This window comes from Aquarana catesbeiana, linkage group LG06, assembly GCF_042186555.1.
Source record: "Aquarana catesbeiana isolate 2022-GZ linkage group LG06, ASM4218655v1, whole genome shotgun sequence".
In the NCBI taxonomy this organism is placed as follows: Eukaryota; Metazoa; Chordata; class Amphibia; order Anura; family Ranidae; genus Aquarana; species Aquarana catesbeiana.
The window spans coordinates 75,118,429-75,190,517 of record NC_133329.1 but is presented as its reverse complement, the minus strand read 5'-3'; the positions used below and the strand labels follow the sequence as shown (position 1 = coordinate 75,190,517).

The 72,089-nt window shown below is 46.7% G+C and overlaps 3 protein-coding genes across 4 annotated transcripts in view; 2 read left to right on the top strand and 1 right to left on the bottom strand.

The window, feature by feature from the left end:
• The window catches only part of LOC141148618 (nmrA-like family domain-containing protein 1), a 15,863-nt gene extending 12,559 nt beyond the window's left edge, over positions 1-3,304 (bottom strand). The window contains exon 1 of one of the 2 annotated variants that reach the window (XM_073636226.1): positions 3,159-3,304. In XM_073636226.1, the coding sequence (XP_073492327.1) occupies positions 3,159-3,198 (40 nt within the window). In that variant the 5' untranslated portion in view covers positions 3,199-3,304. Of the gene's footprint in view, positions 1-170; positions 326-3,158 lie in introns of those variants that run through there. The other variant, XM_073636225.1, reaches the window with a different exon arrangement.
• An 11,830-nt stretch (positions 3,305-15,134) lies between these two features.
• On the top strand, positions 15,135-43,415 carry HMOX2 (heme oxygenase 2). The gene is made up of 6 exons (XM_073636224.1): positions 15,135-15,561; positions 18,940-19,053; positions 26,373-26,490; positions 31,162-31,653; positions 33,078-33,198; positions 35,486-43,415. Exons 1-6 carry the CDS (start codon positions 15,329-15,331, stop codon positions 35,611-35,613), a joined length of 1,206 nt encoding a protein of 401 aa, XP_073492325.1. The 5' UTR covers positions 15,135-15,328; the 3' UTR covers positions 35,614-43,415.
• A 23,029-nt stretch (positions 43,416-66,444) lies between these two features.
• Positions 66,445-72,089, top strand: part of CDKL4 (cyclin dependent kinase like 4) — a 27,450-nt gene continuing 21,805 nt past the window's right edge. Inside the window, exons 1-2 of the mRNA XM_073636223.1 lie at positions 66,445-66,727; positions 71,804-71,995. Of these exons, the coding sequence (XP_073492324.1) occupies positions 71,828-71,995 (168 nt within the window). The 5' untranslated portion in view covers positions 66,445-66,727; positions 71,804-71,827. The remainder of the gene's footprint in view (positions 66,728-71,803; positions 71,996-72,089) is intronic.

Here is a 72,089-nt window from a genome sequence, read left to right as displayed (position 1 = left end):
CCATAATGATTAAAGAGACTGTCTAATAGTTGAACTCTGCAGATTGTACTAAACACTGTACTATGAGGTTTGGATAGATTGTAGATGAATCTACATAGTAACAACCCTACAGGGTAACAGTGCTGACCACTGAGCCTCTGTGTTGTTGCAACATTCAGTCATTTACTTACCAGTGGCCCCAAAAACCACGATGATTTCCTTTCCAGCCATGGTGAATGAGTTAAGAAGCGAGTGGTAATAAATTAACCAGAAGACAAAGAACCCTCAGCTTTATATAAAATTAGGGTGCCCCTCCTTCGCCCACTTGTCTATGCATTCTGCCCATGTGACTCAGCAATGCAAATATTTCCCAGGCCAAAAAGTTGAAGCTGGTCCAGATCTCCAGATCCAGATCTGCCTGGAATGCAGCGTTTTGTTCTCTGATTCCATAGGCAATTATGTATTGATCCCTGTGCACACAATCCAGGGTGCAGTGTTTTACCTGTGGAAGCCCGCCAGCCAATCAAAACCTTTGTGGTTAAGATGCAGCGCTCTTCCTTAACGTTATTGTGGAGGTGATGAGATTGACAAGCAAAAAGGATTATAAATTACTGAAGCAAACAATCAACGGGCATGGTTCTATATGTTAAGACATATAAGGTTTCAATGTGTGTAATTTAGGATTATCTGTTCATGGAGAAAGTAAAAATTACAAAAAAAATAAAAGTTGAACTCCAAGAAAAACAATAAATGTAGGTGAACAATGGCCATCTTGTGGCTTACCTGAAACATGCTCTGCTTTATTTAACCACCTATTTACCACCTATCAATCTATCCATCAAGTTTGGTTAAATAATTCCCCTGGCCCAGCTGCTCTAATTCATACAAGTAGCAGCCAATGCCCTCCCCATAGCACAGGGTGAGCAGTGGTGTATCAACCCCTCATGGTGCTTAGTCTGTAGTTCTGATGTCATAGATCAGTGGTTCTCAACCCTTCTAGTGCCGTGACCCCTTGATAAAATTTCCCAGGTTGTGGGGACCCCTAACAGTAAAAATATTTTCGTAGCGTGGGTTTTCAGCACCCAAGGCAAGACAAGTCATTTGCACCCCTAACCCATGGACATTTAGCGCTCACTGAGTCCCTTCCACTCGTACAATATTAAAATCCCTTATGGTACATTTTAGGATGTACCACTCTCTTTGTTCTCCTTTCCTTCCCTTTTATCTCTCTCTTTCCTAATGTCTTGTTTTTTTTCCCCCATCCCTCTCTCTAGCCGCCTTTCTTGTTCTTTCTCTTATTCTTTCTCTCCCTTTTCTTTGTTCCTCCCCCTCTTTTCCTCTCCCTTCCATGTATTCTCTATTTTTATTCCTTCTCTTACTCCTTGGTGGGGGTGGGATGAATGGCGGGGAGTTGGGATGAGTGGCAGTGCTGGTGGGGAGTTCTGATTAGCCAACTTTGATGCTCTTGATCAAGTCATCTGCTGATCTGTAATACAAGTGTGGTGGGCAGACCCAGTCCTTGTTTTTTTATTTATCTTAGATCAGCCTTTCTCAACCTTTTCACCCGAGAGGAACCCTTAAATAATTTTAATGTTTTAGGGAACCCCTGTTAGAAATTATTTACTACGACTGCTCACAGTACAGTAGCACAACCAGTAAGTTGTAGCATTAATCAGAAAAACTGTGCTCTATCTAATCATGAAGTAAAAACAAATTATACTTACCAGAAAGAAAAAAAAGAGTGAAAATGCCCCCCCCCCCCCCCCGCTTAAATTGAGAGTCAGTGGAGAAATGTCTTCTTAGATTGGATGTCAGTGGAGAAATGTCTCCTTAGATTGGTCGTCAGCAGAGAAGGGTCCCACTTACATTGTAGATCAGCAGAAAAGGGCTTCTTACATTTATAGTCAATGAGCCGAGAGACATCTCCCATTGGTGGACAACTAGAGGAAGAATATCCTTTACTTTACTTTTCTTTAGCAATCAGGGGAGATCCCCTCCTTACATATCCTTAGATTGGCAGTCAGTGGATTAAAACCCCACTTACATTGTAGGTCAGCAGAGAAGGACGTCTTACATTTATGATCAATGAGACAAGGGACATCTCATATTGGTGGACAGCTGGATGAAGAATATATTTTACTTTAGTGATCAGTGGAGAAGCCCCTCACTCCCTTACATTGATGGTCAGTGAAAAAATGCCTTCTTAGATTGGTGGTCAGTGAAGAAGGGTCCCACTTACATTGTAGTTCAGCTGAGTAGGGCTTTTTACATTTATGGTCAAAGAGCCAAGGGGCATCTCATATCAATATCTTTTACTTCCCCTGCCCCCATAGCTTACATTGATGGTCAGTGGACAAATGTCTTTACAATGGTGGAAAATTGGAGGTAAAATGTCCTTTACCCCAGTGGTTACATTAATGATTAGTCAAGGAACCACTAGCAACCTCTAGAGCAGTTGTCTCCAAACTGTGGATTGGGGGCCGGATGTGGCCCTTTGTTTACCTTTATCCAGCCCATGAGGCACTATTCCACCAACTGATACCAATGACGGAGCACCATTCCCCCTACTGACATCATCAATGGGGCACTATTCTTCTCATTGATATCAACAATAGGGCACTATCGCCCCCAATAAAACCAAGGGTGGGGCACTGATGCCAGGGCATTTTCTACTCCCACTGACCACAGTCCAGCCCTCCTAAAGCTTGAAGGACAGTAAACTGGCCCTATGCTTAGAAGGTTTGGAGACCCCGGTTCTAGAGGAATCCTAGGCTTCCATAGAACCCTGTTGAGAAAGACCGTATTGGGTACTCCAACAGCAGGCTCTCCTTGCCATAATTCCTGACCACCTGTAAGTTTTGAGTGTTCCTATCCATCTTCATGTGTTCCAGCTCCACCATTTACATCCTCCGTAATAAAAAAGTAAAAAAACACTGTCAATGAGAGTGAAAGACCCTCAACAGGTACAATAGGTGTGCAGGAACTTGCAGAGATTGCACTAATAGAGTCCCATAATGATTAAAGAGACGGTCTAATAGTTGAACTCTTCAGGTTGTACTAAACACTGTACTATGAGGTTTGGATAGATTGTAGATGAATCTACATAGTAACAACCCTACAGGGTAACAGTGCTGACCACTGAGCCTCTGTGCTGTTGCGACATTCAGTCATTTACTTACCAGTGGCCCCAAAAACCACAATAATTTCCTTTCCAGCCATGGTGAATGAGTTAAGAGGCGAGTGGTAATAAATTAACCAGAAGACAAAGAACCCTCAGCTTTATATAAAATTAGGGTGCCCCTCCTTCTCCCACTTATCTATTCATGCGGCCCATGTGACTCAGCAATGCAAATATATTTCCCAGGCCAATAAGTTGAAGCTGGTCCAGATCTCCAGATCCAGATCTGCCCGGAATGCAGCATTTTGTTCTCTGATTCCATAGCCAATTATGTATTGATCCCTGTGCACACAATCCAGGGTGCAGTGTTTTACCTGTGGAAGCCCGCCAGCCAATCGAAACCTTCGTCATTAAGATGCAGCGCTCTTCCGTAACGTTCATGTGGAGGTGATGAGATTGACGGGCAAAAAGAAGGATTATAAATTACAGAAGCAAACAATCAATGGGCATGGTTCTATATGTTAAGACATATAAGGTTTCAATGTGTGTAATTTAAGATTATCTGTTCATGGAGAAAGTAAAAATTACAAAAAAAAAAATTAAAGTTGAACTCCAAGAAAAACAATAAATGTAAGTGAACAATGGCCATCTTGTGGCTTACCTGAAACATGCTCTGCTTTATTTAACCACCTATTTACCACCTATCAATCCATCCATCAAGTTTGGTTAAATAATTCCCCTGGCCCTGCTGCTCTAATTCATACAACTAGCAGCCAATGCCCTCCCCATAGCACAGGGTGAGCAGTGGTGTATCAACCCCTCATGGTGCTTAGTCTGTATAGTCCTGATGTCATAGATCAGTGGTTCTCAACCCCTCTAGTGTCATGACCCCTTGATAAAATTTGCCGAGTTGTGGGGACCCCTAACAGTAAAATTATTTTCGTAGCATTGGTTGTCAGCAGCCAAGGCAAGACAAGTAATTTGTGCCCCTAACCCAAGGACATTTAGCGCTCTCTGAGTCCCTTCCAGAAGAGGAGCGAGGAGACACACACTGGAGCCACCACTCTGAGAGGACAGTGCTGCGGTAAGTCCCCTCGGCTCTGTCAGAGCCACAATCTGCATGCTGGGGGGTACCGGAGCAGCGATCGGCTCGCGGGGGGTGACGGAGCCGCAGTCCGCGCGCGGGGGGTGCCAGAGATGCAATCCGCGTGCGGGTCAGGGGGCACTGGTGGCTGCTTTTGATGGGCAAGTGGCTGCATATGATGGGCACAATGACTGCGTTTGATGAGCACAGGTGGCTGCATATGATGGGCACAAGTGGTTGCGTTTGATGGGCACAAGTAGCTGCAATTGATGGGCAAAGGTGGCTGCATATGATGGGCGCAAGTGGCTGCATATGATGGGCACAAGTGGCTGCATATGATGGGCACAAGTGGCTGCATATGATGGGCACAAGTGGCTGCATTTGATGGGCACAGGTGGCTACATTTCATGGGCACAGGTGGCTGCCTTTGATGGGCACAGGTGGCTGCATATGATGGGCACAAGTGGCTGCATATGATGGGCACAAGTGGCTGCATTTGATGGGCAATTGGCTGCATATGATGAGCACAGGTGGCTGCATTTGATGGGCACAAGTGGCTGCATTTGATGGGCACAGGTGGCTGCATATGATGGGCACAAGTGTCTGCATTTGATGGGCACAAGTGTCTGCATTTGATGGGCACAAGTGGCTGCATTTGATGGGCAAGTGGCTGTATTGATGGGCACAGGTGGCTGCATTTTATGGGCACAAGTGGCTGCGTTTCATGGGCCCAGGTGGCTGCATATGATGGGCACAAGTGGCTGCATTTGGTGGGCACAAGTGGCTGCGTTTGGTGGGCACAAGTGGCTGCATTTGATGGGCACAAGTGGCTGTGTTTGATGGGCACAAGTTGCTGCAATTGATGGGCACAGGTGGCTGCATATGATGGGGACAAGTGGCTGCATATGATGGGCACAAGTGGCTGCATATGATGGGCACAGGTGGCTGCATTTGATGGGCACAGGTGGCTGCATATGATGGGCACAAGTGGCTGCATTTGATGGGCAATTGGCTGCATATGATGAGCACAGGTGGCTGCATTTGATGGGCACAAGTGGCTGCATTTGATAGGCACAGGTGGCTGCATAAGATGGGCACAAGTGGCTGCATTTGATGGGCACAAGTGGCTGCGTTTCATGGGCACAAGTGGCTGCATTTCATGGGCACAATTGGCTCCATTTGATGGGCACGTGGCTGTATTGATGGGCACAGGTGGCTGCATTTGATGGGCAAAAGTGGCTGCGTTTCATGGGCACAGGTGGCTGCATATGATGGGCACAAGTGGCTGCGTTTGGTGGGCACAAGTGTCTGCGTTTGATGGGCACAAGTGGCTGCGTTTGGTGGGCACAAGTGTCTGCATTTGATGGGCACAAGTGGCTGTGTTTGATGGGCACAAGTAGCTGCAATTGATTGGCACAGGTGGCTGCATATGATGGGCAAAGTGGCTGCATATGATGGGCACAAGTGGCTGCATATGATGGGCACAGGTGGCTGCATTTGATGGGCACAGGTGGCTGCCTTTGATGGGCACAGGTGGCTGCATATGATGGGCACAAGTGGCTGCATTTGATGGGCAATTGGCTGCATATGATGAGCACATGTGGCTGCATTTGATGGGCACAAGTGGCTGCATTTGATGGGCACAAGTGGCTGCATTTGATGGGCACAGGTGGCTGCATATGATGGGCACAAGTGGCTGCATTTGATGGGCACAAGTGGCTGCGTTTCATGGGGACAAGTGGCTGCATTTGATGGGCAAGTGGCTGTATTGATGGGCACAGGTGGCTGCATTTGATGGGCACAAGTGGCTGCGTTTCATGGGCACAGGTGGCTGCATATGACGGGCACAAGTGGCTGCGTTTGATGGGCACAAGTGTCTGCATATGATGGGCACAATGACTGCGTTTGATGGGCACAGGTGGCTGCATATGATGGGCACAAGTGGTTGCGTTTGATGGGCACAAGTAGCTGCAATTGATGGGCACAGGTGGCCGCATATGATGGGCGCAAGTGGCTGCATATGATGGGCGCAAGTGGCTGCATATGATGGGCACAGGTGGCTGCATTTGATGGGCACAGGTGGCTGCATTTGATGGGCACAGGTGGCTGCCTTTGATGGGCACAAGTGGCTGCATATGATGGGCACAAGTGGCTGCATTTGATGGGCAATTGGCTGCATATGATGAGCACAGGTGGCTGCATTTGATGGGCACAGGTGGCTGCATTTGATGGGCACAGGTGGCTGCATATGATGGGCACAAGTGGCTGCGTTTCATGGGCACAAGTGGCTGCATTTGATGGGCAAGTGGCTGTATTAATGGGCACAGGTGGCTGCATTTGATGGGCACAAGTGGCTGCGTTTCATGGGCACAAGTGGCTGCATATGATGGGCACAAGTGGCTGCATTTGGTGGGCACAAGTGGCTGCGTTTGATGGGCACAAGTGGCTGCGTTTGGTGGGCACAAGTGGCTGCATTTGATGGGCACAAGTGGCTGTGTTTGATGGGCACAAGTAGCTGCAATTGATGGGCACAGGTGGCTGCATATGATGGGCACAAGTGGCTGCATATGATGGGCACAAGTGGCTGCATATGATGGGCACAGGTGGCTGCATTTGATGGGCAAGTGGCTGTATTGATGGGCACAGGTGGCTGCATTTGATGGGCACAAGTGGCTGCGTTTCATGGGCACAAGTGGCTGCGTTTCATGGGCACAAGTGGCTGCATTTGATGGGCAAGTGGCTGTATTGATGGGCACAGGTGGCTGCATATGATGGGCACAAGTGGCTGCGTTTGGTGGGCACCAGTGGCTGCGTTTGATGGGCACAAGTGGCTGCATATGATGGGCACAAGTGGCTGCATATGATGGGCACAGGTGGCTGCATTTGATGGGCACAGGTGGCTGCCTTTGATGGGCACAGGTGGCTGCATATGATGGGCACAAGTGGCTGCATTTGATGGGCAATTGGCTGCATATGATGAGCACAGGTGGCTGCATTTGATGGGCACAAGTGGCTGCATTTGATGGGCACAGGTGGCTGCATATGATGGGCACAAGTGGCTGCATTTGATGGGCACAAGTGGCTGCGTTTCATGGGCACAAGTGGCTGCATTTCATGGGCACAAGTGGCTGCATTTGATGGGCAAGTGGCTGTATTGATGGGCACAGGTGGCTGCATTTGATGGGCACAAGTGGCTGCGTTTCATGGGCACAGGTGGCTGCATATGATGGGCACAAGTGGCTGCGTTTGGTGGGCACAAGTGTCTGCATTTGATGGGCACAAGTGGCTGCGTTTGGTGGGCACAAGAGGCTGCATTTGATGGGCACAAGTGGCTGTGTTTGATGGGCACAAGTAGCTGCAATTGATGGGCACAGGTGGCTGCATATGATGGGCACAAGTGGCTGCATATGATGGGCACAAGTGGCTGCATATGATGGGCACAGGTGGCTGCATTTGATGGGCACAGGTGGCTGCATTTGATGGGCAAGTGGCTGCATATGATGGGCACAATGACTGCGTTTGATGGGCACAGGTGGCTGCATATGATGGGCACAAGTGGTTGTGTTTGATGGGCACAAGTAGCTGCAATTGATGGGCACAGGTGGCTGCATATGATGGGCACAGGTGGCTGCATTTGATGGACACAGGTGGCTGCATTTGATGGGCACAGGTGGCTGCATATGATGGGCACAATGACTGCGTTTGATGTGCTCAGGTGGCTGCATATGATGGGCACAAGTGGTTGCATATGATGGGCACAAGTAGCTACAATTGATGGGCACAGGTGGCTGCATATGATGGGCGCAAGTGGCTGCATATGATGGGCACAAGTGGCTGCATATGATGGGCACAGGTGGCTGCATTTGATGGGCACAGGTGGCTGCATTTGATGGGCACAGGTGGCTGCCTTTGATGGGCACAGGTGGCTGCATATGATGGGCACAAGTGGCTGCATTTGATGGGCAATTGACTGCATATGATGAGCACAGGTGGCTGCATTTGATGGGCACAAGTGGCTGCATTTGATGGGCACAGGTGGCTGCATATGATGGGCACAAGTGGCTGCATTTGATGGGCACAAGTGGCTGCGTTTCATGGGCACAAGTGGCTGCGTTTCATGGGCACAAGTGGCTGCATTTGATGGGCAAGTGGCTGTATTGATGGGCACAGGTGGCTGCATATGATGGGCACAAGTGGCTGCGTTTGGTGGGCACAAGTGTCTGCATTTGATGGGCACAAGTGGCTGCGTTTGGTGGGCACAAGTGGCTGCATTTGATGGGCACAAGTGGCTGTGTTTGATGGGCACAAGTAGCTGCAATTGATGGGCACAGGTGACTGCATATGATGGGAACAAGTGGCTGCATATGATGGGCACAAGTGGCTGCATATGATGGGCACAGGTGGCTGCATTTGATGGGCACAGGTGGCTGCATTTGATGGGCACAATGACTGCGTTTGATGGGCACAGGTGGCTGCATATGATGGGCACAAGTGGTTGTGTTTGATGGGCACAAGTAGCTGCAATTGATGGGCACAGGTGGCTGCATATGATGGGCACAGGTGGCTGCATTTGATGGGCACAGGTGGCTGCATTTGATGGGCAAGTGGCTGCATATGATGGGCACAATGACTGCGTTTGATGGGCTCAGGTGGCTGCATATGATGGGCACAAGTGGTTGCGTTTGATGGGCACAAGTAGCTACAATTGATGGGCACAGGTGGCTGCATATGATGGGCACAAGTGGCTGCATATGATGGGCACAGGTGGCTGCATTTGATGGGCACAAGTGGCTGCATTTGATGGGCACAGGTGGCTGCATATGATGGGCACAAGTGGCTGCATTTGATGGGCACAAGTGGCTGCGTTTCATGGGCACAAGTGGCTGCGTTTCATGGGCACAAGTGGCTGTATTGATGGGCACAGGTGACTGCATTTGATGGGCACAAGTGGCTGCGTTTCATGGGCACAAGTGGCTGCGTTTCATGGGCACAGGTGGCTGCATATGATGGGCACAAGTGGCTGCGTTTGGTGGGCACCAGTGGCTGCGTTTCATGGGCACAAGTGGCTGCGTTTCATGGGCACAAGTGGCTGTATTGATGGGCACAGGTGGCTGCATTTGATGGGCACAAGTGGCTGCGTTTCATGGGCACAAGTGGCTGCGTTTCATGGGCACAGGTGGCTGCATATGATGGGCACAAGTGGCTGCGTTTGGTGGGCACCAGTGGCTGCGTTTGATGGGCACAAGTGGCTGCGTTTGGTGGGCACAAGTGGCTGCATTTGATGGGCACAAATGGCTGTGTTTGATGGGCACAAGTAGCTGCAATTGATGGGCACAGGTGGCTGCATATGATGGGCACAGGTGGCTGCCTTTGATGGGCACAGGTGGCTGCATATGATGGGCACAAGTGGCTGCATTTGATGGGCAATTGGCTGCATATGATGAGCACAGGTGGCTGCATTTGATGGGCACAAGTGGCTGCATTTGATGGGCACAGGTGGCTGCATATGATGGACACAAGTGGCTGCATTTGATGGGCACAAGTGGCTGCATTTCATGGGCACAAGTGGCTGCGTTTCATGGGCACAAGTGGCTACATTTGATGGGCAAGTGGCTGTATTGATGGGCACAGGTGGCTGCATTTGATGGGCACAAGTGGCTGCGTTTCATGGGCACAGGTGGCTGCATATGATGGGCACAAGTGGCTGCGTTTGGTGGGCACAAGTGTCTGCATTTGATGGGCACAAGAGGCTGCCTTTGGTGGGCACAAGAGGCTGCATTTGATGGGCACAAGTGGCTGTGTTTGATGGGCACAAGTAGCTGCAATTGATGGGCACAGGTGGCTGCATATGATGGGCACAAGTGGCTGCATATGATGGGCACAAGTGGCTGCATATGATGGGCACAAGTGGCTGCATATGATGGGCACAGGTGGCTGCATTTGATGGGCACAGGTGGCTGCCTTTGATGGGCACAGGTGGCTGCATATGATGGGCACAGGTGGCTGCATTTGATGGGCAATTGGCTGCATATGATGGGCACAAGTGGCTGCATTTGATGGGCACAGGTGGCTGCATATGATGGGTACAAGTGGCTGCATTTGATGGGCACAAGTGGCTGCATTTCATGGGCACAAGTGGCTGCGTTTCATGGGCACAAGTGGCTGCATTTGATGGGCAAGTGGCTGTATTGATGGGCACAGGTGGCTGCATTTGATGGGCACAAGTGGCTGCGTTTCATGGGCACAGGTGGCTGCATATGATGGGCACAAGTGGCTGCGTTTGGTGGGCACAAGTGTCTGCATTTGGGTACAAGTGGCTGCGTTTGGTGGGCACAAGTGTCTGCATTTGATGGGCACAAGTGGCTGTGTTTGATGGGCACAAGTAGCTGCAATTGATGGGCACAGGTGGCTGCATATGATGGGCACAAGTGGCTGCATATGATGGGCACATTTGGCTGCATTTGATGGGCACAGGTGGCTGCATTTGATGGGCACAGGTGGCTGCCTTTGGGCACAGGTGGCTGCATATGATGGGCACAAGTGGCTGCATTTGATGGGCAATTGGCTGCATATGATGCGCACAGGTGGCTGCATCTGATGGGCACATGTGGCTGCATTTGATGGGCACAGGTGGCTGCATATGATGGGCATAAGTGGCTGCATTTGATGGGCACAAGTGGCTGCGTTTCATGGGCACAAGTGGCTGCGTTTCATGGGCACAAGTGGCTGCATTTGATGGGCAAGTGGCTGTATTGATGGGCACAGGTGGCTGCATTTGATGGGCACAAGTGGCTGCGCTTCTTGGGCACAGGTGGCTGTATATGATGGGCACAAGTGGCTGCGTTTGGTGGGCACAAGTGGCTGCGTTTGATGGGCGCAAGTGGCTGCGTTTGGTGGGCACAAGTGTCTGCATTTGATGGGCACAAGTGTCTGCATTTGATGGGCACAAGTGGCTGTGTTTTATGGGCACAAGTAGCTGCAATTGATGGGCACAGGTGGCTGCATATGATGGGCACAAGTGGCTGCATATGATGGGCACAAGTGGCTGCATTTGATGGGCACAGGTGGCTGCATTTGATGGGCACAGGTGGCTGCATATGGTGGGCACAAGTGTCTGCATTTGATGGGCACAAGTGGCTGTGTTTGATGGGCACAAGTAGCTGCAATTGATGGGCACAGGTGGCTGCATATGTTGGGCACAAGTGGCTGCATATGATGGGCACAGGCGGCTGCCTTTGATGGGCACAGGTGGCTGCTTTTGATGGGCACAGGTGGCTGCCTTTGATGGGCACAGGTGGCTGCATATGATGGGCACAAGTGGCTGCATTTGATGGGCAATTGGCTGCATATGATGGGCACAAGTGGCTGCATTTGATGGGCACAGGTGGCTGCATATGATGGGCACAAGTGGCTGCATTTGATGGGCACAAGTGGCTGCGTTTCATGAGCACAAGTGGCTGCGTTTCATGGGCACAAGTGTCTGCATTTGAAGGGCAAGTGGCTGTATTGATTGGCACAGGTGGCTGCATTTGATGGGCACAAGTGGCTGCGTTTCATGGGCACAGGTGGCTGCATATGATGGGCAGAAGTGGCTGCGTTTGGTGGGCACAAGTGTCTGCGTTTGGGCACAAGTGGCTGCGTTTGGTGGGCACAAGTGTCTGCATTTGATGGGCAAGTGGCTGTATTGATGGGCACAGGTGGCTGCATTTGATGGACACAAGTGGCTGCGCTTCATGGGCACAGGTGGCTGCATATGATGGGCACAAGTGGCTGCGTTTGGTGGGCACAAGTGGCTGCGTTTGGTGGGCACAAGTGGCTGCGTTTGGTGGGCACAAGTGGCTGCGTTTGATGGGCACAAATAGCTGCAATTGATGGGCACAGGTGGCTGCATATGATGGGCACATTTGGCTGCATTTGATGGGCACAGGTGGCTGCATTTGATGGGCACAGGTGGCTGCCTTTGGGCACAGGTGGCTGCATATGATGGGCACAAGTGGCTGCATTTGATGGGCAATTGGCTGCATATGATGCGCACAGGTGGCTGCATCTGATGGGCACATGTGGCTGCATTTGATGGGCACAGGTGGCTGCATATGATGGGCATAAGTGGCTGCATTTGATGGGCACAAGTGGCTGCGTTTCATGGGCACAAGTGGCTGCGTTTCATGGGCACAAGTGGCTGCATTTGATGGGCAAGTGGCTGTATTGATGGGCACAGGTGGCTGCATTTGATGGGCACAAGTGGCTGCGCTTCTTGGGCACAGGTGGCTGTATATGATGGGCACAAGTGGCTGCGTTTGGTGGGCACAAGTGGCTGCGTTTGATGGGCGCAAGTGGCTGCGTTTGGTGGGCACAAGTGTCTGCATTTGATGGGCACAAGTGTCTGCATTTAATGGGCACAAGTGGCTGTGTTTTATGGGCACAAGTAGCTGCAATTGATGGGCACAGGTGGCTGCATATGATGGGCACAAGTGGCTGCATATGATGGGCACAAGTGGCTGCATTTGATGGGCACAGGTGGCTGCATTTGATGGGCACAGGTGGCTGCATATGGTGGGCACAAGTGTCTGCATTTGATGGGCACAAGTGGCTGTGTTTGATGGGCACAAGTAGCTGCAATTGATGGGCACAGGTGGCTGCATATGTTGGGCACAAGTGGCTGCATATGATGGGCACAGGCGGCTGCCTTTGATGGGCACAGGTGGCTGCTTTTGATGGGCACAGGTGGCTGCCTTTGATGGGCACAGGTGGCTGCATATGATGGGCACAAGTGGCTGCATTTGATGGGCAATTGGCTGCATATGATGGGCACAAGTGGCTGCATTTGATGGGCACAGGTGGCTGCATATGATGGGCACAAGTGGCTGCATTTGATGGGCACAAGTGGCTGCGTTTCATGAGCACAAGTGGCTGCGTTTCATGGGCACAAGTGTCTGCATTTGAAGGGCAAGTGGCTGTATTGATTGGCACAGGTGGCTGCATTTGATGGGCACAAGTGGCTGCGTTTCATGGGCACAGGTGGCTGCATATGATGGGCAGAAGTGGCTGCGTTTGGTGGGCACAAGTGTCTGCGTTTGGGCACAAGTGGCTGCGTTTGGTGGGCACAAGTGTCTGCATTTGATGGGCAAGTGGCTGTATTGATGGGCACAGGTGGCTGCATTTGATGGACACAAGTGGCTGCGCTTCATGGGCACAGGTGGCTGCATATGATGGGCACAAGTGGCTGCGTTTGGTGGGCACAAGTGGCTGCGTTTGGTGGGCACAAGTGGCTGCGTTTGGTGGGCACAAGTGGCTGCGTTTGATGGGCACAAATAGCTGCAATTGATGGGCACAGGTGGCTGCATATGATGGGCACATTTGGCTGCATTTGATGGGCACAGGTGGCTGCATTTGATGGGCACAGGTGGCTGCCTTTGGGCACAGGTGGCTGCATATGATGGGCACAAGTGGCTGCATTTGATGGGCAATTGGCTGCATATGATGAGCACAGGTGGCTGCATTTGATGGGCACAAGTGGCTGCATTTAATGGGCACAAGTGGCTGCATATGATGGGCACAAGTGGCTGCATTTGATGGGCACAAGTGGCTGCGTTTCATGGGCACAAGTGGCTGCGTTTCATGGGCACAAGTGGCTGCATTTGATGGGCAAGTGGCTGTATTGATGGGCACAGGTGGCTGCATTTGATGGACACAAGTGGCTGCGCTTCATGGGCACAGGTGGCTGCATATGATGGGCACAAGTGGTTGCGTTTGGTGGGCACAAGTGGCTGCGTTTGATGGGCACAAGTGTCTGCATTTGATGGGCACAAGTGTCTGCATTTGATGGGCACAAGTGTCTGCATTTGATGGGCAAGTGTCTGCATATGATGGGCACAAGTGGCTGCATTTGATGGGCACAAGTGGCTGCATTTGATGGGCACAGTGAGGCTGCAACTGATGGGGGGGTGTGTTTTAGTATTTTTCAGTTTGTTTGCGCCCCCAAAAAAATTTTGAGCACCAGCCGCCACTGAATGTGTCTCCGACTTTGTGGTGTCTCGCAGCAGTGACACCTATGCCGAAATTTGGAGAGGGGGTCTCCTCCAGCCCCTCCCATTTCACATTCCTCACCAGTCAGCTGACCTCTAGTTCTTGCCCCCCAGCCATGCCGTCAACTGAATGGTCTTTATCTACCCGTAAATACACCCACTGGCTAATGGTCTGGGGTCACTGGGAGGCAATGACACCCTGGGGTCACTGGAAGGCAATAACGCCCTGGGGTCACTGGGAGGTAATGACGCCCTGGGGTCACTGGGAGGCAATGACGCTCTGGGGTCACTGGAAGGCAATAACGCCCTGGGGTCACTGGAAGGCAATGACGCCCTGGGGTCACTGGGAGGCAATGACGCCCTGGGGTCACTGGGAGGCAATGACGCCCTGGGGTCACTGGGAGGCAATGACGCCCTGGGGTCACTGGAAGGCAATGACGCCCTGGGGTCACTGGGAGGCAATGACGCCCTGGGGTCACTGGGAGACAATGACGCCCTGGGGTCACTGGAAGGCAATGACGCCCTGGGGTCACTGGAAGGCAATGACGCCCTGGGGTCACTGGGAGGCAATGACGCCCTGGGGTCACTGGGAGACAATGACGCCCTGGGGTCACTGGAAGGCAATGACGATCTGGGGTCACTGGAAGGCAATGACGCCCTGGGGTCACTGGGAGGCAATGACGCCCTGGGGTCACTGGGAGGCAATGACGCTCTGGGGTCACTGAAAGGCAACGATGTCCAGGGGTCACTGTAGGGGCAACAACGCCCCAGAGTCACACCAATGCCCAGCAGGCAGAAATCTCTAGGAGGTTTATTTTGTTAATCACAGAAATTTACTCAAAATTAGAAATTGGGAGTTAAAAATGAAGGGGGAGGAGCTCCAGTGAGGACAGTTACAAGGGGAGGAGTGAACAGAGGCTGAGGGTGAACTGAGAGTATATTGGTGGTGGTGGGAGATGCAGGACCCAGGGCTGGAGCGGTTCTCCTCCACTCCGCCCCTTCCTTGCTACTCTTGCACACTATTAGCGCCCCCTATGCGCCTCTAAATGTATAGCACCCCCCTATAAGTTGCAATCGCTAGAACGTCACAGTCCAGGCCCCGCCCCTCATACCCCGCCCTGCATGCAGTACACACTGTGGGCGAAGATTATCTGTAAAAATAAAGCTTTGGAGAGGAAAAAAAAAAAAAAAAAACAAAGCGCAGTGACAGATGTTCTGGCCCTGCCTCCTCGCGGCTGCCTGTTGCCATGGGAGCGGGTGTTTCCGGTGTGCGGCCTGTTCCTGCGTCACCCGGGAGTTGTGTCCAAGCTGAGAAGAGCGGGGAGAAGGCAGAGAGCGGACACAGAGAGTATCCGGTGAGGAGAGGGCTCTGAATTGATATAATTGAATGTATGGGGGAGGAGGACTACAACTCCCAGCATGCCTCCATAGTAGAAGAACCACAAATCCCAGCATGCCCGGGGGGGGGCACGGCACAACACTCAGCATGCCCATTGTACCACTAAACCCTCAGCATGTTTAGGGTGCCACAACTCCCAGCATGCCCAGGGTGCCATGACTCTCCGGATGCCCAGGGTGGCACAATTCTCTGCATGCCAAAGGTGCCACGACTCTCTGGATGCCCAGGGTGGCACAACACTCTGGATGCCCAGGGTGGCACAACACTCGGCATGCCAAAGGTGCTACGACTCTCCGAATGCCCTGGGTGGTACAACACTCCGGAGGCCCTGGGTGGCACAACACTCCGGAGGCCCTGGGTGGCACAACACTCGGCATGCCAAAGGTGCCACGACTCTCCGAATGCCCAGGGTGGCACAACACTCGGCATGCCCAGGGTGGCACAACTCTTGGCATGCCAAAAGTGCCAAGACTCTCCGGATGCCCAGGGTGGCACAACTCTCTGGATGCCCAGGGTGGCACAACTCTCTGGATGCCCAGGGTGCCACAACGCTCCGGAATCCCAGGGTGGCACAACACTTGGCATGCCCAGGGTGGCACAACACTTGGCATGCCCAGGGTGGCACAACACTTGGCATGCCCAGGGTGGCACAACACTCGGCATGCCCAGGGTGGCACAACTCTCGGCATGCCAAAAGTGCCAAGACTCTCCGGAATCCCAGGGTGCCACAACTCTCCAGATGCCCAGGGTGCCACAACTCTCCGGAATCCCAGGGTGGCACAACACTCAGCATGCCCAGGGTGGCACAACTCTCGGCATGCCAAAAGTGCCAAGACTCTCCGGATGCCCAGGGTGGCACAACACTCGGCATGCCCACGGTGCCACAACTCTCCAGATGCCCAGGGTGCCACAACTCTCGGCATGCCCAGAACTCTAATTTCCAGAAATGGTAGGAGAGCTAACGTGCCATCATGCCCGGGAAGCCAACGGTCTCCATCTCCCATATTGCCCAGCAGCAGAACCACCATATATCCAGTAACGCCTAGCAGCGGGGAGGGGGGAGTTCCAAGGTTGTCCCTCGCTGGCATCCGTATCTTCTTCCATCATAATTAGCCAGTGCAGGATGATGTCACTTCCACACAGGAGTACAGAAAACTGCAAACAGGCAGGTAGGTTTATTTTATTGCAGAAGAAACATTGCAGGAGATTTACTCAAACTGGTGTACACAGAATCTGGTGCAGCTGTGCATGGTAACCAATCAGATTCCAGCTTCAGCTTGTTCAATTAAGCTTTGACTAAATAATCTGGAAGCTGATTGGTTGCTATGCAGAGCTGCACTAGATTTTGTGTGTGTCAGTTTTAGTAAATCTCCCCCATTGCATGTCTCTTTTACAATAAAGAGTCTACCTGCTCCCAGGTGTTGTGGTTTGTTTTGTTTTTAGACTTTAGTTTTTGCTTTAAAAGATAAGTTCACCTTTGTTCACTTTTTTTTTTTTCTTTTCTAAATTCCAGCTCCCCTCTGTACTAATATACCATTAATGTACTTCTTTTGCAAAAATAAAACAGCTTTCCATTATTTCTACATCTGCTTACCTCACTCTCTTCATAGCGGTTTAAACACACTGCTCTATTACATCTGCCTTACTTCCCGGACAGACTTTAGGTCATGACACAGGAAGGAGTTGACCAGCTGACCTCTTTAACACATCATCTACCCTCAGCTGGTCAACTCCTTCCTGTGTCATGACCTAAAGTCTGTCCGGGAAGTAAGGCAGATGTAATGGAGCAGTGTGTTTAAACCGCTATGAAGAGAGTGAGGTAAGCAGATGTAGAATTAATGGAAAGCTGTTTTATTTTTACAAAATAAGTACATTAATAGTTTATTGGTACATAGGGGAGCTGGAATTTAGAAAAAAAATTAAAAAAAGGTAAACTTAGCCTAAGGTCTCTGTACATAGGTTCTCTTTGATCCAGGCACATAAGGTCTCTGCACGTAGGGTCTCTTTGATCCGGGGCACATAGGGTCTCTGCACGTAGGATCTCTTTGATCCGGGTAAATAGGATCTCTGATCCAGAAACATAGGGTTTCTGCACATAGGATCTCTTTGATCAGGACACATAGGATCTCTTTGATCAGGACACATAGGATCTCTTTGATCAGGACACATAGGATCTCTTTGATCAGGACACATAGGATCTCTTTGGTCCGGGGCACATAGGGTCTCTTTGATCTGGGGCACATAGGGTCTCTTTGATCTGGGGCACATAGGGTCTCTTTGATCTGGGGCACATAGGGTCTCTTTGATCCGGGGCACATAGGGTCTCTTTGATCCGGGGCACATAGGGTCTCTTTGATCCGGGGCACATAGGGTCTCTTTGATCCGGGGCACATAGGGTCTCTTTGATCCGGGGCACATAGGGTCTCTGCACGTAGGATCTCTTTGATCCGGGCAAATCGTGTCTCTTTGATCCAGAAACATAGGGTCTATGCACATAGGGTCTCTTTGATCCAGGGCACATAATGTCTCTTTGATCCGGGGCACATAATGTCTCTTTGATCCGGGGCACATAATGTCTCTTTGATCCGGGGCACATAATGTCTCTTTGATCCGGGGCACATAATGTCTCTTTGATCCGGGGCACATAATGTCTCTTTGATCCGGGGCACATAGGGTCTCTGCACGTAGGATCTCTTTGATCCAAGCAAATAGGGTCTCCTTGATCCAGAAACATAGGGTCTATGCACATAGGGTCTCTTTGATCCAAGCACATAGGGTCTCTGATCCGTGCTTGTGGGATCTCTTTGATCCGGGCATGTAGGAAAGGTTGACTGTTCATCTAGTATAATTAGCTGAGTCACTATTTTCCTGGTTCAGACAAAGCAGACAAATAAACCCCGTGGTGATATGAGTTGAGGACGGCCGTCCCTGCCGGGCTGGTTAATGAGTAGGTGCGTTCAGCTGTTTGTCACCTGCTTACGTGACAAAACCTGCGAGGCATCCAGAATGGGTGGCAGTGGGTGAAAGGGAAAGAGCCATATAGTGCTGAGCATCCAGTGTACAGTCACACCGCTGTGCCGGTCAGAGGATAGAGTTTGGCTTTGTCATCCTGTAGGGGAAGTGATGACAAAGGATTAGGTGGTGGGGGGTGGTCAGTAGCCGGGTGGAAGGGGCAGAAGAATGCTAGGTCTTCTCTTAATTAGTACCAGGAGGCCCTATTGGATTACGTTACTCTTGTGTTGTTTTGCTCGTGTGTCCCAGTGATTGCAGCAGAAGTCGTTTCCTTTGTCCGTTATCTAGCGCTGGCTTGACCTCATTCTGTTATTTCATTCAGAACGGACTGTAGATTGAGAGTCATGGCTCCAGACAAGCTGGATGGAGAGCAGCAAGAAGAAAACAGTCTTTATGCAGCGGCTACAAGAGAAGAGGAAGAAGAGCAAGATCTGAGGTGAGAAGCTGCACCCTGTCCCACAGTTCTTTGTATACTTGTGTCTGGATTGTTACCCGTGTCAGCACATCATTGTTTCCTGAGTTTCTACATACATAGGGAGCACAAGCTGTACTTGGTAAACAGAGCAGTGGTGTAGAGCGGTGGTCCTCAGACCTCAAATACTCCCAGCAGGCCATGTTTTGGGAACTTCCCTTAGATAAAATAGCTCTTATCAATACCATGTCTTTGATATTGATTTAAAGCAGCTGTGCAAAGTAAAGGAAAACCTGAAAACATGGCCCGTTGGGGGTACTTGAGGACTGAGGTTGAGAACAACTGGTGTAGAGCTCCCCCACAATGTGTGTGTGACACAGATATAGACTACTATGGGGGGAACTCATCACAACCAGCTCTGCATAGTAACCAATCAGCTTCTATCTTCAGTTTGTTCAGTTAACCACTTGACAACTGGGCACTTAAACCCCCTTCGTAACCAGACCAATTTTCAGCTTTTGGTGCTCTCACACTTTGAATGACAATTACTCAGTCGTGCAACATTGTACCCATATGAAATTTTTGTCCTTTTTTCCACACAAATAGAGCTTTCTTTTGGTGGTATTTAATTACCGCTGGGTTTTTAATTTTTTTGCACTATAAATCAAAAAAGACTGAAAATTCGGTAAAAAAATCTTTGTTTCTGTTAATTTATTGGCAGAGTATTGCACAGTATGGGCACAGAGCAGCGCTGTGGGCACTACAGATCTACAGATCCAGCCCACAGCGCTGCTAAAAACAATCTCTCCCCTCGCACTGTACAGATCGATACAGAGAGGGGAGGGAGGAACCGGCGTCATGACATGACGCCGGTTTGTTTACAAGTGATCGCTCCGTCATTTGACGGAGCAATCATCGGGTAAACGGCCGCTACAAGCGGCCATTTACAGCAATCCGTAATGCGCCGGGTCTTGTGGGAGCGCGCCCCAGGGGGCGCGCGAGAGCAACATTCTGGAAGGATGTCCATGGACACCCACCAAGAATAAGCCGACCGCGCTGTAGCCGTCTTTCGGCTATGGGCTGGTCGGCAAGTGGTTAAAGTAGTGTTAAACCATTTAGCATTCTTATTTTTATTTTTTTAGTTCCAACGCATCGAGTGCAACAAAATATACATATTGAACTATTTGCTAAAATTCTTCCCCCAGCATTTGCAGTTTACAACTTTCAATCCTGAAGGCTCCTGCTCTCTCAGTGCAGCTTTCCCTGAGCTTCTTTTCGTCCCAGGAAAGGATAAAAAGGTGGACAGTGCATTCTCCAGTCAGGCTGTTAGCTTGGAGAAGGGAGGGTGTACAGGACAGTGCCTTGTCATCCTAGGCTACAGACTTGTGTGTTTTCTATTGATGCACACAGTGTAGAAAGACAGAACTGTAGTCCTTGCATGCAAGAGTGGCTCTGTAGGATGCTGCAAGAAAGGAGCCAACCTGAAACAAGAAACCTGGGGGCAGCGGTCACAGCCTCAGCTTCAGCTGAAACATAGGCAGGGATTAAAAGATAAAGAAGCTGCACGCTCATTAAGTGATTAGGTCAGCTGCTGAAAGTGCTTCAAAACTGAGGATTTAATATCACTAAGCATTGAAAATAAAACATAGAAGCTGATTGGCTGCCATGCACAGCTGCTCCAGATTCTGGTTGCTCCAGTTCATTACAGTGCTATTCTCATGCTGCCTACACTGACAGCAACACAAAAAGCAACGTGGGCTTATGTAAATTTGCTATAAAAAATGTTTACAGGCAAAAAAAAATTAAAATAAAAAAATTAATTTAGATTTGCTCATTTCTTTGCTGCCTCTCACTGCAACCAGCGATATAATTTGTTGCATCACTTTTTTTTCATTTTGAATAGAGTAAAGGGTCAGTTCACACCGGAACGCGGTGCAGGAAAGGCGTATTCCGTGCGCATTTTCCGCACTGCACTAAAATTACTGCCTTTTTGATCCAATGTGGGTGCCAATGTAATTGTAACAGGAAACCAAATACAGATGGCAAACCTGGTGCACTTGTGGGCACCAGATGGCATTGTACCACAGTACCATGAAATTTGTTGCAGCGCTTTTTTTTTTTCAATCATCTTATTTAAGATGCATGCACTACTTTTTCTGCAATCCGGTGCAATTTGCAGTTCATACGAATGAATGGGTTGCAAAATCACACCGCATAGGTACGCAGACCACATTTCTGTGCAGTTCAGGTGTGAACTAGCCCTATGGGAGGATTTTAACTGCTGTTCTTTTTTTACCTATTTGTGTCCCTTTTGGGGAGATTTTCCTTCACTTCCTGTCCCATAGCCAAAACAGGAAGTGAGAAGAAATCCCTCCAAAGTGACGGAATTTCTGGTTGTCATCAGAACTAGTGTCCCCATTACAAGATTTCCCCTCTATTACTGTTTTGGTGGCAACTAAAAATTGGGCATTTCCTTTTCCCTTAGTATTGCTTTAATAACGGTAAACAGGACAATTAAAAGGAGGAATCGCTATAACGGGGGCAGAGACAGCAAATAAAAAAACAGGAGTTGTAGCCCCTCTCATCTATCCAAATCAAAAAAAAAAAATTGTTTTAAAACTTAAGGCTTTGATCATATTGTTTTTGTTTCAAGCCTTTAATGATGTTGTTTGCTCTTGGTGAGAGAGTCTGGTGTGTCTGGTGAGAGCAAGTCAGAGCCTGCCTGGACAGTATTCTTCTCTGACTTTTATTTCACTAACCGTTTAGGAGTCCTAAGCAGCAAACCTTCAACCATTACCATATTTTATAGAGTGTAATGGGGAGTAAAAAACAGGTCTACATCCACTTAGAACCGAAGATAAACGTAATGAATGAACTCTAGATTGCTTGTAACAAGTATATTACACAGGCGATAAAAGAAACAGCATACTCTTATAGAAATTTCAGAATGATAAAAACTCCTTTTCTTAATTAACCATCTAAGGTCCGCCCTATAACAGTTTTACTGCTACAGGGTGGCCGCTGTGTGCCAGATCACGTGTGTGTATACGTGATCCCGCACTTCCAGGTAGGGGGCGCGCATGCACACTGGCAGTGGCTCACTTCCGCTGTCATTATACACAGTGGAAGCTCACTGGCAGGTGCAGAGCAGTCGATGTCCACCGGCATTCGCCGATCGCTGGGCAGAGAGACAGAACTGCGATCTGCCTATGTAAACAAGGGAATAAAATCCATCTCTTCCCCTAGTAAAAGCACCTCATACAGTACATTAAAACACAGGCTAGGCACACAGTTAACCCTTTGATGGCCCCTGATGTTAACCCCTTCCCAGCCAGTGTCATTAGTACAGTGACGGTGCATATTTTTAGCACTGATCACTGTATTTGTGTTGCTGGTTCCTGCAAAGTGTCAGTTGGTGTCTGGTTGTTCACCGCAATATCGCAGTCCCGCTATAAGTCGCTGATCACTGCCATTACTAGTAAAAAAAAAAAAAAATCCCATAGTTTGTAGACGCTATAACTTTTGTGCAAACCAATCAATCTACGCTTACTGGGATTTTTTTACGGAAAACATGTAGCAGAATACATATGAACCTAAATTTATGAAGAAATATATATTTTTTTTTACTAGTAATGGCAGCGATCAGCGACTTATAGTGGGACTGCGATATTGCAGTGGACATTCTGACACTTTTTGGGAACCAGTGACACTAATACAGTGATCAGTGCTAAAAATATGCACTGTCGCTGTACTAATGACTCTGGCTGGGAAGGGGTTAACATCAGGGGCGATCAAAGGGTTAACCCTAGCCGGTGTTTTAATGTACTGTGTGAGGCGCTTTTACTAGGGGAAGAGATGCAACACTGTACTCAAATTTTTTATGTCATTTTTTTTTCCCACAAATACGCTTTCTTTTGGTTTTGGTGGTATTTGATCACCTCTGCGTTTATTTTTTTGCTCTATAAATGAAAAAAGGCCGACAATTTTGAAAAAAATAAATAAAAAAAAAAACTGAAAAAACAAACCTGTATGTGTATATAAAAAAAAAAAATCCCATAGCTTGTAGACGCTATAACTTTTGCGCAAACCAATCAATATTCAGTGTGAAAGAACTCGGGGCTTTCACATTCGGGCGGCATGGGAGGCAGTTTTCAGGTGCTTTACAGACGCCATTTCTAACACTAAAACACCCGAAAACTGTGTGAAAGGGGTCTTATTTGGATTTTTTTTTTAGTAAAAACATGTAGCAGAATACATATAGGCCTAAATTTTTGAAGAAATTTTATTTATTTTTTATTTTTTTATTGGATGTGTTTTGTAGCAAAAAGTAAAAAATATTTTTTTTGTTTGTTTGTTGCACAAAAAATAAAAGCCACAGAGGTGATCAAATTCCACCGAAAGAAAGCTCTATTTCTGGGAAAAAGGTTATAAACTTTATTTGGGTACAAGGTCGCACGACCGCGCAATTGTCAGTTTAAGGTAGTGCTATATCGCAAAAAATTGCCTGGTCGTGAATTTTCTGGAGGTCAAAAAAGGAACTTATCCCAAAAAGGGGAACACACCACCGCATACAGTATGAATTACTAACACATTACAAGGAGCTTGTACAAAATACACATGTGCCATTTAGCCTCCTGATCATGTAACATGTATGTGTGGCTACAAGGAAGGGCGGGCTTTGACACCCACATGCAACACATATACATCCATGGGCGACTTAGGTTTCTGTGCTGAGCACATGCACACCGCACTCGTCAGGGACTGAACTGTCATAGAGGGCTTCTGGTCTCTAGGAATGAACGGGAGCTGTCAGGATCTGCTCCTGATCATGTGACCACTGTGAGAGCCAATCAGTGGTCACATGATCAGGCAGGGGATGAGTGTTAAAATATCAAAACATGTTTTGATACAAACATGGAAGTTTTCAGCGTACTATTTGGTTTTATATACAGGTGACAGTTTTCAACACAAATGTAAAACATATCAAGACCTACAATACATTTCAATATCCAAAGCCTAAGAGCCCTCCAGTGTTTTATATACGTCTAGGTACATTTCTCAGAACAGCCGGTGTCCTGGGCTGGGAGCCACAATCTATATCAGGCAGAACTTCAAGGTGATGATAGGTATGTGTGTATGTACTGTGTATATACTATATTTGTCCTTCCTGTATTTGCCCCACCAGCTCAGTGTAGGCTGAGGCTTCTGATCAAGGTCACTGGCTAATCTGAGGTATGTACAAAGCATGGGAAGGGTGAGAAGGACTTTTTAATCTTTTATGCTTTTTAGCTTTATTGTCCTTTTAAAAGTTTTATGGATTGTATAGTTTGTATATATAGACATACATGGTGCAGCCAGATTTGCACACTACACCCTGTTTCCTGCTGTGCATTAAAGCCCTTTTCCATCTTCCCCCTCACCCCCACCAGAAGCTCAGTATATATACTTTATTTTATTTTTTTTTTAATGCCTTTTTGGGTTCTCTTTTTCTGGCGGTGTGCAGGCCATGAATACTGCAGAAAATGGCACCGCATAATGATATGGCGTCATTCTTTGCAGAATTCTTCTGTGAGTTCAGGTCAGCCTGATGATGTACTTTTAGGATGAGTGTCCTTATCATTTTGGGCTCACAGAAAGTGGATTCAATGAGGCTGAGCTGTCTGAGGGACAGCACCAGGGAGGAGGTGCGTTTTGCAGCCGGATCTTCCTCATTTGGGATTGGAAACTGAAACACATTGGGGGGAGGTTACCTGGTATGCACTGGGGAGTTATGCGTGACTGATGGACCATCTCTTTTGAGTGGTTCAAAAGTCTTACAACCTCAGCTCTCTCTAATGTTACAGACTTGTCTGTTTATTATTATTATTATGACAATTTTGTATACCATTGCTAATGTCCAGCTAAATTGCTTTTTTTGTCCCTGTGTATCTTGCAGATGCTGACCGTCAAATTAAAAACTAAATAAAAAAATAAAACCTAGAGAGTTTAAAATCTGGTGCAGCTCTGCGTATAAATCAGCTTCCAGGTTTTCTTGTCAAAGCTTAATTGAAAAAGCTGAAGTTAAAATCTGGCTACCATGCACAGCTGCACCAGTTTCTGAGTGCTCCAGTTTTTGTAAACCTTCCCCATTCAGTCTGTTCTTAAAGTGGTTGTAAACTCCCTTTTATGATTTTTACCTATAGGTACAGTCAGGGCTGCTGTTTGAAACCATGGGGCCTCATACAGCCAACTTAGCAACCCCCCTTCCAAATAAACACAGTTTACTATGCTTCGGTTATCAATGAACACAGTGAGTGATCGGTACCGATCACTCATTGTATTCATTCAGGAAAGGAAGGGGCTGGTAAATGAGACATATTTACCAGACCCTTTCCCCAATTTCCACCCTGAAGAATCCTGTTGTGTCCTTGCAGCTGCTGATGGGAAGAAAAGAAGGGAAGCCAGCAGAACATGGCAAACGCACAGGGAGGGTGATCGGGGTGGAGTGTGTGTATGTGTATCAATTACTGGAACCGATCCCCCTATATGGATTTCTCTGCAGCAGCTGAAAGCCGGTGGGATGGAGAGGAGAAGAAGCCAGCTTTCAGCTGCTGCAGAGAGAGCCATACAGGGGGATCGGTTCCAGTAATTGCCCCCCTCCATGCCGATCACCCTCTCTGCCCACATCCGAATCACCCAGCTGTCTGGGCCCCGTAAAGGAGAACCGGTGGTATCCCTTATCCACGGCCCTGGGTACAGTAAATATCTCCTGAACATGCACTGTTTTGAGATATTTACTTCAGATGCAGCCGATGCACTCTGAAGGAACAGCATACCCGTGCCATTCCTTCAGGGCCGTGCCATAAACAGTAACATGCGCGGGAGTGACGTCATCATCTAGCTCTGCTGTTCATATCGCCGAAGCCCGCAAAACTGGAAGGAAGACTGGGTGAAGGTGAAAGCACCTTCAGCAGTGACAGCGTGCCCCTGGAGAGCTTTGTTTTCAGGTAAGTATGTGCGATGCATACTAGCACATTATGACTTAAACTGCCCTTTGCCTATATTGGTCAGAACTAGTTCCTGGGGAAGTCCATTCCACGTTTTCACAGCTGTTATTGTAAAGAAGACTTTCCATATGCAGACAATGGAGCGTGTGTACCCCTTGTTATTTTCAATGACCTTAAGGTGGACAACCATGCAGGAAGTGTACTATGTGGGAAATGTATCCATGGTGATCATATGCCTTATTCGCTACTGTTTCTTAAAGGATCAGTATACAGCGAGGAAAACGTACTGGAATCGATTTCTGTGTTGTGTGCTTGACCCGTCTTTTAGATACTGAGTGTTCTTTCTCTTCTACCCAGACCTACCGACCTGTCAGAGCTCCTGAAAGAAGGCACAAAGGAATCTCACGACAAGGCTGAAAATACCACGTTTGTGAAGGACTTTCTGAAGGGACGGATCAAGAGGGAACTGTTTAAGGTTGGTGCTTGCAGCCTGATGGCCCAAAAATGTGCTGTACATTTCTACACAATACTTCATTTCTTATACGCCGTATTTTCAGTTCGACTTTTATTGAGAAGACTACAGTCTACTTTAGGTCAGTTATATACACATGCATTCCAGTCCCTTGCTCCATTATGAGGGCTGCATGACAGTCTGTCTGCTATAATCATATGATCAGTCCCAGGGTTGTAATAGAACAGAAACTGCTAGGAAAAGGAAGCAGCCGGTCACATGATCAGGAGGTTATATTTCTGGGGTGTTTTTGTAGACAAGCTGTATGCAGAGCCCTCTCTTGTTGCCTTGGTCACAGGGAAGCAAAACGTAATTGTTTTGAGCAGTTTTCTAAATGGGTTCAGCTCTTATGTCTGTACACCACTTATAGACCAGAGCAATTTTTATATTACTGCTATAGGCTGGTTTATTTGACAATAACTTTGCCAAATGCTTAAAAGATAAGTTCACCTTTGGGAACATGTTACATGTTTCACCCATTTTTAGGGTGGAACATGTAACCTGTTCCTACTTCTGCAGCTGCCGCTGCCTCTAGTGACAGCAAGCAGGGGATCTTTTTCCCTTACTTGCTGTCACTATTTAAAAAAAAAGCAAAAAAAAAACACAGCCATGCAGGACTCCACCCACGTGGCTACATCATTCAGTTCTCAATGAACTACCATGGGGCGGTTGAGCGCTCTGGTAGTTCATGGCCTCTTTCTGTCTGTGTATATCTGCCTGCTCATACAAGCACACAGATACACTGACAGTCTGCAGGAGTCCTGCATGGCACCAGGGATCTGCTGATTGTGATTGCAATGCTTTACAGCAGGTGTAGGCAACCTTTCAGAGGTTGAGATCTACCTGGACAACATGTAGGAAATCAAAGAGTCTTTGCCCCCATTTTAAAATAAATAAAGCCTAAAATGAAAACACAGTAGTGTCTCCTGCCCCACTTCAAATCACACCCCCTTCCCCCCACTGTAGTGTTCTCTGCCCTTCTCCACACATACACATGGTAGTGTCCTCTGTCACCCACTGTAGTGCCCCCCCCCCCCCCCCCCATAGCAGTGTCCTCTGCTGTAGTGCCGTCTGGCCCCCCCCGGTAGTGTCCTCTGGCAGCGCCGCCCCCCCACAGTGGTGTGCTCTGCCGCACCATACCCCCCCAGTAGTGTCCTCTGCCACCCCATAGCAGTGTCCTCTGCACCAACCCCCCCCCATAGCAGTGTGCTCTGCCATCCCACTCTGCTGTAGTGTCCTCTGCCACCCTATACCAGTTTCCTCTGCACCAGACCGTACCCCCCCCCCCAGTAGTGTCCTCTGCCACCCTATAGCAGTGTCCTCTGCACCAGACCCCCCCCACCCCCCAGTAGTGTCCTCTGCTCCTCTATGGTTGCTTCCTCTGTTGTGCACAAAGAAGTGTTCACAACACACAGCTGTGGGTAGCTCTCTCCTACCTTACAGCGGCTGTACATTACAGAGAAGTGAGGGGCAACATAGTGCTGAATGAAGGGGATCTGCTTTACTTAACTTTGCATGTCAACTAGCAGGTGATTGGTTGCTAGGCAAAGTTAACCAAAGTGACTCCCGGTCACGCCCTTCTCCCAGCGCGTTTTTTCTTTTCACTCCGCTCTGCTAGTGAAGGGAGAGCAATGCCGGCGGAGGCTGGGGGAAGCATCGGCACAGCCCTGATCGTGATCTACCTGTCGGCTTCCCGTGATCGGTAGGTAGATCGCGATCGACGGGTTGCCGGCCCTGGCCTTGCAGGCTCCAAGTAAAAAAAAAATATCAAATGCACATTTTTTTCTTAACCTACAAAAAGATGTGCTTTCATTTATTTTTTTAAAGGTGAACTTCTCCTTTTAAAGTTGAAGTAAAAATGGTTCCTAAATCAGCTAAAAATAACATGACCTAATTGCTTTTAATTTTTTTTTTTTTCTACTACTTCCTCCTGGAAGCTTCCTTTTTTAGTTGTCTCCTGGCCGTGTCTCTAAATTTCTGTTCTCTTTTTTGCTGCCGGGACCTATGGAGTTTTGTGTGAATCTCTGCAGTGTGCATGCTCCTGCTTTGTACTACAGCTCTATGTGCAGACATAGATCTGCGGTCAGTCACCACTGCAGGGGAGAAGAGGCAAGGTCTGTGTCCTTCTAATGCTGGCTGTGTGTGGTGCTCTGAACAGCTGAACTTGGAGCTGTAGTACAAGGAAGGATTGTGCAGGTTGTAGATCGTCTCATAGAATTCCATAGATCCCAGTGGCACAAAGAGAACAGGAATATAGTAGCTTGTGCAGCCAGGGGACAGTTGAACATGGAAACTCCAAAGAGAAAAAAAGAAAATTAAAATGCTTATTTTGTTTTTATTTGATTTAGGAAAACATTTGACTTTAATACCATTTTAAGGGGAATAAGAAGTTAAAGAGGGCTGCTTAGGGTAAACGTAGGGTTAGTAAAGGATTAAATAGGAACACCTTTTATTTTAGAAGAAAAAAAATAAATATTTTTTTGATCATGTTGTATATGCAAATGGAAGCTTGTCCCTTTTTTGATTTGTAGATGATTGAAACAGAATAAATACAAAAGTAACAATGATGCTTTCTATCTCCCTATGTATGTCTCCTGTCTGAATAGGACAAAAGGTTTGTTTTTTTTGGCAGCAGCTATTACATCTGCTTGTATTTACACAGCTTTTACTAGCAAGTCTGAGGAGGGAGGGAGGGAGCGGCAGAAGAACAGGATGTACTGTACTACATAAGTTGTGTACTTCCATTAAGTTTTCTTGGAGGTGTATAGGATGTCCAGTGTCCTCCTAACCACGCCATTTTTTGCGATACGGCACTGCATTACTTTAAATGACAATTGCCCGGCCGTGCAACACTGTACACAAATAACATTTTTTCCCACAAATAGTTTTCTTTTGGTGGTATTTGATCACCTCTGCGTTTGTTTTTTGCTCTATAAAAAAAAAAATCCAACCATTTTGAAAAAAAAACAAAAAAAATTTTTACTTTCTGCTCTAAATCATATCCATTAAAAAGAAAAAAAAAAATCAAATTTCTTCGTAAATTTAGGTCCATATGTATTCTGCTACATGGTTTTCGGTAAAAAAAAAATCCCAGTAAGCGTATATTGATTGGTTTGCACAAAAGTCATAGAATCTACAAACTATGGGATATTTATCTATTTTATATTTTTTTTACTAGTAATGGCAGAGATCAGACTTATAGTGGTCCTGCGATATTGCGGCAGTCAATCAGACACTAACTGGAACTTTGTGGGTACCAGTTACACAAATGCAGTGATCAGTGCTAAAAATATGCACTGTTCATTGCACTAATGACACTGGCTGGGAAGGGGTTAACATCAGGGGTAATCAAAGGTTTAACTGTATGCCTAGCCTCTTTTTATTAGTGTGGGAAGTGCTTGTACTAGGGGAAGGCATGGATCCTTGTCCCTGCTCTGCAGAGATGAGGGAAGAAATTGGCTGCACACCGACATGAGTGAAGTCCATTTATTGAATGTTCCATACAAACAATGACACACACCACGGTTGCAGTAGCCTGGACAGAGGTGGACTAGTTTCGCAACTCTGTTCCGGCTACTGCAACCGTGGTGTGTGTCATTGTTTGCATGGAACGTTCAATAAATGGACTTCAATCATGTCGGTGTGCAGCCAATTTCTTCCTTCACCCCATTGTGCCTGAAGATTCTCACCTGGAGTGGTGATTTTCCTTTGTTGCCTGCTCTGCAGAGACACAGAATCCTTGTCTTCCCATCTGCCTTGTTTACATTGCCAGCCTGCAGTTCTGTTACTGTGGCTGATGATCAACGGGTGCCGAGGGACATCGGGTCCACGGTACCCGCTGACTGGCTCCCACTGTGTGTAATCAGAGGGAGTGAGCTGCTGGTGGCGCCCATTTGCGCCCTTACCCGGAAGTGCAAGATCATGTGTATACTGTATATATGTGATCCTGCGCACAGCGGCCGCCCTCAGTAAAACCTCTATAGGATGGTTGCTAAGTGGTTAAAGAACAACTTTTGGTGGAGTTATCATGAAAATCTCCTACCCCATCAATAGGCAGCCTCTCCCTCCCCTTTGGAGATCCTCGTTGTCTTGCCTTGCGCACTGCTGTACAGCCTTTGCAGATTGTATCGGACGTGTCCCAAGCCTATTGCTGGAGTTGAAGTGTTCTGGGTGGCTGGGCCAGTAATAGGAATAAATGGGCCGAACAACGTCATGTGCCATAAAAGCTAAATATGACTTGGACTTTTTACTGCAAAGATTATGCTGCAGGGGACAGAGCTGATGGAAAATGTTAAGTTTGGCTGCCACTCAGGGTATTGGGGGGAACATTTAAAGGCGACAGGTAGGATCAACGTTTTCAAAGCTCTTGATTTAGAAATGAGCAACTGGAGGTAAATGTAAGCATTATCTTGGGCTTTTACCTTTTTTCTTTGTGGAGTTTTTTTTAAATGTCTTGGTGGTTTTTACTTTAGTTGATTTAAAACCAAAGGGGTATCTTGAATTGTAACCTTGTTTAATTACAACTATTATAATCCGCTTCTTGTCATAACTGTCCCAGAAATCACTTACCTGTGTACTCTTCTGCTTAATTTTTTTGGAAAAGAAAGATCTAAAAGGTGTTTCTCTCATACACAGCTGGCCACCACTGCGCTCTTCTATACATACTCTGCTCTGGAGGAGGAGCTGGACCAGAATAAAGAGCACCCAGCCATCACCCCGCTATATTTCCCACAGGAGCTTCACAGGGCTGAGGCTCTGAAGAAGGATCTTCTCTATTTTTATGGAGAAGACTGGGAGGAGGCCATCCAGTGCTCAGATGCTACCAAAGCCTACGTGGAGCGGATCCACCATCTGGGTCTTCACCAGCCAGAGCTGCTGGTGGCTCATGCCTACACCCGCTACATGGGGGACCTGTCAGGAGGCCAGATCTTGAAGAAAGTGGCTCAGAGAGCCCTGCACCTCCCCAGTGAGGGGCAGGGTGTCCAGTTCTACATGTTTGATAATATCACTAACGCCCAGCAGTTCAAGCAGCTGTATAGGGCCAGAATGAACACACTGGACCTGGACAGTGAGACCAAAGGGAGGATCGTAGAGGAGGCTAACCGTGCCTTCCGGTTCAATATGGAGGTGAGTGCTGTATATTTAACTCTGTCACCTTTTAAGGCATTGTACACACTTAGGGTCGGTTCACACATGGGCAACACGACTTTAGCGCGACTTTGTACCGCGACTTCAACGCGGCTTCAGCGCGACTTTAGCGCGACTTCAGCGCGACTTCGGCAAATTACGAGGCGACTTGAAGTCGCCTCCATGACAGGCGACTTTGCCTGTGGCCAATCACCTCTCTGGGAGGGAGGGGGGGAGGGAGGGGTTTTCTCTGCAAAGTCGCTTGACTTTACAGAGAGATCCGACTTGCAGGCGACTTACATTGAGTTGAATGGGTACAAGTCGCCTACAAGTCGGATAGAAGTAGTACAGGAACCTTTTCTGAAGTCGGAGCGACTTCAGTAGTGTCAATTAAGACGCTCCCATTGCCTACCATGTTAATCTAAATACAAAGCGACTTGGGGCGACTTGGGGCGACTTGAGGGCGTACAAGTCGGATCCCAAGTCGCCCCAGTGTGAACCGACCCTTAAGATCCATGGAAACATTCACAAATTAGAGCTGAAGATTACTATAATGGCCAAAAAATAAAAAGTTGCTTAACGTTTAAATACACTCTTCTTAGTTTACTCACTGTTGTTACACAAGCCGAAGTCCATGTGTGCATGGCCAAAGGTAATCTGTCACTTTGCCCATTCAGGAGGTAACTAGACTGGTAAGAAAAAGTATGTGAACCCCAGAATTAACTGTTTTTCTGCAGTAATTTGCCATAAAATGTGATCTGCTCCTCATCTAAATCACAACAATAGACAGTGTGTGTTATCAGCTTAAGCTGATAACACACACTGGGGTTAATTTACTAAAGGCAAATCGACTGTGCACTGTTGCACTCTGCAAGTGTAGTTGATCCAGGGCTTAGTAAATGAGCAGAAGCTCTGCTGACTTCCATCATCCAATCATGTGCAAGCAAAAATGCTGTTTTGTTTTTTTTGTTTTTTTTTTTTGTTTTTTTTTTCCTTGCATGTGATTTGCAAAGTGAAGCTTTACCTTATTTACAAAACTCTGGAGCAACTACACTTGCAGAATGCAACTGCACATTGCAAAGTGCAGAGTCTATTAGTCTTTAGTAAATCAAACCCCAATGTGTGCAAAAACAGCTCTGGCAGTGGAAAGGTTAAGTTAGGAAAGAGAACGCTGAGCGCTAATTCTTGTGTGACCAAAAAAAATACTAATATATAAAGGCCTAAACAGCTTTTGTCTTGTAAAATAGGAGGATAAAAACTGAATGAAAAGAAGTAGTAGACGACAACGGTTCTTCTCTCAGACTATATCTCTGGGCCTGGCTCTGTTTCTGTTCTGCTTCCCCTTCTAAAGTTGGAAGGTTGTGTTTTGTGGATATGCGTTAATTAACCTTCTACTCCCTCCTTTCCTGTGCTTGTATCCTCAGGTGTTTGATGAGCTGGATAAAATAGGAGCTACAATTCCCGATGAGCCTCAGGGTGCTGGTCTCCCATTGCATGACGGGAAGGGAGATCTCCGCAAGTGCCCCTATTATGCTGCTAAAGAAGGTGAGCTTTGTGAGAATATTCTTTTAAATGCCACCACTTCCACCTCTGCAGGGATGTCACCAGCACACCGGTGCGCTTCCCAGGAGGACTTTATAGTCACTAAAGCCAGCCATAGATGGTTCAAATCTTGGTTGGTTCAGCAGGGACCGGCCAAGATTTGAGCCATGTATGGGCAGGCTGATTATACCCAAGTCAATCCATCGATCAACTTGGGTACAGCAATAATCACTGCGTTCTCCTGACAGGGACCTCCTAACAAGGGCAACACAATAGCCCTGCGGGACGGATTCCCGATCAACACTGACTGTGTTGATGGGGGAATCGACTGATTTTCTTTCCTGCAACCCACGGTTGTAGGACGGATATTGCATCATCTATGGCCTGCCTAAAGCAAGGGTACACACTATAAGCTTGCTTTCTTTCCTTCACCCTCCCTCAAGGGAAAAAAAACTGACAGGCTGCTGTACTAACACAAGCAATGTTAGTACAGTGATCTCCCCTGCTGTGCTATTGTGTTCTGACGGGGAGATCGACCCCAGCCATTGGCTACCAGCGCTGATCGGATGCCAGTTGGTGGGGTGGATAGGATCAGTGACAGAGGGATGGTGGGATGGGATCGGTGGCAGAGGGATGGTGGAATGGATGGGATCGGTGGCAGGGGGATGATGGGATCAGTGGCAGAGGGATTGTGGTGAGGATGGGATCAGGGGCTGTGGGGTGGATGGGATCAGGGGCAGGGGGATGGGATCAGGGGCAGAGGGATGGTGGTGAGGGTGGGATGGGATCAGGGGCAGTGGGATGGTGGTGAGGGTGGGATGGATGGGATCAGGGGCGTAGGGGTGGGATGGGATAGGATGATGGGATCAGGGGCAGGGGGATGGTGGTGAGGGTGGGATGGGTGGGATCAGGGGCAGAGGGGTGGGGGTGGGATGGGATAGGATGATGAGATCAGGGGCAGAGGGGTGGTGGTGAGGGTGGGATGGGATCAGGGGCAGTGGGATGATGGGATCGGGGCAGAGGGATGGTGGTGAGGGTGGGATGGATGGGATCAGGGGCAGAGGGATGGGATGATGGGATCAGGGGCAGAGGGGTGGTGGTGAGGGTGGGATGGGATCAGGGGCAGTGGGATGATGGGATCAGGGGCAGTGGGATGGTGGTGAGGGTGGGATGGATGGGATCAGGGGCGTAGGGGTGGGATGGGATAGGATGATGGGATCAGGGGCAGGGGGATGGTGGTGAGGGTGGGATGGGTGGGATCAGGGGCAGAGGGGTGGGGGTGGGATGGGATAGGATGATGAGATCAGGGGCAGAGGGGTGGTGGTGAGGGTGGGATGGGATCAGGGGCAGTGGGATGATGGGATCGGGGCAGAGGGATGGTGGTGAGGGTGGGATGGATGGGATCAGGGGCAGAGGGATGGGATGATGGGATCAGGGGCAGAGGGGTGGTGGTGAGGGTGGGATGGGATCAGGGGCAGTGGGATCAGGGGCAGAGGGGTGGGGGTGGGATGGGATCAGTGACTCTAGCGCTCACCAGCTCTGTCAGTCGATTTCCCCTCCTCCATGCTCAGTGGGTCTCTGCCTCTCTTCTCATCAGCTCACTTTCTGCTTCAGTGTCCATCTCCATGGGCGGGGGGGCGGGGCTTTATCCACCAGGCAGGCTCTGCCTCTGTGTTTCTTTTGGAGAGGCAGAGCACCGCATGGAGTAACAAATTACATCATCAGAGATCAATTCGGCTGACTCTCAACATCGATGCAGAATCGCAAACGTCTGAATATCGATGCTGCAATTATATTCAACACCCCTATTAACAAGTTCATAACATTTCACAAGATGTTTTCTATCTGCAGAAAAGAATATCTGGTGAACCTGCCATAAAGGTCCTTGTTTGGGCACTTCCTTTTATGGGGAGACAACTCTTCCATTTGTGCTTTTGCATTGGAACCTTTTTGCACACAACTCTGGTGGAGACTTGAGACCATGCCAGCACACATTGCATAGACATGGTTTATTGTTGTCACTATCAGGAAGCCGGTTCAGAGCAGTGATGTGCAGCTGAGGCTGGAGTGAGTGCATGTAGACAGGAAGTGACTGAAATAGACTGGAGGAGATCAGCATCACTGAGATGGGGAAGGTGTGAAAACAGAATTTAATGGGGGAAAAAAATGGCAGTTTGGTAAACCAGTACATCTAGCTAACTACATATAATCCAGTTAAAGTTTAGATCTACTGTATTTCTATTGCATTGACGCATACACCTCTGTGTCTGTCTCCCTCTCTCTCCTGCAGCAGCCACCGGAATTTCAGGTTGTCCATTTCATTCTGCACTGGCCCTCGCAAGTCGCCCTGAAGTCAAAGCCCTTTTAGCTGCCTTTGCTGCTGCCATCGCTGCCACCATCGCTTGGTACTGGATGTGATGCCAGCCGGATGACACCTTATGGGCTTCTAACAAAACTGGGACATTATGTCTGTTCAGCAACAGAGGTGGCTGGATGACACGGATGTGGTGTAGAGTATACTGTCCAACCCTATGCCTAACATTCCCATAATCCTTTAGTTCCCCTAAGGAGAGTACATCCAGCAGAGCTGGGTTCAACCTCCTATCCCACCCGCTGCTTCACCAAGCACACACTGCTGTTACCAGGCCCTCATTCTGCCTATTTTCTAGACTGCCATAGCAAAACCGCTAAAGCCAAAGGGCTCCAAGTATATAAAATTACAAATCTCCCTTTCATGCCAGAAATGGGAGAGTATCTTTAGCAGTCGAGGGCCATTATTTTAGTCTGGCTACAGAGTAAAGAGAAGCTTTGTGTTTAAGGACAAGTCCACCCCAAACTGGTATTTCAAATATTGCCGGTGGCTTGAATCGCCCCTGGATCTCTAATATCTCTCAGGCCTCATGAGGAAAAGATCTCTACTGGAGTTCCCAACTCCGCCCACTGCCCACAGCCTTCTTGAAGCAAAATAAGAGTGAGTCCTCTTAAAAGTGACTGCAGTAGCTGGGTGCAGATGGGAACTCTTGATACAGAGATCTTATCTCAGGTGATGTAAAACGCCAGCGAGCTTCAAGCCAGCAAAAACTGACATTTCTACTGGAAGGGGATTGACCATTTAAAAGCGAGGTCTAAAGAGCAAATATCTACAGGTATTGACAGCAGCCAGTCAGATTTCAGCTCTGCAAATGTGAATACAAGCTGAGTTCTGGTTGGGTTACCGTACCTTACATGATGCTTATCTGCTTATAATAAAAGCAATGAAGAGATTCCCTAGGAAAGGAAACTTCCACTGCTTTAAAGATAAGTTCACTTTCACAGAAAGTGCACTTATCCTTTTTGCCCTGCTGACCTTAGGTAACTTCCCGCCTCCTCCAACCCAGATGTATGCTTACCTGAATCTCTTGGCTGTGGCCTCCCACTATGTTATTCTCTGGCGAAAAAAAGTGCAGCCTTGCAGTTCATTCCTATAGATTTGTATGGGACAGTCTCCAGCTGTCGGAGACCTCCCGTTATAGCTTGATGGCCATAGATCCCCCTCAGATGGCTTGAATTAGGTGGCTCTGCAAACACCACCTAGCATGACAAGTAGATTTAAAAAGCTGGGTAGAAAAAAAAAATCATTAATCAAGCAGTGACTGAATCCTACCCTGTTTCCCCGAAAATAAGGCCTAGCGTGATTGTCAGTGATGGCTGCAATATAAGCCCTACCCCCCAAATAAGCCCTACCCTGTTTCCCCGAAAATAAGCCCTACCCTAAAAATAAGACCTACAAGGACTTTAACTAGGGCTTGTTTGGGGGGTAGGGCTTATATTTCAGCCATCACTGACAATCACGCTAGGTCTTGTTTTCGGGGAAACAGGGCATCAAGTGCTGTCACTATTTGGCCTGGTATTCAGGTAGCCATGGATGCTGAAGCTACCTGAGTACAATAACCAGCAGTGAAGATTCCCCTATCCACACTGCTGCATAGATTAGGGAATTTATTTAATTTTTTCTCTTTCAAACTGCTGACTTAACAAGAGGAAATCAAGCTGTTTATGGGGACTGCCAATGCAAAAAGGCATTTAATGGGGGGGAATAACATTGTTGCAGTGGGGTTGGACTGCAGGTAAATTTACATCTGGCGTGGAGCAGGGTGGGATATAATATGCTGGGGAAGGGAAATGCCAGGGCATCTATCCTTTAACTAGGGGCCCTGAGTATTTAAATCCCACTGGGCAGCTTCAAGCCTGCGTGGCTTCTGAGTATTTATCCAAAATCCAATTCAGATATGTGAACATTTATGGCAGTACTTCTCCCAGCTACCAGTCCATATTAGCAGAGCTGCACTCCCGTAAGAACTCTGCCCTCACTTCTATTATTAAGTTCAAGGGAAAGTCCACCCAAAACTGAGGTTTTAGTTTCCAGTAGAGGCTGGGGAGTTGAGCAGACCTAGCAATTAGCATGCTAAGTAACCGTAACACTTCCAGGTATTTATTACCTCTCACAAAGATCACAGTACTCACCCAAAAATGCCTTCATTTTCTTTTTTTTTTGGAAGGACGAGCACATTTTTTTTAGGCATCATCCCAGGTTACCATTTACTTCCTAGACCAGTGATGGTGAACCTTGGCACCCCAGATGTTTTGGAACTACATTTCCCATGATGCTCAACTACACTGCAGAGTGCATGAGCATCATGGGAAATGTAGTTCCAAAACATCTGGGGTGCCAAGGTTTGCCATCACTGTCCTAGACTAAAGGGGGGTATAGACAGATCGAAATTCAGCTGGATCAGCAGCGATCAGCCAAATTTGAATCTGTGTGTGGCCCTCCGTTTCTGATAGAAGTCAATTGACCGCTCTGGAAAACATTCATTGATCAGCAAATGCAGCCAATTGGCTGTAGCTGATAAGTTTATTCTGTTAGAGGAGAGTCCCTGCTGTCAGAATACAATGTCGCAGTAGGTAGGATTCCTCTATCCACCTCGCCTGTGTATATGGGGGGAATCATTTTGTTCAGTCTGCTGGCTAAACAAAAAAAAAACAAAACATGTATACACAGCTTTAGATGGCGGCTAAGGGATGACGCCATCATGTATTCTCTGGTGTCTGCAGTTTTTGACTGTTTTCTCAAATATCTGACACTACTGCAGCCTCTCATCTTGGAACTTGCTATAAAGTTGCAATATTGCAGTCTTATTACTGGAAAGAGGAGACTGAGGAAATGCTTCCTTGTGCCTGCAGCAGACTGATGACATCTTAGCCTAGGCAATGTCACTGGCTGGAACTCAATGACTGCTTTTTATTGATAAAAGGTGGAGCTTTTTTTTCTTTTTAAATTACCCTTTTGCTGTATGTTGTGACCTCTCAGGAATTCATTCATGCCGGTTTGTCCACTTTAACCTCCCTGAGAGTCTCTTCTCTGTGGGACGCTTATTGGTGATTTCCTGGTTCTACACATCTGCTCTGCTCATTGAGGGGCTCCCACCATCCCTGATGCATTTTTTTTCAATTTTATTTTTTACTATGGGAAGAGGAGCCAAAACGAACACTGGCGGGTGGGATCACCCAAATCTCTAGATGGGGACAAAGTGGGAAATTATGGCAGGGAGATCTCCCTGTTGGAGTTCACAAGACATAAGATTTTGAGGACTAACTCAGCTCACCAGATTTTGTCTACAACTAAACTTTTCCGTTTGGGTGGAATTACCTTTTAGAGCCCAACTCCATCGAAAAAAAATGTTCCCTATACAGTGGGGCTGTGCTCGCACTGCACAGGTCAACTGATTGTTTTGCCTAGGGGTGAGAAATCTTATATTCACCTGATCCTTCAATCCTCTGGAAACGGCGCTCCCCCACAGTCCAGCAGTGGACTGCTCCTCTTCTATGAAGCCTGCTCTGGGCTTGATGATGTCAGGAACAGTCCACTATTCCAGACCGCTGGAAAGCAGAGGTGCTGGAATACACTTGTGCTGGGGGGATCAGAAAATCAGGTAAGTATATCTCCACTCTCCAATCCCCCAGAAGAGGAAAAAAAATCAGTTGACCCATGCAGTGTGGGCACAGACCCACTGAATGGGAAAGATGGGGGTTTTTTTGCCCGGAGTTGGGCTTTAATGGACCAAGGGCTGTATTTCACTGAATAGCCTGCCTGTGTGAGTAAGTGGAAGAGAATGCCTTGGGAATGCACTCTAGAACTCTCTGGCTACATTGCACTGTACTGACATATCCGCCTAGTGTCACTTGGTGTTTTTATTCAAGTGTTTTTAAGAGGATGCAGCCATATAGAAATGATATATGCAATTATCCCAAAGAGAATTAATTATATGTGACACAAAAGTATTAGGAGGAAAGTGGGAGGAACTGGGCTGTATTGACATAGGGAGTGTGTTTTCCTCTCTGACACCAATCCATCAGTCCAAATTTCATAGGAAGAGTGCACTTTAAAACAAGTGCATTATCCTTTTTGCCCCCCTGACCTATCCTAACCCACCCCTCCCCTCCACAAATGCACACTTACCTTGGTCCAAAAACCATGGCCTCTGGTGTTTGTTTACATCCAGCACCGTAAGTCTTCACTGTCTTGGCTGTGACTGCATTACGGCCCCCAAGGCTGGGGATGCTCAGTGACTGTCCCATAGAGGTCTAAAGCCCGGAAAAACACGATCGGATTTTCCAACAGGAAATGTTCAATATCAGGCTGTTGGTGGAAAATCCGACCGTGTGTATGCTCCATTGGACAATTGTTGGCGGACTTTCCGCCAACAAATGTTGGCTAGCATGTCTTCAAATTTTCCGCCAACAAATGTCTGTTGTCGGATTTTCCGATCGCATGTACACAAGTCCGTCGGACAAAAAGTCCAAAGTACAAACATGCATGCTCGGAAGCAGAAGCGGTCAGTCTTGTAAACTAGCATTCGTAATGGAGAATTAACATTCGTGACGTGGAAAATTATGAAATCTCGAAATGCAGCGCACAATTCTCTTCTTCTTTAATGGGATAATAATGAAGCTGCTTTGCTGGTGATACTGATGGAGTTATTGCAAACGAATTTTCAAAGGCTTTTTTTTTCCTAGTGATATCAAGAATAATATTAATATGCTTTTTATTTTTTTATTTGGGCAAATTAAAACACCAATATCCCGTAGTTTTGAAAAAATAACAAAGCAATAATTCCAAGGCCAATAATAAATAACACGTTATCTGCTCTCATTCCGCAACATGTCTGGTTGACGAATGACCGTTCAGAAACGAACTGAAAAGCACGAAATGAAAAACACGAAAAGAAAAGCGTGAATCAACACTCACCAAACTTCTACTAACATGAAATTAGCAGAAGGAGCCCAAAGGGTGGCGCTAAAGAGCTGAAAAAACATGTAGTACGTCCAATACGTCACTACGTTCGTAATTGTTGGCCAAAAATTGTGTGACCGTGTGTATGCAAGACAAGTTTGGGCCAACACCAATCGGACAAAATTCCACGGTTTTGTTGTTGGAAAGTCCGATTGTGTGTACGAGGCATTAGGGGCTATAAGGTGCATACCCAGAAGAGCTGGAATGAATATATATATATATATATATATATATATATATATATATATATATATATATATATATATATATATATATATATATATATATATATAAATATTATAATATAGCCAGGACAGTGAACACTTGCAGGGCTGGATGTAAACCCCCGGAAGCACACACGTCTAATTGAAGCTATAATTATGCATCTGTGGAGAGATGGTGGGTGGCTTATGCTAGGCTCAAGGGGAAGGAGGCAAAAAAGGATGAATGAACTTAGTTTGAAAGTGTACTTCCACTTAAAAATTCTTGCACTACAAAGAGACTATATGGATGCCAGCCAATCTTTTTATCAGCGGGTGGAACTATAACTAGCGGCCGTCCATAGAGCCAGACATTTGTTGGAGCTGGAACCTGTTGCTTTTTTTCCTTAATTTTTTAAATATTGCTTGCTTTCATTTTTTATTCTGTGCATTCAGCAGCTGACCTGATTGCTCAGCTTGATAATTAAAGTGATTTGTACACTTACTATGAGCTTACTTAGAATGTACAGATCGCAGTAAAGTGACCCATAGTAATCAAACAGGCAGCATTTCTGCTGGGTAAGTCTGGTTGGTTCCTGTGAGGAACTGCACTTTGCACCGCCGCGGCACTTTTAGCATTGGTGAATACGCCTCTTACAGTGTTTTTTAAAGTTGTAACGTGAAGCTAACACAGATGAAGGTGGACGTTTCGCCCGCCATCCTGAACTGCACGGCAGTTCTTTACCTCCTTGGTAGGATAAACATATAAATATGTCAGGTCAAAAAAATGGTTGCTGACAGTCTGTAGGTTTTAGGACCATTTAAAGTGTGTATAAAGCCTTCATCTATTTTCCAATATGTTTGACATCATTTCTCACTCTATTAAATTGTCATAAGGCAATTTTAGTGCAACCTGCTTCAGAGTTTTTTTTTTTTTTTTTACCTGGAGAGCCGACCAGCGACTGCATTTCCTGTTGCAGACTGATAGCACCAAGCTGTAGCAGCAGTGTAGTCAGATGGCTGTGAACATATCTTCAGTTAAAATCAACCACGTAGTTTTACCACTTCCCATCTGCTTCTGTAAACAAGGCCTTGCCAGCCATACATGGATTGAAGTTCGGCCAGTTCAGCAGGGATTGACCAAATTTTGATCCATGTATGGGCAGATTGGTTGTACAATTTGATCAATTGATTGACCTGTTTACGACCAGCCTGTCAGGTTTTCCCCAAATGATAAGCGCAGCCGGCAGAATACAATAGCTCAGCGGGAAGGAATCCCTCTTCCACATTGATTGTGTGGATGGGGGAATTGGCTTTTTCTTTATTCTTTTTTGTTCAGCCTGCTGAACACAAAAAAAAAAAATATATGGCCTGCCTTAGGGCCCCGTACACACGATCCGAAAATCGTATGAAAAATGCCGCATTGGAATCGATCGTACAATAATTGGATCGTTAGTACAGAGCTTTCGAGAGGCGATCAGGACAGTTCATCCGATATTATTCTATCAAACGTGCACGGAAATTTTTTTCTTACGATGCCAGATCGTACGATTTTCGTTTAATCAGTACATCTATCGTTTGCAAATGCAATACAAATGCATTACAACACATGACATCACTTCCGAATTTTTATGCTGTCGTACGGGAATTTTCGTGACTTTAGTAAACTCATCAGATTCAACGTGAGATTAGCATGCAAAAAAAAAAAACGGACTATCATTCGTCCGATAATCGGATCGTGTGTACCGGGCATTAGGCCCCTTTCACATGGGATGGATCTGTGATGATCCGCCCCGTGAACATCCGCTTGCTCAGCAGGGATCGCTCTGTTGATCGCCACTGAGCCGGCGGATGACAGGGCAGTCCATGCCCACTGTGCAGGGACCGCCCTGTCAAATCTCCGCTCTCCCCTATGGGGGATCGGATGAACACAGACCGTCTGTCCGTGTTCATCCAAACCGCTCTGCAGACGGATAGAAAAATAGGATTTTCCTCCGTCTGCAGAATCGGACGATAGCAGGGATGGATGATATCGGGTGTCAGCGGATGTTCATCTGCTGACACCCGCTATCCCATAGGGATGCATGTATGTCCGTATTTCATCCGAAAATGGATGGATGAAATACGGACATACTGTCCGCTCGTGTGAAAGGGGCCTTAGAGAGCTAGAGGAAGTGGCTGATGGACTATGCGTGCCGTGATCACTGCACCCGTGTTCTAGTCCATCTGCCATAATGGCTGATTTGGCTTGTAATTCTTTCACAGATCTCTCTGTGAATGAATGACGTGGCTGTTTAAGAGAGAAACAGTGGCAGCAGGACCTGGGTGTGTTTGGAATAAGGGAACGGTCCCATTTTCACCATGTTGCACCCTAAATACCAGTGTAACATGGTGAGAAAGATGGAGTTAGCCTTTAAGAAATCTCTATACAGTGAGAAATGATGCCAAAAAAATAGATTTTAGCCTTACATACATTAAAGTTAGTAGGTTTAACGGTTACCTTTATATTTATTCTTAACATTTCAAAGCCTCTTTGAAGACATCCTGGTTTTTGGTGTTCTGATGATTAAGGATGTAAAGTATTGAGGAAAACTATAAGGTATGGTTATTTGAAAAGGTTGATGCCATCCATCATCTCAGCCTGACTGCTTTGTTTATAACCAAATAAATTAAAGACTAAAACCTGTGATGTGGTGTTAATTAATTTGGTTTCAATGTATGAATAACGGTAATCTACAGGTTGCCATTGCTTATATTTCTGAAAATGCTATCTTTCTGACATCCTCTAGCTTCTGTACGCTGTGTCACTGGGTAAAAGTCAAAATTCCTGATTGGCCTACTTGCTTCAGGTCAGTAGGACAGCCTGGCAAGTAGTATTTTTCAAAAGGAAAGGTCATCTTGGACAACACTTGTGGTTCTCTCCATTCAGGTGCTTTAAATCAAAGTCAATGGCTTGGTATTTTGGACAGCTATATTATCTAAGAAATTCCCAATACATGGCCTGTTGTGGGTACTTGAGGACAGGGTTGAGAACCACTGATCTAAAGGGAAATAAGGCTGTAAATGCAATATGTATGAAAAATATTCATTCACGCACGGATGCGCACACACGCACGTGCACTTTTTGTTTTATATATTTCTGAGCACTGGGGGCTAGCTAAAGATACAGCACAGCAGATGCTGCATGCTTTGAGACTCTGTCGTACTGAAAGTGAAATGTTGCATCACTGTGCTATTTAAAAGAAGTATGGAATTTTTTTTATTTATTTTTTTGTAGAATCATACTTGCCTAACTGGATGCAGCATTGCTCCCCTGCTGGCTCTAACACTGAGAATCGAGCGATCAAACACAGCTGATTGCTTGGTTCTCATAGTTCCATGAGCAGAGAGCTGGTGACTGTCTGTCACGCAGTCACCAACTCTCTGCTCTGTCCCTCCCACATGCTCACTAGAGCGCTGGGCTGTGGAGGGGGTGGGAGCAGCCTGCTCAGACTCTCAGCGGCTCGCTGAAAGGCTGAGCCAGGTGCCGGTCCAGGCATGTGGGCGGATTCCAACCATATGCTCACGATCTTTCCAGAGCCTGGACCGGCTCTGTGACATCAGTAGACTTCAGCCTGCTGTCTGCTGAAAATGGGTCACAGGAGTGCACAATGAACTGCATTCCTGTGATCCACAGGAGGAGTACAGCCAAATGAGCTTTGGCTGTACTTCTCCTTTAATCCTCTGTATACATTTGCCCAGTGCTTTACATAATGTATATTTCCTGCCCTTAAGAGCTTGCAATCTAATGTCCCTATCTCACATACTAGGGCCAATTTAGAGAGGAGCAAATTACCCCTAGTTGGGATTTGAAGCAGGGACCCCAGTGCTGCAAGACAAGATTACTTACTACTAAGCCGCTGCTCTGCACTGTGCTTGAGCTATTGAGGTCTTTAAACAACAGAGGTTTAACAAGATCAAAATATAACCATCAAAGGGAGCACCACCCGTTGGCTCAAATGCAGAATGCAAAGTATGCACAGGGCATGTTTCATATTTTTCTGACTTCCTATTGGAGTTCACCCACAAGAAATGAGAGGAAATCTCCCCAAAACTGACACAGCAAGTAAAGCCTGCTGTAAGTTCTTACATTTCTTCACTGTACACAATATGCAAACTGTGGTAGGGAGATTGCAGATTCTGGGGTAAATACAGTTGTGCTCATAAGTTTACATACCCTGGTAGAATTTGATTTCTTGGCCTTTTTTCAGAGAATATGAATGATAACACAAAAATATTTATTTCACTCATGGTTAGTGTTTGGCTGAAGCCATTTATTATCAATCAACTATGTTTACTCTTTTTAAATCATAATGACAACAGAAACTACCCAAATGACCCTGATCAAAAGTTTACACCTGGTGATTTTGGCCTGTTGACATAAAGAGGTTTGAATGGCTATTAAAGGTAACCATCCTCATCTGTGATTTGCTTGTAATTAGTGTGTGTATAAAAGGTCAATGCGTTCCTGGACTCCTGACAGACCCTTGCCTCTTTCATCCAGTGCTGTACTGATGTTTTGGGATTCTGAGTCATGGGGAAAGCAAAAGAATTGCCAAAGGATCTGTGGGAAAAGGTAGTATAACTGTATAAAAGAGGCAAGGGATATAAAAAGATAGCCAAGGAATTGAGAATGCAGCAGTGTTCAAACTCTAATCAAGAAGTGGAAAATGAGGGGTTCTGTTGAAACCAAACCACGGTCAGGTAGACCAACTAAAATTTCAGCCACAACTGCCAGGAGAATTGTTCCGGATGCAAAGAAAAACCCACAAATAACTTCAGGCGAAATACAGGACTCTCTGAAAACATGTGGTGTGGCTGTTTCAAGATGCACAATTAGGAGGCACTTGAAGAAAGATGGGCTGCATGGTCGAGTCGCCAGAAGAAAGCCATTACTATGCAAATGCCACAAAGTATCCCGCTTACAATACGCCAAACCGCACAGAGACAAGCCTCAAACCTTCTGGCACAAAGTCATTTGGAGTTATAAAGCACACAATTTAGCTTTTTGGCTACAACCATAAATGCTACATTTGGAGAGGAGTCAACAAGGCCTATGATGAAAGGTACGGAGGTGGGTCACTGATGTTTTGGGGATGTGTGAGCTGCAAAGGCACAGGAAATTTGGTCAAAATTGTTGGCAAGATGAATGCAGTATGTTATAAAAAAATACTGGAGGAACATTTGCATTCATCAGCTAGGAAGCTGCGCATGGGATGTACTTGGACATTCCAACATGACAATGATCCAGAACAAAGGGCCAAGTCAACCTGTCATTGGCTACAGCAAAAGTGAAGGTTCTGGAGTGGCCATCTCAATCTCCTGACCTCAATATCATTGAGCCCCTCTGGGGAGATCTCAAACGTGCAGTTCATACAAGACAGCCCAAGAATTTACAGGAACTGGAGGCTTTTTTGCCAAGAGGAATGGGCAGCTTTATCATCTGAGAAGATAAAGAGCCTCTACCACAAAAAAATTCAAGCTGTCATTGATGTTAAAGGGGGCCATACACGCTATTAAGAACTGGGGTGTGTAAACTTTTGATCAGGGTCATTTGGGTAGTTTCTGTTGCCATTATGATTTAAAAAGAGTAAACACAGTTGACTGATAATAAATGGCTTTAGCCAAACACTAACCACGAGTGAAAATGTTTGTGTTATCATTTCATATTGTCTGAAAAATGGCCAAGAAATCATACATTCTGCCAGGGTATGTAAACTTATGAGCACAGCAGTATATGTGCTCACCCCTCCCAGTGTTAAAAGTAAATTTGTATATACAGAATATGAAAAAAAATCAGAATAAATGATCTACATCCATCTATAAATATATAATTTATATTCCAAACGTGAAAAACGTCAAACTTGTGTGAGCAGATCCCCTGCTGAGCCAGAGCAGAACAGGATGCAAATCCCTTGTGTAATGTGTGCCTGTTCGGTTTGTGTCCACATTTTGACAGCGGACCTTTGCAGACCTGTGTTGGATCTATGGGTAGCCAGATAAAAAAAAAAAAAACAGGCTTACATCTGTTTATATTGGGCTTCCCCCGATCCGTCACATTTAAGAAACATGGCAGATTGTGTGTTAGGGGTTAATTCACACTTGTGGCAGCCCACAGGTGATATGCCGCTTCTTTTAACCCTGAAAAGTCTGCAACACCACACTTGCAACCATGTGCATTACAAGCAGTCACAGGGCAGTTGCAGTACAGCCCTGTTCACTTGAATAGGGCGCATGTAGCGGTGATACCGCCCGTTGAACATTAGTGTGGGTATAATTTTTTGCATATGTAGGTGGATAGTTGAAGGGCAGTAAAGCCATGGCTCAACAGCCTGTTTTTAGTGGCCCTTTGGCTGCCTTTATGAGCGAGGCCTTATTGCGTGAGTTAACGCGTGTGCTATGGTGTGGAGAAGCCCTAAAAAGGAGAAGAAAACACACACGTCTTGACGCAGCACAAGGCACAGAAATGAATACTCAGATGTGAATATTGGTGAAGACAGACTTTTTGCTCACGACTGTTTATCTGACCTCTTTTATTCAAAACGCAATTCAGAGGTGTATTTACTATTTGGATGTGTTTTCTGCAATAAATTGGCTGCTATGAAAATGAACATATTTGCATATTTAAAAAGCAAAGTTCTTGGACAGTTCTGAATCTGAATTTCATTCCTAAGTAATTGCACAGTAGCAGAGAAACAAACAAAAAAAAAAAACAGACAGACAGTTGCTATAGGGGCGAAATTATAAAACCAGGCAGTTGAGCCGTGATTTTATTGCCCCCAACCATCTGCCTAAACGGTGACATTAGCCACTCAAGAGTTGTATACATGCAGTGGCAGTGATGCTGTGCTTCACGGCTGCGGCAAAAATTAAACAGCATGTTGCCCAGCACGACTAATTTAAGTCTGTGGGACCGCCCCGCAATCAGGTACAAAGCATGCAATTGTGGCACAGTAGTGCGACATTTAAAGGGTTACAATCAGTGATCTGGGTGTGGATCGCTGTTTAGAGAAGCAGCAGTTCTTGCAGCACATCTAAACAAGCCCTTACAAGCAGCATATCAGATCACAGTGCACTGCAACATGTCCTTTTTTTGTTGTTTTTTTTTTGTTTGTTTTTTTGTTTTTTATGCTTGCACCAACACTGCACATTGGTCTGAAAAACACGTGGATAAGGCCTGGGAAATTTGCCTTCTCCTTGAGGTGGAACTGCATTGGGCAAAGTAGTGCAATGCTAATAGTGTGAATAAGACTGGATTCACACCTATGCAGTTTTAGTGCTTTTTGCATTTTGCAGATTTGCACTGCAGTCCATTTAACATGGTTTCCTATGGAACATGTTCTGTAGTGCAAATGTGCAAAATGCAAAAAGCACTAAAAATGCATAGGTGGGAATCCAGCCTAAGCCCTGAAGTGTTTTGAAAAAAGCTATATAAATTAGGAAAAAATGCATTTTAACCACTTGAGCCCCGGACCATTATGCTGCCTAAGGACCAGAGGTCTTTTTCCAATTTGGCACTGCGTCGCTTTAACTGCTAATTGCGCGGTCATGCAATGCTGTGCCCAAACGAAATTTAAGTCCTTTTCTTCCCACAAATAGAGCTTTCTTTTGATGGTATTTGATCACCTCTGCAGTTTTTATTTTTTGCGCTATAAACGGAAAAAGACCGAAAATTTTGAAAAAAAATGATATTTTCTACTTTTTGTTATAAAAAAAATCCAATAAACTCAATTTTAGTCATACATTTAGGCCAAAATGTATTCGGCCACATGTCTTTGGTAAAAAAAATGTCAATAAGCATATATTTATTGGTTTGCGCAAAAGTTATAGCGTCTACAAACTAGGGTACATTTTCTGGAATTTACACAGCTTTTAGTTTATGACTGCCTATGTCATTTCTTGAGGTGCTAAAATGGCAGGGCAGTACAAAACCCCCCCAAATGACCCCATTTTGGAAAGTAGACACCCCAAGGAAATTGCTGAGAGGCATGTTGAACCCATTGAATATTTATTTTTTTTGTCCCAAGTGATTGAATAATGACAAAAAAAAAAAAATATTTACAAAAAGTTGTCACTAAATGATATATTGCTCACACAGGCCATGGGCCTATGTGGAATTGCACCCTAAAATACATTCAGCTGCTTCTCCTGAGTATGGGGATACCACATGTGTGGGACTTTTTGGGAGCTTAGCCGCGTACGGGGCCCCGAAAACCAAGCACCGCCTTCAGGATTTTTAAGGGTGTAAATTTTTGATTTCACTCTTCACTGCCTATCACAGTTTCGGAGGCCATGGAATGCCCAGGTGGCACAAAACCCCCCCAAATGACCCCATTTTGGAAAGTAGACACCCCAAGCTATTTGCTGAGAGGCATATTGAGTCCATGGAATATTTTATATTTTGACACAAGTTGCGGGAAAGTGACACTTTTTTTTTTTTTTTTTTTTGCACAAAGTTGTCACTAAATGATATATTGCTCACACAGGCCATGGGCATATGTGGAATTGCACCCCAAAATACATTTAGCTGCTTCTCCTGAGTACGGGGATACCACATGTGTGGGACTTTTTGGGAGCCTAGCCGCGTACGGGACCCCGAAAACCAAGCACCGCCTTCAGGATTTCTAAGGGTGAAAATTTTTGATTTCACTCTTCACTGCCTATCACAGTTTCGGAGGCCATGGAATGCCCAGGTGGCACAAAACCCTCCCAAATGACCCCATTTTGGAAAGTAGACACCCCAAGCTATTTGCTGAGAGGCATGGTGAGTATTTTGCAGCTCTCATTTGTTTTTGAAAATGAAGAAAGGCAAGAAAAAACTTTTTTTTTTTCTTTTTTCAATTTTCAAAACTTTGTGACAAAAAGTGAGGTCTGCAAAATACTCACTATACCTCTCAGCAAATAGCTTTGGGTGTCTACTTTCCAAAATGGGGTCATTTGGGGGGGTTTTGTGCCACCTGGGCTTTCCATGGCCTCCGAAACTGTGATAGGCAGTGAAGAGTGAAATCAAAAATTCACGCCCTTAGAAAGCCTGAAGGCGGTGCTTGGTTTTCGGGGTCCCGTACGCGGCTAGGCTCCCAAAAAGTCTCACACATGTGGTATCCCCGTACTCAGGAGAAGCAGCAGAATGTATTTTGGGGTGTAATTTCACATATTCCCATGGCATGTTTGAGCAATATATCATTTAGTGACAACTTTGTGCAAAAAAAAAAAAAAAAAATTTGTCTCTTTCCCGCAACTTGTGTCGCAATATAAAATATTCCATGGACTCGACATGCCTCTCAGCAAATAGCTTGGGGTGTCTACTTTCCAAAATGGGGTCATTTGGGGGGGGTTTTGAACTGTCCTGGCATTTTATGCACAACATTTAGAAGCTTATGTCACACATCACCCACTCTTCTAACCACTTGAAGACAAAGCCCTTTCTGACACTCATTGTTTACATGAAAAAGTTTTTTTTTTTTGCAAAAAAATTACTTTGAACCCCCAAACATTATATATTTTTTTAAAGCAAATGCCCTACAGATTAAAATGGTGGGTGTTTCATTTTTTTTCTTCACACAGTATTTGCGCAGCGATTTTTCAAACACATTTTTTGGGGAAAAAACACACTTTTTTAAATTTGAATGCACTAAAACACACTATATTGCCCAAATGTTTGATGAAATAAAAAAGATGATCTTAGGCCGAGTACATGGATACCAAACATGACATGCTTTAAAATTGCGCACAAACGTGCAGTGGCAACAAAATAAATACATTTTTAAAAGCCTTTAAAAGCCTTTACAGGTTACCACTTTAGATTTACAGAGGAGGTCTACTGCAAAAATCACTGCCCTCGATCTGACCTTCGTGGCGATACCTCACATGCATGGTGCAATCGCTGTTTACGTTTGACAACAGACCGCCGCTTGCGTTTGCCTTAGCGCGAGAGCAGGGGGCGACAGGGGTGCTTTTTTTTTTTTTTTTTTTTTTTTTTTTCTTTATTATTTTTTTGCTTTTTTATCTTATTTTTAAACTGTTCCTTTTATTTTTTTTTTTTTTAAATCATTTTTATTGTTATCTCGGGGAATGTAAATATCCCCTATGATAGCAATAGGTAGTGACAGGTACTCTTTTTTGAAAAAATTGGGGTCTATTAGACCCTAGATCTCTCCTCTGCCCTCAAAGCATCTGATGACACCAAGATCGGTGTGATAAAATGCTTCCCCAATTTCCCAATGGCGCTATTTACATCCGGCGAAATCTAAGTCATAAAATGCTCGTAGCTTCCAGTTTCTTAGGCCATAGAGATGTTTGGAGCCACTCTGGTCTCTGATCAGCTCTATGGTCAGCTGGCTGAATCACCGGCTGCATTCTCAGGTTCCCTGTTGAGACAGGAGAGCCAGAGAAAAACACGGAAGACGGTGGGGGGGGGTCATTCCCTCCCACGGCTTGTAAAAGCAGTCTAGAGGGTAATTAGCCACTAGGATTGCTTTTACATGAAAGCCGACCGCTGGCTGAAAAGAATGATACCAAGATGATACCTAAACCTGCAGGCATCATTCTGGTATAACCATTCAAAGTCGTGAATGGCGTACCTGAAGACAAAAAAATGGTTAACAATAAAGCACAGTAAACGGTAAAGTATAAAAAATTGCATACCTGAAAAGCAAACATGATAAAACATAATAACAATAAAACATTGCAGAATAGAATACAGTAAAGAGCAGAACAAGAGAGAGAGAATAGAGAGAGAGAGAACAATAAAACAACAACTATTTTTTTTTATTTTATATATATTTTTTTTTTTTTACACTTTTTTTGTAACTAACTTTTATAACGGTAACCGGTTCCAGGTTCGGGTCTCTCAAAATGCGATGGCATCTTGGGAGACCCTGTGAAAGTGTGCCTAGTCTGTGCAATGCTGTACCCTACGCTAATACTCAACTAATGAATGGTAGCGTTCAAAACATTCACCAATGCAAAGACCAGGATTGTCAGGACAGGAGGGACAATAATAGAGGGTGTCACGCCTATATTCGCGCTTGCTGCAGACACGACATCTTTTTTGGGGGTTCGTTGGGTAGGGGTACTCGGGAGGACATAAAGAAAATGCCTCTCATGCAGCCGACTGCATTTGGTTGGGGATGTGAATGGGGGAAGTACGGGTGCTGCAGAAGTGGTGGGTTCCCAATTAGGGTTGACGAATGCAGCAGGAAGGGCACTATGGGCACGACGGGCCTGTGTTTGTCTTCTTCTTGGTGGCAGTGGGACACTACTTGTGCTTGCCACCTCACCAGCTTGAACTGCACTTATGGGACTCACCACGTCACCAACTGTTACTGCAGTGCTGGTTTGACTATGACCGGGGTGTACTAGGCCGCTGGCGCTTGCCAGTTCAATAAAAAGCTACCAAAAAAACTGTTAGCGATCGCAGGGATCAGGCCTGACTCTGCGAATGCTGCAGTTATGCGTTAAGTGTTTTGTAAGTGTCAGTAATCGATCGATACTGCACTTGGGTGGGCTGGGGTGGGCTGGGCTGGGCCGGGCGGAGGGGCAAAACGCAGGTGCTAGCAGGTATCTGGGCTGATCCCGCTAACACTGCGTTTTTGGGAACCCTAAACTGCTGGGGACGCCAGTATAGATCTGATCGGATCAGATATTGATCCGTTCAGATACTATACCACTAAGGGAGGTGTACGGTGCGTGCGTGGGTGTTAGCGGTACTGGCGCTAATCTGACGCTGCTTGGGGCTGGTGCTTGCCAGTTCACCAAAATACTACCAAAAAAACTGTTAGCGATCGCAGGGATCAGGCCTGACTCTGCGAACGCTGCAGTTATGCATTTAGTGTTTTGTAAGTGTCAGTGATCGATCGATACTGCACTTGGGTGGGCTGGGCTGGGCCGGGCGGAGGGGCAAAACGCAGGTGCTAGCAGGTATCTGGGCTAATCCCGCTAACACTGCGTTTTTGGGAACCCTAAACTGCTGGGGACGCTAGTATAGATCTGATCGGATCAGATATTGATCCGTTCAGATACTATACCACTAAGGGAGCTGTACGGTGCGTGCGTGGGTGTTAGCGCTACTGGCGCTAACCTGACGCTGCCTGGGGCTGGTGCTTGCCAGTTCACCAAAATGCTACCAAAAAAACTGTTAGCGATCGCAGGGATCAGGCCTGACTCTGCGAACGCTGCAGTTATGCGTTTAGTGTTTTGTAAGTGACAGTGATCGATCGATACTGCACTTGGGTGGGCTGGGCGGAGGGGCAAAACGCAGGTGCTAGCAGGTATCTGGGCTGATCCCGCTAACACTGTGTTTTTGGGAACCCTAAACTGCTGGGGACGCTAGTATAGATCTGATCGGATCAGATATTTATCCGTTCAGATACTATACCACTAAGGGAGGCGTATGCTGCGTGCGTGGGTGTTAGCGGTACTGGCGCTAATCTGACGCTGCCTGGGGCGACGCATATCACCACCGGGCGATCAGGGGGCTAAACCTTTATTCGGTAATAAACGGCGGGTGCCCTGACACTATAAAAAATAAACAAACTAACCAGCGTCACCCGTAACAGTTATACGGTGATCAGTGGTGAAAGGGTTAACTAGGGGGCCATCAAGGGGTTAAAACATTTATTGGATAGTATATGGGGGTCCCTGTCGCTATAAAACGCTGACGGCGAACCTAAATATTTAGGTCCCTAACTAGCGTCACCAGCGACACTAATACAGCGATCAGAAAAATGATCGCTTAGCGACACTGGTGACAGGGGGTGATCAAGGGGTTAAAACTTTATTAGGGGGGGTTAGGGGGGTACCCTAGACCTACAGGGGGGTAATACTAACTGTCCCAACACTGTAACTGTCACAAACTGACACCAATGCAGTAATCAGAAAAAAAAAAAACTGCTGGTGTCAGTTTGTGACAGGGGGGGGGGGGGGTGATTGGGGGGGATCGGGGGGGGGATCGGGGTGTTTTGTGTGCCTGGCATGTTCTACTGTGTTGTGTAGTGTTGGTGCACTCACATACCTGTCTTCTCTCCTCGGGCCGGAACGGAAATTACCGAGCCGAGGAGAGATGACATCATTTCCTTTGCTGCTGTTTAGCATACAGCAGCAAAGGAATGATGTGATTGGCTGGCGGCGATCGCGAGGGGGGGGCCACGAACGGATGGCCTCCCCCTCACCTCCGATCGCCGTGGGACAAAAGACGACCGCCTCGGGCACCGGGGGGGGGTCCGATCGGACCCCCCACCCGCGGAAGGCAAATCACGTATATGTACGTGATTTTGCCTGTCCGTGCCACCTTGCCGACGTAAATCGGCGTGAGGCGGTCGTCAAGTGGTTAAGGTGGCGGGGTGATAAAATCAGCTGTCTGAGCAACAGTTTTACTGATCCCAAATGTCAACTGCCATTGTGACTGCCTCTGAACATGACCCATTTAGGTGTATCCACTGCAGGCCGCAAATTACTTTTCAGAGGAGCGGCAAGGGTTGCAGCACATGAGAATGAGCCCTTAGGGTTCATTCACACCCACTGTATATACAGTCCAAAATCCATGTTATCCAATTGGCATACAGTAAGGGAAAAAAGTATTTGATCCCCATGCTGATTTTGTACGTTTGCCCACTGACAAAGAAATGATCAGTCTATAATTTTAATGGTGGGTTTTTTATTTTTTTTTAATCAGTGAGAGACAAAATAACAACAAAAAAATCCAGAAAAACGCATTTCAAAAAAGTGAGAAATTGATTTGCATTTTGATGAGTGAAATAAGTATTTGACCCCTTCGCAAAACATGACTTAGTACTTGGGGGCAAAACCCTTGTTGGCAATCACAGAGGTCAGACCTTTCTTGTAGTTGGCCACCAGGTTTGCACATCTCAGGAGGGATTTTGTCCCACTCCTCTTTGCAGATCCTCTCCAATAGGGATGAGCTTCGTGTTCGAGTCGAACCCATGTTCGACTCGAACATCGGCTGTTCGATCGTTCGCCGAATTGCGAACGTTATGGGCCGTTCGCGCTAAATTCGTGTGGCGCGTCACGGCCCATAATTCACTGCGGCATCGCAGTGCATTGCTGGCTGATGATTGGCCAAGCATGCACTATGACCCGCATGCTTGGCCAATCACAGCGCTGTCAGTAGAGAGAGCTGTAATTGGCCAAAGCCAGGGTGGCTTTGGCCAATTACGGCTCAGGGCATTTAGTACACACCCCACACTATATAAGGCCGCCTGCACGGCGGCCCTGTGTAGTGTGTGTTCCGGTGTGCTGAGAGATAGAGAGAGAGAGAGACAGTGTCATTTGATTTGAGTTAGATAGATTAGGCAGAACAGTCAGTCAGTTAGCTGCACTTACAGTGTATTGTGTATATATATGCATCCCAGGTGTTGCATATATATATATACACTGTATTCAGTTTAGCTAGATCCGTTCCTGTTATCTTCTATCTAGACTATTTACATTTAATGCAGTGCGTCCTGCTCACAGTGTTCAGCTAGATCCGTTCCTGTTAAATTCCTACTGACCGGCAGGCTTGTCTGGTTACAGTATATAAAGCTACCTGAAGAAAATTACAGGTGTTCTATTTGATCCTATTAGTACCACGGTCAGGCAGCTAGACTATTTACATTTAGTACAGTGTGTCCTGCTCACAGTGTTCAGCTAGATCCGTTCCTGTTATCTTCCTACTGACAGGCAGGCTTGTCTGGTTACAGTATATAAAGCTACCTGAAGAAAATTACAGGTGTTCTATTTGATCCTATTAGTACCACGGTCAGGCAGCTAGACTATTTACATTTAGTACAGTGTGTCCTGCTCACAGTGTTCAGCTAGATCCGTTCCTGTTATCTTCCTACTGACAGGCAGGCTTGTCTGGTTACAGTATATAAAGCTACCTGAAGAAAATTACAGGTGTTCTATTTGATCCTATTAGTACCACGGTCAGGCAGCTAGACTATTTACATTTAGTACAGTGCGTCCTGCTCACAGTGTACAGCTAGATCCGTTCCTGTTATCTTCCTACTGACAGGCAGGCTTGTCTGGTTACAGTATATAAAGCTACCTGAAGAAAATTACAGGTGTTCTATTTGATCCTATTAGTACCACGGTCAGGCAGCTAGACTATTTACATTTAGTACAGTGCGTCCTGCTCACAGTGTACAGCTAGATCCGTTCCTGTTATCTTCCTACTGACAGGCAGGCTTGTCTGGTTACAGTATATAAAGCTACCTGAAGAAAATTACAGGTGTTCTATTTGATCCTATTAGTACCACGGTCAGGCAGCTAGACTATTTACATTTAGTACAGTGCGTCCTGCTCACAGTGTTCAGCTAGATCCGTTCCTGTTATCTTCCTACTGACAGGCAGGCTTGTCTGGTTACAGTATATAAAGCTACTTGAAGAAAATTACAGGTGTTCTATCCCAGCTTAGTGCAGCTACAGGCCATTAGTATGTCTGGAAGGCCAAGAAGGAGAGGCAGACAGTCACAAGCCAATAAGAGAGGGCAAGCAGGCTCTGTGTCTAGTGCTGGTCGTGGAGACGGTGCATCCTCATCAGCACGTGGCCATGGGACACGCTTGGCCTTTTTTTCGGCAGCTGGCCATGTTGAGCCGCAACATGCGGAAGACTTGGTCGAGTGGATGACCAAGCCGTCCTCATCCTCCTCATCCTCTCTCACCCATGCCCAGGGTGCTTTGTCTGGCAAAGCAGCGGCCTCTTCCCTCAGCTCAATGTCATCAGTGACTCCTTCCCTAGCTCCACCATGTCCTCATGAGGATTCCCTCGAACTGTTTGACCACAGTGTTGGGTACATGCTCCAGGAGGATGCCCAGCGTTTGGAAGGCTCTGATGACGATACTGAGCTCGATGAAGGCAGTAACATGAGCGCGGACAGAGGGGGTGCCCAAGAAGGACAGCAATCTGGCAGTCATGCTCCCCCTGCTGCAGCATACTGCCAGGTTTGCTCCAGTGATGAGGAGGGAGGGGATGATGAGGTCACTGACTCAACGTGGGTGCCTGATAGGAGAGAGGAGGAGGAGGAGGAGGAGGAGGAGGAGGAGGAGGAGGAGGAGGAGGCGGCAGCACATCACCAACGAGGCAGGATGCCCTCCAGGGGCCAGCCTAAGGGCAGCACATTGACTGCATCACACCCCAAAGCTCCACATGTGCAGGGCGCTGCAGTCTCTGCGCGTTATTCAAAAAGTTCTTTGGTGTGGGCCTTTTTTGAGACGAGTGCATCAGATCGCACCGCTGCTATTTGCAACATATGTCTCAAGCGTATCTCGCGTGGCCAAAATATCTCCCGCTTGGGTACCACATGCTTGACCAGACATATGTTGACCTGCCATGCAGTTCGTTGGTAAGCGTATCTAAAAGACCCACACCAAAGAACAAAGAGGATCTCTCCTTGCTCCTCATCAGCTGAGATTTCCAACCCCACTAGACCTTCAGTCCTCTCTGAGACCTACAGTGAGAGGAATGAAGGTGTAGAATTAGGTGTGTCACAGCCAAGTACTTGTGGGCAATCTGCTTTTGGTACACCGACGTCAGATTGTACCAGGCAAATTTCCCTGCCCCAGCTGCTGCACCGCCGAAAGAAGTTTGCTCCCAGCCATCCACATGCCCAGCGGTTGAATGCTAGCTTGGCAAAATTGCTAGCACTTCAACTGCTGCCTTTTCAGTTGGTAGACTCTGCCCCCTTCCGTGAGTTTGTGGAATGTGCGGTTCCTCAGTGGCAGGTACCCAAACGCCACTTTTTCTCACGGAAGGCGATTCCGGCTCTCTACCGGCATGTGGAAGGCAATGTCCATGCCTCGCTGGACAGGGCGGTCAGCGGTAAGGTGCATATTACCGCTGACTCATGGTCCAGCAGGCATGGACAGGGACGTTACCTAAGTTTCACGGCGCATTGGGTGACTCTGCTGGCAGCTGGGAAGGATGCAGGACAAGGTGCAGTAGTGTTGGAGGTTGTTCCGCCACCACGCCTCCAAAATGCTGATTGTGACACACCTCTCTCCTCCACCCCCTCCTCTTCTTCTTCCTCCATGGCCTCTTCCTCGGAACCAGCGGTGCTCCGTAGGCGTTCAAGGGGCTACGCAAGTACGCAGGCCAAAAGATGCCATGCGGTGCTTGAGCTGGTGTGCTTGGGGGACAGGAGCCACACTGGGGCAGAGGTTCTGTCAGCTCTGCAGGGGCAGGTTCAGAGGTGGTTGACGCCACGCCAACTTAAGGCAGGAATGGTGGTTTGCGACAATGGCACCAACCTCCTCTCTGCCCTCCGACAGGGACAAATGACCCATGTGCCCTGTTTGGCTCACGTCCTTAACTTGGTGGTGCAGCGGTTCTTGGGCAGGTACCCGGGCTTACAGGATGTCCTGAGGCAGGCCAGGAAAGTCTGTGTGCATTTCCGCCGGTCATATAATGCCAGTGCTCGGCTGACGGACCTCCAAAAGGAGTTTAACCTGCCCAAGAACCGCCTAATCTGTGACATGCCCACCAGGTGGAACTCAACGTTGGCCATGCTGCAGCGGCTGCACACGCAGCAGAGGGCCATCAATGAGTACCTGTGCGACTATGGCACCAGGACAGGGTCAGGGGAGCTTGGTTTTTTTTCCCCACGCCAGTGGGCCATGATCAGGGATGCATGCACTGTCCTGTCACCATTCGAGGAGGCCACGAGGATGGTGAGCAGTGACAGTGCATGCATCAGTGACACTGTCCCCCTTGTCCACCTGTTGGAGCACACGCTGCGTGGAATAATGGACAGGGCACTTGAGGCAGAACAGAGGCAGGAAGAGGAGGACTTCCTTAGCTCTCAAGGCCCCCTTTATCCAGACAGTGTTCCTGCGTGCCCGCCGATCACACAGGAAGAGGACGAGGAGGAAGAGGAGGAGGAGGAAGATTGTGTCAGTATGGAGGTGGAGCCTGGCACTCAGCATCAGCAGCAGTCTTTAAGGGATCAGTCCCAAGAAACACATGGACTTGTACGTGGCTGGGAGGAGGTGGCTGCGGACCATGTCGTTCTTAGTGACCCAGAGGACTCCGGACCGAATGCCTCAGCAAACCTACGCTGCATGGCCTCCCTGATCCTGCAAAGCCTGCGTAAGGATCCTCGTATTCGTGGTATCAAGGAGAAGGACCAATACTGGCTGGCAACCCTCCTTGATCCACGTTACAAGGGTAAGGTTGCGGACCTTATCTTGCCATCGCAGAGGGAGCAGAGGATGAAACATCTTCGGGAGGCCTTGCAGAAAGGTCTGTGCAACGCGTTCCCAGAGACTGGGAGGTTACAAACTCCTGTTTCTGGACAACGTGTTGCTGAGGCTTCGGTCAGTCAAAGAAGGAGCGGTGGAGAAGGTGGCCGTCTGACCGATGCGTTCAGACAATTTTTTGGTCCGCAGCCCCAAGGTATGATCGGTTCCAGCAACCATCGCCAGCGTCTGTTTTACATGGTGCAGGAATACCTAGGGGCAAGATCAGACTTGGACACCTTTCCCACCGAAAATCCTCTGGGTTACTGGGTCTTGAGGATGGATCACTGGCCAGAGCTTGCACAGTATGCAATTGAGCTACTGGCCTGTCCTGCATCCAGCGTTCTTTCGGAACGCACATTCAGTGCTGCTGGAGGCGTGGTAACCGATCACAGGGTGCGTCTGTCCACCGACTCGGTCGATCGGCTGACCTTCATAAAAATGAATGAGTCTTGGATCACCACCAGCTACCAAGCACCTGATGCTGATGTAACCGAATAATTTTTTTTGAAATCTCAGATCCCTTCAAAGACTGCCTATGCTGATGCTGAGTGACTATCCCTGAGTAATTATCCTCTTCCTCCTCAATCATCACGCTGATAGCTTGTAAGAACATTTTTGGTTCTGGGCGCCACCACCAGTGCCTAAGGCACAATTTTTCAGCCCCTGTTTAACAGGGGCGTGTAATTACAATTTTTGATGTAATACTTTGCAGCAGGGCTCGTTCCTGCATTCCAACTAGAGTGTCTGTGAGGGGTTGCAGTGTTGTGGCACCAGCACCAGTGCCTAGGGCCCAATTTTTCTGCCCCTGTCTAACAGGGGCGTGTAATTACAATTTTTGATGCAATACTTTGCAGCAGGGCTCGTTCCTGCGTTCCAACTAGAGTGTCTGTGAGGGGTTGCAGTGTTGTGGCACCAGCACCAGTGCCTAAGGCCCAATTTTTCTGCCCCTGTCTAACAGGGGCGTGTAATTACAATTTTTGATGCAATACTTTGCAGTAGGGCTCGTTCCTGCGTTCCAACTAGAGTGTCTGTGAGGGGTTGCAGTGTTGTGGCACCAGCACCAGTGCCTAAGGCCCAATTTTTCTGCCCCTGTCTAACAGGGGCGTGTAATTACAATTTTTGAAGCAATCATTTGCAGCAGGGCTCGTTCCTGCGTTCCAACTAGAGTGTCTGTGAGGGGTTGCAGTGTTGTGGCACCAGCACCAGTGCCTAAGGCCCAATTTTTCTGCCCCTGTCTAACAGGGGCGTGTAATTACAATTTTTGAAGCAATAATTTGCAGCAGGGCTCGTTCCTGCGTTCCAACTAGAGTGTCTGTGAGGGGTTGCAGTGTTGTGGCACCAGCACCAGTGCCTAAGGCCTAATTTTTCAGCTGCTGTTCAACAGGGGCATGTAATTACAATTCTTGATCTAATATTTCACAGCAGGGCCCTGTGAGGGCTTACAGTGTTGTGGCCACAGCAACACCTAAGGCCCAAATTTCTGCTGAGTATATAGGGCAGGACCCTACTTTCAAACATCTAACTTACAAACGACTCCTACTTGCAAACGGAAGGAGACAACAGGAAGTGAGATGAAATCTACCCCTAGGAAGGGAAATTCTCTCCTGTAAGAGTTAATATGGGAAAACAAGTTCTCCTTTCCACTGATGCTTTCCAATCCTTGTTCCACAAAAAAACCCAAATTTTCAAAAAACATTTTTCATTGGGACAAAAAAGTGAGGTGAAATCTTCTGAAGAGGAGGAAAGACAGCAAAACAAATGTCACAGGGGTGATAACCCTTCCCTATGTTTTCCAAAAAGCTTAGAAAAGATTTTTTGGCTGGAGCTAAACACGTTAAAAATGTTCAAAATTACAAACAGATTCTACTTAACAACAAACCTACAGTCCCTGTCTTGTTTGCACCGCCTGTATACTGCTGTTCAGAGTATATAGGGCCTGGTGGCCCCACACCTTTCCTTATTTTAATTTGGGTGCGGGGTTCCCCTTAATATCCATACAAGACCCAAAGGGACTGGTAATGGACTGGGGGGTACCCATGCCGTTTGTCTCACTGATTTTCATCCATATTGCCATGACCCGACATGACATTAAACCCGCAAGCAGTTTTAAATGAGATTTTTTCCTTTAAAAATGACATTTGGTGCAGGGACTGTTCTAAACATGGGAAACACGCGTCACTTTACAGGCATACTATAGACACCCCCCAGGTACGATATTTTAAGGAATATTTCACTTTTTTTTTTTTACTTTAAGCATCATTAAAATCACTGCTCCCGAAAAAACGGCCGTTTTTAAAAGTTTTTTTTGCATTGATACATGTCCCCTGGGGTAGGACCCGGGTCCCCAAACCCTTTTTAGGACAATACCATGCAAATTAGCCTTTAAAATGAGCACTTTTGATTTCGAACGTTCGAGTCCCATAGACGTCAATGGGGTTCTAACGTTCGTGCGAACTTTCGGTCCGTTCGCGGGTTCTGGTGCGAACCGAACCGGGGGGTGTTCGGCTCATCCCTACTCTCCAAGTCATTAAGACCCCTTTCCCACTGTGAAAGCAATGGGGCGCTGCGCTGGCAATGCGTCACAAAAAGTCCTGCCAGCAGTTTCTTTGCAGCGCACCACTCCTGCCCATTTAAAACAATAGGACAGCACCGCCGGCAAAGCGCCGCTGCAGCGGTGTTTTGCGGGCGGATTTAACCCTTTTTCGGCCGCTAGCAGAGGTTAAAACCGCCCCGCTAGCGGCCAAATAGTGCTGCTAAAACAACGGTAAAGCGGCACTAGAAATATCGGCTCAGTGTGAAAGGGGTCTAAGGTTTAGAGACCAACATTTGGTAACTCGAACCTTCAGCTCCCTTCACATATTTTCTATGGGATTAAGGGCTGGATACTGGCTAAGCCATTCCAGGATCTTAACGTGCTTCTTGCCTTTGCCATGTGTTTTGGGTCATTGTCATGCTGGAATACCCATCCACGACCCATTTTCCATGCCTTGGCTGAGGGAAGGAGGTTCTCGCCCAAGATTTGACGGTACATGGCCCTGTCCATCGTCCCTTTGATGTGGTGAAGTTGTCCTGTCCCCTTAGCAGAAAAACACCCCCAAAGCATAATGTTTAGCCTCCATGTTAGGCGGTGGGGATGGTGTTCTTGAGGTCATAGGCAGCATTCCTCCTCCTTCAGAGTTGAGTTGATGCCAAAGCAGGGGCGGCTCATCCATTAAGAGCGCACGGGCATCGCCCCCTCTCTCCAGCCACCCCTTCTATGACTAATGGATAGATTCATGCATAGCGTGAATCTATCCATGGCTGCCGCTGCCACCCTCTATTCAGGCGTCTGGCCCCTTTCCGGGCGCCTGAATTCCAGCGGCGGGGGTGTTTTTTTGAAGCACCTGATTAGAGCCATAGGCTTCAAAAAAGGTGGACTTGGAGCACAGAGCATGGGGCTTGCAGGCCATCCAGGTGTGTTAGAAAAGCAAATTAATATTTGCTTTTTTAACATTGAACCGCCTCTCCGCCAATAAGGTAGCGCGGGTCTAATACCCATCACCTGATTGGCTGAAGGCACAGGCGCCCCGATTGGACGCCTAGCAGACCGAAGGATAGAGAAGCATGGAGCTGTTGAAGATAGCGGAGGAGCCGGCAGAAGATGCGGACACCGGGAGGAGACGGCGGAGAGACCCCCGAAGTCGGAAGAGGACCCCCGAAGTCGGAAGAAGATCCCGGAGCTGCCTAATAAATTATTTTAAAAACCTGTGTACTGTGTTTTTTATTGATGCTTTTTTCCCTAGGTGAATGGGTAGGGGTACCATGTACCCCATACTCATTCACATAGGGTGGGGGGCCGGGATCTGGGGGCCCCCTTATTAAAGGGGGCTCCCGGATTCCGATAAGCCCCCCCCGCCCGCAGACCCCGACAACCAACGGCCAGGGTTGTCGGGAAGAGGCCCTTGTCCTCATCAACATGGGGACAAGGTGCTTTGGGGTGGGGGGGCCGCACTGCGCCCCCCCATGCCCCAAAGCACCCACCCCCCATGTTGAGGGCATGCGGCCTGGTACGGTCCAGGAGGGGGGGCCGCCAGCTCGTCCCCACCCCCACTCCTGACCGGCCGGGCTGCGTGCTCGGATAAGGGTCTGGTATGGATTTTGGGGGGGACCCCACGCCGATTTTTTGGCGTAGGGGGTTCCCCTTAGCTCCATACCAGACCTAAGGGCCTGGTATGCGGGGGGGGGGGGGGGACCCACGCCGTTTTTTTCATTTAAAACTTGGCGCGGCGTTCCCCCTCTGGATTCATACCAGGCAGCTGTCAGCACTGCCTGTCGCTCATCGGGAAAGAAAAGTTTTCCTTTCCCGAATAGCGAGGCCAGGCTTGTGCTTACAAAGTCGTACTGAAGTCGTGTCTATATTATTCAGGCACAACTTGCATGCTACTTCAGGGTTTAACATTGAGGTCTATGGAGTACAACTCGCATAGAAGTTGGACCAAAGTAGTGCAGGGACTACTTTCAAGTCGGCACGACTTAAAGTCGTGCCAATATGAATGGTAGTCATTGAAAATCATGGAGAATGACTTGTCATACGATTTTGCAGTACAAAATCGTGGGACAAGTCGTATAAGTGTGAAAGGGGCCTTAGTGGCAGATTTGTCTGCCGCAATCCTACTACAAATCGCTGATCGCTGCCATTACTAGTAAAAACAAAAAAAAATTAAAAGTCCATAAAATTATCCCATAGTTTATAGACGCTATAACTTTTGTGTAAACCAATCAATATACGCTTATTGGGATTTCTTTTACCAAAAACATGTAGCAGAATACATATTGGCCTACATTGAAGAAGAAATTAGATTTTTTACATTATTTTATTGTATGTGTTTTATAGCAGAAAGTAAAAAATATTGTTTTGGTTTTTTTTTCAAAATTGTCAGTCTTTTTTTGTTTATAGCGCACAAAATAGAAAAGAGGGGACACTAGAGAGAAGAAAAAGGAATTGCTGCTCACCCCTTGAAAACTAGAAACAAAAAAGAAAAGATTTCCCCAGGGTGGGGTTTTTTGGCAGCACAGTAATGAGTAAAGTCAATAATGTATGAAAAGTAGAACAAATTTATTTGTACAAAAATAGTATATCATAAAAGTTAAAACAATGAGCTCCAGTGGGAAGTACCTTAAAACTAAATTGGCTAAACATACATTGGCAGACATATATTCATAACAAGGCTTATTATCATGAACATTAAACCTGACGCGTTTCAACCCATATACTCAGGGTCTTCTTCAGAGGGTCAGTCTGCTAGAAAATATACACAGAGTTGATGTACATATATGGATTCCATTAATATAACAACAATTACACTCACCATGCAATACACAAAAACAGTATACAGTATAATTGCCCAATAATGTATGTCCAGCAGGAGAGGAGAAAAACCTCCCACATGGAGATCCCTTAAAAAACTGTCTTCCCCTCTTCCCCAATGGAGAGTCCCAGGCACCTCTATCACCACCGCAGCCCGGACCGGGGCAGTGAAAACAGCAACGTAACTTACGAGAGGTCACACTCTCAAGCACCGCCCGCCAGGCCAGGCGACCGGCCGAAAGACAAACCACACCTGCGATGAAAATTAAAAGACAAACGAAATAAACGCCCATGACAAATGTAAGTGTACTTTACTCGTTACTGTGCTGCCAAAACCCCACCCTGGGGAAATCTTTTCTTTTTTGTTTATAGCGCACAAAATAAAAACCACAGAGGTGATCAAATACCACCAAAAGAAAGCTCTATTGGTGGGAAAAAAAGGACATCAATTTTATTTGGGTACAGCGTTGCACGACCGCACAATTGTCAGTTAAAGCAACGCAGGGCCGTATCGCAAAAAAATGGCCTGGTTGGGGAGGGGGTAAAACCTTCCGGGGCTGAAGTGGTTAAGAGAGTGCTCCTAATCTCAGCTCCTTACCTGTATAGAAGACATCTGGGAGCCAGAAATCTTGCCAATTGATAGGGGATCAAATACTTATTTTAATCATTTAAATGCAAATCAATTTATAACTTTTTTGAAATGCGTTTTTCTGGATATTGTTGTGGTTATTCTGTCTCTCATTGGTAAAATAAACCTACAATTAAAATTATAGACTGATCATTTTTTGTCAGTGGGCAAACGTACAAAATCAGCAGGGGATCAAATACATTTTCCCTCACTGTAGTTCACATCGTTGCTGTGCAATGCAATGAAAAAAAATTACAGCAAGCTGCTTTTTTTCACAACACAAATGCATTGAAATACAAGTAAACGCAACGCAGAGTAGCGAACATAAAAGCCCGAGGAAGAAGGAGGTGACCTCAAAACAAACGCATACATACTCTCACAGGTTGAACTGGATGGACCGATGTCTTTATTCAACCTTACCACCCATGCAATACAAGCAGTTCAACCTGTGGCCCTTCAGGTCTTGCGGAACTACAAGTCCCATAATGCTTTGCAAGGCTGACAGTTATAAGCATAACCCCCAAAGGCAGAGGCATGATGGAACTTGTAGTTTTGCAACTGATGGAGGGCCACAGGTTGAGCACCCAGCTTGAAAAGACAGCCAAATACTCCCAGCAATCAGATTCGCCAGAGGGAACACCAACCAATATCACATCACATACACAGTCCAATGCCCGGTAGATGCAGCCCTCCTTGGATGGGGATATCCCATGTGGAACTACAAAAACAAAGAAGAGGAAGGCGCAAACCCCTAGTGCATTACCTGAGTAAAAAACAGAATTTATTCATATAAAAAGCAACCAATAAAATGCATACTTACAAAGGTGCATAAGTATACAGCAAGTACATAGGAGGATGACATGAGGTGGAAAATCCAAGTGATTCTGTGGCCTCACATATGCACATTAGCACATTTTCGGGGGCGCACCCCTTTCCTCAGAGAACAGTGCCCCTGAAATGCGTTGGCGTTCATATGTGAAGCCACAGAAACACTTGGATTTTCTACCTCATGTCATCCTATGTACTTGCTGTATACTTATGCACCTTTGTAAGCATGCATTTTATTGGTTGCTTTTTATATCAATAAATTCAGTTTTGTACTCGGATAATGCACTAGGGGTTTGCGCCTTCCCCTATCTTGTTTTTGTGAGCACCCAGCTTGTTCACAGCAGATGTGGTGCAGGAATGTTTAGGAAAAAATGTATCACAAACGCATGTCAACGTGTGTCAATTGCATATCAACACGCATGCAAAAACGCGTGGTTTCTGGTGCGAATGGGCCCCTAATGATCACAAGCGCTGTTTAATATACAAACTACTAGTGTTCGCATCACTGAGGTGACAACTTTAACGACATCTAACATGATCCATTCACACAATAGGGTGACACAAGCCCTGAGAGTGAATTTCCTTGTCAGCAATTAGTGCCGGTCATGCATTGAATATTCTAAGAGGAGGGAAGGCCCCCGAGCCACTGCTGGTGTCACCATAGAAACTCCTTGGCTGACTTTGTAAACACACAGCCATGAAGAGAGGGAGGGAGAAGGAGGAGGAGGCCTGCTCGGCCTAGTACTGCTCAGGGAAGCCTGTTCACGGTTGCCCCCGGCAACCCATAGACTCCCATTAAAGCCAGGCAAGCAGGTGGAGGATTACCAGTCCCAGGCTGTGGGGATGCAACAGGTTACACCAGGACCTCATCGCCGTCTGGAGGATATACGCCTCGTCTGAGATCACTCCATCCTGTGCCGGTGACGTATTCCATCATATTTATCATTCTTATGTGCTAATGGTGTCACACCGGCTTGGTGTTGTTTATGAGGCTCAATTCACAGTGCTAATTTACCACCAGAAAGGTATTTATTTTTTTTAAAAAGCGACATTTTCAGCCAATGAGGTTTAAAAGTTAGTCACACGACTAAAATGAAGCGTGTTCTCCTTGCGTTAAACTTTATGAATTGCACCAATTGTTTCAATTTATATTATATAAAAGAAATTCCCATGTATTCCAGTTTTATTAATATACTATTGTTCATTTACTAAACGTATTCCTGTTTGTTAGGGCTTATTTTGGCACGAAGAAATGCAAACACAACATTGTAAACAACACTGCCTGCTGCAATGGACATAATTGACGCAGAGCATTGACAGGCGTTTGTGAGGCTTCAGAGTTGCAGACAAAATGTCTAGTGAAGGTAGTGTAAAAGTGCAGAAAAAAAAGTGACTTAGCCCCCTCATTTTACCGCCCTCTGGCAGTAAAAGTATGCTGTGCATTCTAACTCATTATGCCTTTGCCTTACAGGGGTTTTTTTTACAACCGCTTTAAACGAACATCTTTACTATATCAGCCTGGGCATCTGACCCTAAGGCCCCGATCACATCTGGTGATTTGGGATCGCAGCGATTGTGCCCACGTTCCCAAATCTCCAGATGTTAATGGGGCCTAATAAGTTTGCTTTGCAATATTTCAAGATCCTATGTGAGCATCCTTCCTCTCCGGTAAGTAGTACAATGTAACATTCTTCATATCCTGAGAGGAGTCGTGCTGCTTGCGGTCTGCTCTGAGCCTTGGCAAATATTGACCTGCTATTTATCCATCACATTTCAATAGACATTGCTTGGCACAGGAGATTAGCCAGCGACTGTTAGGACTGGCCGATCACATTTATTTATTACATATTTATACAGGATGTTTATCTTTTCATTATGTGTATGTTAATGCTTCTTACACTGTTAAGTTGCGATTTTCACAGTGACTCATGTTTACAACATTTATTGTTGTTATTTATTAATTACTATAAGGGCCAGTTCACACCACATGCAGTCCAGTGCATCCAAAACTTCTGCATCAAAATCGCATGGAAAGTAGGTTATATGATTTCCAATGGCATAGCTCACACCAGTGCTTGCAGTTCCAGTGCGTTCCAGTTCAAGCAAAAAATTTAGAACATGCTGCATTTTTCCTGCACTGGAACACTGTAAAAATCATCAAAAACGCACTGGAACACACATGTCCTTATTTAAGGTTAAGAAAAAAAGGGGGGGGGGGGGACACAATGGAACGCGTCAAAAACGCGCATGCTGAAAAGCATCTGGAATGCATCTGGACTGCATTTCTATGGTATGAACTGGCCCTAAAACATTTTGTCTTCTTTACTCATTGAAGCGAAAATGAAATGCAAATGAGGAATACAGTGTGTGGATACGTAAAAAAACATGAATATTAACCAGTAGCTGACCACCCTATAGGATCTTTACTGCTACAGTGTGGCTGCTCTCTGCAGAATCACATATATACAGTTGTGTTCAAAATAACAGCAGCCCAACATCACAAATCAGATCAGTCACTGTTTTTGATATAAATTACAATTCTACATGGCAAATCATTTACTAGTAGAGTATTAAAAAACCAACAAACCCAACAGTCATGACATGCATGCTGCTAATTCTGTGTAATTGAATCACCAATTGAAAGGGGCGTGTTCAAAATAATAGCAGTGTGGAGTTTAATTAGTGAGGTCATTCAGTCTGTGAAAAAACGGGTGTCACACAGGTGGCCCCTATTTAAGAATGAGGGCAGCAAATGTTGTACATGCTGGGTATAGTGCATTTCTCGCTGAAAATCTGTTAGGCCCCTTTCACACTGGGGTGGGGACAGCGGTAAAGCGCCGCTATTGTTAGTGGCGCTTTACCGTCGGTATTCAACCGCTAGCAGGGCGGTTTTACCCCCTGCTAGCGGCCGAGAAAGGGTTAAAAAAACCACAGAAAAGCGCCTCTGCAGAGGTGCTTTGCCGGCGGTATAGCCACGCTGTCCCATTGATTTCAATGGGCAGGAGCGGTGAAAGAGCGGTGAATACACCGCTCCTTCACCGCTCCGAAGATGCTGCTAGCAGGACTTTTCCCGTCCTGCTAGCGCACCGCTCCAGTGTGAAAGGAGAGACAGCAGCGGCTGTTTCGGGTCGGTTTGCAGGCGCTATTATTAGCGCAATAGCACCTGCAAACCGCCCCAGTGTGAAAGGGGCCTTAAGCAGGCCATACATGGGTCGAATTTCAAAAGAATTTTCTTTAGAAAATCCTATCTGAGAATTTTCGTTCGTATTTCGCACCATTAGTGGGCTGCAGCAACAGCCGATTTTCGTGCGGCAATCAAATTTGAGTAATCGGACATGTTGAAAATTTTTTGAAAAACGACTGATTTTCTAATCAATGATGGGAGAATCGTGCGAGAAATGTGATCGAAAAAGAAATGCGCATGTGCAAGAAAAGAAAATTCCCGGAAAGAAAAGAGGAGTTCCAGCCACGAATATTCTTTTCTGTAGCAACATGAGGTGAAATTGAAGGCTTGGTTGGTTGAATTTCAAAATCAATGGTGGCACCATCGGATCACAAAATGCACAAATTTTCTGATTTTCAAAAGAAAATTCTTTTGAAATTTGACCATGTATGGCCAGCCTAAGGCTAGGTTCACACTATGTGTGGCACGGGGCACAGCAGGGGATCTGGTGCGTCCCCGTTAGGTCAGAATTTTTGCCTGAATTCGGACCTAAAATGTAGCCAAATGGATGCGGGAAAAGACAGTGAAGCATGGTGGTGCAAGCATCATGATATGGGGATGTTTCTCATACTATGGTGTTGGGACTATTTATTGCATACCAGGGATCATGGATCAGTTTAAATACATCAAAATACTTGAAGAGGTCATGTTGCCTTATACCAAAGAGGAAATACCCTTGAACAATAAGACAGAGACCCCAAACACACCAGTAAGCAAGCAGAATCTTGGTTCCAGACCAACAAGATTAACGTAATGGAGTGTCCAGCCCAATCCCCAGACCTTAATCCAATAGAAAACTTGTGGGGTGACATCAAAAATGCTGTTTTTTCATCCTGGGCTGAAATACCCGTTTACAGGTGTCAGAAGTTGGTCGACTCCATGCAACACAGATGTCAAGCAGTTCTCAGAAACAGTGGTTATACAACTAAATATTAGTTCAGTGATTCACGGGGAAAGCTAAATCTTCAACCCTTTGATCACCCTAAATGTTTAACCCCTTCCAGCCAGTGTCATTATTACAGTGACAGTACATATTGTTAGCATTGATCACTGTATTAGTGTCACTAATTGGTGGTGTCATTCCCCCTACTGACACCATCAATGAGGCACTATTCCACCAACTGGCACCAATAATGAAGTACCATTCCCCCTACTGACACCATCAATGGGGCACTATTCCACCAACTGACACAAATGAGGGAGTACTATTCCCCCTACTGACACCATCAATGGGGCACTATTCCACCAACTGACACCAATTACAGGGTACCATTCCTCTACTGATGCCATCAATGGGGCACAATTCTACCAACTGACACCAATGATGGAGTACCATTCCACCTACTGACACCATTAATGGGGCACTATTCCACCAACTGACACCAATGATGGAGTACCATTCCACCTACTGACACCATTAATGGGGCACTATTCCACCAACTGACACCAATGATGGAGTACCATTCCCCTTACTGACACCATCAAATGGGGCACTATTCCACCAACTGACACTAATTACAGGGTACCATTCCTCCTACTGATGCCGTCAATGAGGTACTATTCCACCAACTGACACCATTAATGGGGCATCGTTCCACCAACTGACACCAACGATGGAGTACCATTCCCCCTACTGACACCATCAATGGGGCACTATTCCACCAACTGGCACCACTGTTGGAGTACCATTCCCCCTACCGACATCAACAATGGGGCACTATTCCACCAACTGACACCACTGTTGGAGTACCATTCTCCCTACTGACACCATCAATGGGGCACTCTTCTAATTGATATCAACAAAGGGGCACTTTTCCTCCCACTAAAACCAATGATGTGGCACTGATGCCAGGACATTTTCTACTCACGCCACAGCCCGGATTCCCTAAGGCCGTAAGGACAGTAAAGTGGCCCTTTACTTAGAAAGTTTGGAGACCCCCTACCCTAGTCCATCTGAGGAGTGAGCAAAAGAGGGTGCCTACATACAGTGGGACCATACAGAATGAACATAGCCACCCTATAACAAGAAGTTGGAGGAAGAAATTTTGGAGATTTGGGGGAGGCTGAGAGCAGTAGAAGTGGCTTTTCTGAGTTAAAGTGGTTGTAAACCCTTCCATATACCCAGTGAAGTGACTGGCCTCAGGCAATACACAGAGATGAAACAAAGCCTCCTACATAAGTTGTACCTGTTTATATGCAGTCCTCCCTTCTCTACCTCAGTTCAAAGTGCAGAATTTATCAGCTTTTCTGAGCTGTCAGAAAAAGGGGGCGGACATCCGCAGTTACACTCTGAAGAGCTCAGTGAGGAGAGCTCTCAGAGCTGGTTGGAAGGAAGGGACACACCTCCCTCCAGACAGCACACTGGAACAGAGCTGAGGCTGTCAATCTGCTGAAGATCCCTTCCCTGTCACCCTTTTTCTCTTTTGGTGTCAGAAAAACTTGTCACAAGTGACTGATTCTGATAGCAGAGGGACGAAGCAGCAGACAGAAATGACAATTAGTGCTCTTAATTAAGACAAGTGCACACAGGAGGAGCTATATGCTTTGTTCATATTTTATGTCTGAAGTTTATAACCACTTTAATCAAGTAGTAAAACACTATCTGCAGCCTGGTGGGGCCTGAGGGTCACATAGTAGATACCAAAGGGCTACAGACCAGGACTCTACCTTACACAGGTGGAATCTAGCTACTAACCAACATTTCCACGTGGCTTCCTATAACCTTCTATATATGAACCCTGCTGACATGGCTCATGGTGTTTTTTTTTTATAGTTGACCTGACACACCATTCCCACCATGGAGAAGTATGAGAAGCTGGCCAAGATTGGTGAAGGATCCTACGGAGTGGTGTTCAAATGTCGAAACAAGGAGACTGGGCAAGTGGTGGCCATCAAAAAGTTTGTGGAGTCTGAGGACGATCCGGTTATTAAAAAGATAGCTTTGCGTGAAATACGTATGTTAAAGGTGAGGACCTTCCCTGATCCATATGTACTTTTGGTGGGGAATATGGGGAAAGAAAAAAGGTCCACATTAACAAATTTTATTCTAGCTTTCATTT

Coding starts and splice junctions, on each gene's coding strand:
- HMOX2 (XM_073636224.1), top strand. CDS start 15,329: ATGCAGTACACACTGTGGGCGAAGATTATCTGTAAAAATAAAGCTTTG. Junction 19,054..26,372: donor GAAGAAGAGCAAGATCTGAG/GTGAGAAGCTGC, acceptor TCTTCTACCCAG/ACCTACCGACCTGTCAGAGC. Junction 31,654..33,077: donor CCTTCCGGTTCAATATGGAG/GTGAGTGCTGTA, acceptor TTGTATCCTCAG/GTGTTTGATGAGCTGGATAA.